The sequence below is a fragment of the Molossus molossus genome, unplaced genomic scaffold (genome assembly GCF_014108415.1).
Source record: "Molossus molossus isolate mMolMol1 unplaced genomic scaffold, mMolMol1.p scaffold_m16_p_15, whole genome shotgun sequence".
In the NCBI taxonomy this organism is placed as follows: Eukaryota; Metazoa; Chordata; class Mammalia; order Chiroptera; family Molossidae; genus Molossus; species Molossus molossus.
In genome coordinates, this window is record NW_023425350.1 from 64,086,717 (window position 1) to 64,158,009 (window position 71,293).

At 42.6% G+C, this 71,293-nt stretch overlaps 1 protein-coding gene and 1 non-coding gene across 3 annotated transcripts; both read right to left on the minus strand.

Annotated features, from left to right (window-relative positions):
* Positions 1-7,176: 7,176 nt before the first annotated feature.
* Positions 7,177-7,333, minus strand: LOC118631317. The gene has a single exon (XR_004959799.1). It is a non-coding gene; the product is annotated as a U1 spliceosomal RNA (small nuclear RNA).
* A 2,212-nt stretch (positions 7,334-9,545) lies between these two features.
* On the minus strand, positions 9,546-52,624 carry SUCLG1 (succinate-CoA ligase GDP/ADP-forming subunit alpha). 2 transcript variants are annotated; one of them, XM_036263318.1, is made up of 9 exons: positions 51,921-52,066; positions 42,274-42,377; positions 37,063-37,179; positions 33,266-33,478; positions 33,070-33,127; positions 23,437-23,520; positions 21,244-21,395; positions 11,357-11,545; positions 9,546-9,877 (listed from the first exon to the last, which is right to left on the minus strand). In XM_036263318.1, the coding sequence occupies exons 1-9, from the start codon at positions 52,042-52,044 to the stop codon at positions 9,851-9,853; spliced, it is 1,068 nt and encodes a 355-aa protein (XP_036119211.1). In that variant the 5' UTR covers positions 52,045-52,066; the 3' UTR covers positions 9,546-9,850. The 2 variants fall into 2 exon arrangements, with proteins under 2 accessions (XP_036119211.1, XP_036119212.1); XM_036263319.1 differs by lacking the exon at positions 51,921-52,066 and adding an exon at positions 52,511-52,624 and having other exon boundaries at positions 9,547-9,877.
* Between the last annotated feature and the right edge of the window lie 18,669 nt (positions 52,625-71,293).

A 71,293-nucleotide genomic window follows, 5' to 3' on the forward strand; every position in this document is an offset into this window, starting at 1 on the left:
TTGGTATATGACTCTAGGTGACCGGGGGCCCTGTACCCTTACATGTCACCTCCTATCTATGAGATACAACAGACACATAAGGTAATTTGGAGTCTGTTAGGGGCATAAAGAATCTAGGAAACCACACCTTGGAGACATCATCAAAATGAAGAATGCAAAAGGAAGCGATTTTGCTGGAGTTTGGCTTTTTATTTCTGAACTTCATGCATAAAACAATTCCTTTGAGCCTAGCAAAGTAGGGTCTAAAAAGTACCATTTTTTCTTGAATATTTATTGAACACCAAGTAGGTGTAGGGCATGACTCCGGGAGTCACACGAAGGCATAAAATGCAAGCTCTGCCCTTCAGAAATACACAGTCTGCTTGGGAGGCACAAGGTAGATGTAGGGAAGATAAATAACAGGCCCCATTGAACATCCTGAGGAGCACAGACCATTCGGTCCCTTAGACCTTTGGGGCAGGTGGGAGATGGAGGAATATTGACGAAAAAGGAGGGGAAGCATTAGGTTAAAGTTTTGGACAGGCTTAGACTCGAAGGGAGGTGGATTTTCAGTAGACAGGTGGTCAGAATTAGAGACGGTACATGATAGATCTCAGGGTTCAGCAAACCATGGCTCACAGGAGAAATTTGTTTTGGTCAGTCCTGCCAGCTAAGGGTTTTACATTTTTTTAATGGTTGAAAAACAATCAAAGAAATATTTGGTGACACATGAAAATTCTATTAAATTCCAATTTCAGAGCTGCCAAAGTTCTGCTGGAACACGGCCACCCTCTGTGTAGTACTGTTTCTGTCTGCTCACAACGGCAGTTAGACACCTAAGAGATTTACTACCTGGTTCTTTACAGAAAAAAACAAAACAAAACAAACAAACAAAAAAAAACCCTGCCCACCCCCTGCTTTATTCCGGGAGCAATCGCTTGACCAGAGCAAAGGACAGGGAAACTGTTGGGGTCCAGGTCACGGTGGGTCATACGGGACTTTGGAGTCTCAACTTCACTCTCTTCATAAGGATTCATTAAAGGTTTCTGAGCAAGAACAGAGAAATACGGAGAAAAATGACGATAGAGGCAGAAGAGAGGGTTGAGGCAGAAAACAATTGTATTTCGTGGAAGCGGGAAGTGATCCAGACGTTACAGGTTCCCTTCACTGTTCTCCCGAGGACTGTCTCGTGTGTTCTCTCTCTTCAACCCGCCAACTCGCCTCCCCTTTCACTCCCAGCTGATGACCTCGTCCACTCTGCCACTGTTCGGAAATTTTTCAAAAGAGGAAAGAAACCCAGAGCAACTGCCCCCGTCGCAGGAAATCTCCCTCCTGCTGCACTGAAGGGTGCGCCCGATGCTGTCCCTGCAGTGCCCCCTGGAGGCTTTCGGAGTCCAGTGCAAGCGCAGACCTAGGCTCTGCCTTCTCCATTCCCAGGTCCCACCTCACTGAACAAGCAGGACCTGAGATGCAATCACAGAACCCGTTTAGAAGGGATTGAATGGCACCCCCACCCCCAAGATATCTGCATCTTCATTCCATGAATCTGTGAACGCTACTTTGTTTAGAAAAAGGGTCTTAGCAGATGTAATTGAGTTCAGGCTCTTGAAGAGATCGTTGTGCATGATCCTGGGGGAGGGCGGGAGGAGAGGGGCCCAAATCCCACGGTAAGTATCTGTATAAGGGAGACCCGGGGGAGATGAGACAACGAGGACACGGTGACTTGAAGACAGAGGCGGAGATCAGGGTGATGCTGCCGCACCCCGAGGAAGACCAGCGCCGGAAGCTGGAGGTTCCCCCGAGCCTCTGGGGGGCAGTGCAAACCCTGCGGACACCCTGGTGTCGGGCTCCGCCCCCAGAACTGGGAGAGAATACATTCCCGTTGTTTGACCGGGTTTGTGATCGATTTCATGGCAGTCCCAGGAAAGGAGCGTGGGCGCTGGTTTTCTGTCCTGCCCGATGACAGTTTTATTCCCACTTTAAAGCTTCAAAACCCTGATACTAATTTAAATCACAAAACTGCTTCAGGATTCAGTATGTCCAGTTATAATAGTAAGTTCCATTCAGAGCTAAGCTGCGTCCCCACTCTCACCTTTGCATCCCTACCCCCACCCCGTCCCCCGCCCCCTCCTCCCCCCTCCCCCACCGGCCCAGGACCTGCTACGGGTGGGAAGTCAGTGGTGGGAGGATGGGCCAGAGGCAGCGTCTTCCGTCCCCCTCACCTTCCTCCTCACCTGCCAGCTGCTGTTTCTCTTCCTTCCGGGGCTGGAGCAGAGCAGGGAAGTTCTGACTTGACCATCACTGTTATAAACTGACTTTGCACTGTCCAGTCCCCGATGGTGTTTGAGGATGGGTGTTTCCCACAGAGTTCTTTCTTGTGTTCAGCGCCTCCTCATCCTCACCCATCACTCGAAGCCTGTCAGCTGCAGGGACCTTGTTGAAGGAGACATGCCCGCCTCAGGACCAGTGCTCATCCCTTTTCTAGCTGCGAGGGATCACCAGAGACCAACCAGATCACTTTGCAGAGGCCTCCCCACCCCCACATCAAAATTGCAGTTCTCTTTCTGGGCGGGTGGCTCAGTTGGTTGGAGCATCGTCCTGCACACCAAAAGGTTGCGGGTTCAATTCCCAGTCTGGGTGGGTACAGGAGGCAGCCAACCAATGTTTCTCTCTCATATGGATGTTTCTCTCTCCCTAAAAAAAAAATTACAGTTCTCGCATATTGAAACGTCATTAATTCAGCAGCTGAAAAGGTGCTTTTCTCTCCACATCAGAATACTAATGAGCTGAAAAGCTATTAAAAGATAGAACTCCTTTATCTGAACAAAAGCCATGAGCGCTGACCTTCACACTGTCCGCTCAGTTTCCCCGTGGATTACAGCAGACCTGACCAGGCTTTGGATCCTGAGCAATTTCGAATCTTGATTCCAGATCGGACACCAGACTCCCAGCCCCACAGAGCTCTGACAGAATTCCTGATAATGAGAAACGGATGAGGGATCGAGGTTCCTTCAGCAGTGGCCCTTCCTACGACTGCCGAGATCCCCTTGACTGGCCATCTCAGTCGTCTGTGGTCAGCTCCTTAGTGAGTAGCATGGAGCTCTGTGTCGCTGGAGCTGAGCACAAGGTCCTGCCCTCTGCCCAGTCCTCCAGCTCTGTGCCATCTCTTGGCCATGGACCATACTCTAACCATGCCCCCTGCCGGGGGGACCTATCCCACTTGTAGAACAAGTCAAATTCAAAGAGGGTGGCCACAGTCATGTGCACACTGTTTGAATGACTGTTTTCGGTGCCTTTAATGTCACTGAAAATGTTGTCTACTGCACAAGTTTCCTAAACTGCTTAGTGATGACCCAATCATATGTCCTCCCCACGCCCCTCAAGTGAGGCGCAGGTCTGGAGTCCAGGAAAGACGGCCCGGGTTTAACTTTCAGTTATGCTACCAACTTGGTTGTAAGTTTAGGCTTTACCTCTGAGCATCGGCTCTCACACCTGAAAATGTGGGTAGGTCAATCTGGTGGCCACCAGAACTTCAGGGCGCGAGTGCTGGGTTCTCCAAGGACACTGCATTGGCCCAGCCTCCTGACCTCCCTGCTCCCAAGTCCCAGGCCCTTCGGCTCCTGGGCCCTGGTCTGCAGCTGCAGCCCTCACAACCCTGAACGTCCTAAAACGTCCTCACGCATCTCACAGGACACTCAAGAAACCTAATGCCATGGCCCACTCACCTACCTACAAACACCCTTTTATTTTTCAACTCCTTAGAGAGCACACCATCAATGACTATTTTTCTCCCAGGGAAAACTGCTTACTATAGGGTAAAATGAAAAATTCCACTAAGGATTTTCCTGGAGGCATCAGATTTTGCCCCAAATGTGCCCATGCTGACCTATCAGGGTACCTGACATCTAGTTTCTCCCCACCTTTCCCCCCAAACAAGACCTACTTCTGCTGCCCTGGCCAGGATACTGCCCAAGTGTGAGAGGGAGGGTAGGGGAAGTTGTGATTCTCCATGTGCCCCTCTGGATCCGTTCTCCACCCTTCTTTGTCCTGTTCCACCTGCTCGGCCCCCACAAGGCTTCTCTGTACACAAGATCGTATGGGCTCGCCCACCCTCTCTGCCTTCCAGCTGAGTTCGGCCAGGCCTCCTACAGGCAGATCAAAGGACAGGAGGGGTGTGAGGTAAGGGTATTTATTCCCCTCACTGCCCCATGTCAGGTCTTGATTTGGGGAGTGGTTGTGTCCTCTATACAGGGTCACAGCTCCTGCCAGGGACCTTCTCAGAGCTGCTGGTCTCAGCTTCAGGAACAGCTCCCTCCCCTTACCAACGAGCCTGAAGGTGGTAATTCCTGTTCCCAGAGTGCTTCGCCTTTGACTGTGCCACCTGTCAGGCACCTATCAGGGACACCCCAGGATGCTGGATGCCAAAGGGACCTCCAAGGCAAAGGCCACTGAAGAGAACCAAAGTTCAAATACATGAGAGAATAAGTCCTAATACCCAGTCTAGGGGTCAAGCCCAGAATCAAAGTAGGAGATACAGAGCCATAAGGTCAGAACCTGGAAGAGACAGAACCAAATGACCGGGTCAGGAACAGGCAAAAGCTCTTGCCAGTGGGGATCCTGCTCCTCTTTCTGGCCAGCAGGTGAAGTTGTTTGAAAAGGGCAGGCTGGCTTCAAGATGAGGGGCAAGGAATCCTGTAATTCCCAGGTAAGGTTTTAGTCTTTCCTTCTCCAAGAACTCAATATTAAAATACAAATGCCTCAGGGAAGAGTTTAAGTCAAGGGCTCTAACTAACCATCATGCTCAGGGCATGGGAAGGTATTGACAGGGAAGAAGAAATTTTCCTCTACCCTTCTAGGTTCTTTCATAAGATTAACAAGAGAAAATAACCAAATTTAATTACACACAAATGTACGGAGACCCCACATACAGGAACCGTCTCAAGACAGAAAGGTAAACTGTGGTATCTATGACACCCTGAGCTAAGGATGAGATAAAGCACCTGGGGCTTCAGAGGAGAGGAGAGCAGTTTTCAGGGCAAGAAGAAGAGATGTTCAGTTAGTTTGCCCTGCTCTGTAGATAGGTCATAAAAGGTTATTTCTGGTAATAACTCTTTATGAGCAAGGCCTCAATTTAAAATCTTTACGGGAGAGGTAAAAGTTTCTCCTGAGTCCGCAGAATCTCAATTGCCTTGAGCTCAAAATAATCCACATACCAAAGTGGCACCTCTGGGGAGGCCTGTTCCAAACCCTTTCAGGATGTTTCTGGGCAGAGTCCACAGCATTCATCAGATTCAAAAGGGGATCTGGGATCATAAATGCTTATCATTTCCAGTTAACCTTACAGTCCATTTACCTTCTCAGCTATCTCTTTTCTTGGAAAAAAAATCTCCCAACTCCTTTCTGTTTTATCAGTACTGATTTTACTTCCCTTTCTCATTCTCCACCAGGCCCTTCCTCACCTCCCCTCCCCCAAGCCCAGGCTTTGCGATGTGAGTATATGACATTTAAAACCAAGGCCACTTCGACTGGTGGTAACTCTTCACAGCTCTGCTTTGTGATGCAGAAAGAGGTTTGGGTTTCTCTCCATCGCAGTTCAGGATGATAGAGCCCTCCTTGGTGTGTCCTTGAACGTCATGCTTGGCTTTGCCATCCGCGGCTTACGAAGAAGTTTGGCACCAAATGAAGGGCTGCACTTGCTAGGTAATCACTGATATCATCCCAGTGTTTGCATCTAGGAGGCAAAGTCCATCCTAGCCATTCCAGAGGAGGTTGTGAATGGTATCTCATTGTGCATTTTTTTCTTTTTAAAAAAAATTTTATTGAGATATAATATTGTGTAAATTTGTGTACATGTTGATTTGATGCACTTATATATTGCTAAATGATGGCCACAATAGGGTGTGGTTTCTTTTCTATTTTTTTAATTACAGTTGACACTCAATAATATTTTATATTAGTTTTGTGTGTACAGCAGAGTGGTTAGACAATTAAATAACTTACAAAGTGATTCCCCTCAATAATTATGGTACCCACTTGACATAGTTATTACAATATTATTGACTATATTCCCTATGCCGTACTTTACATCTCTGTGACTATTTTGTAACTACCAATTTGTACTTAATTCCTTCACCTTTTTTACCTGACCCACCTCCTAGTTGTCAACCATCAGTTTGTTCTCTGTATCTATGAGTCTGTATGCTTTATTTGTTCATTAATTTTGTTCTTTAGATTCTGTATATACGTGAAATCATGTATTTGTCTTTCCCTGTCTGATTTATTATTATATTTTAATCCTCACCTGAGGATATGTTTTTACTGATTTTTAAAGAGGGAGAGAGAGAAACATTGATCAGTTGCCTCCCATTCCCACCCTGACCGGGATCGAACCTGTAATCTACGTATGCACCCTGATCGGAAATCGAACCCACAACCCTTTGTTGTATGGGACTACTGCTCCAACCAACTGAGCCACCAGGCCAGGGCCCTGTCTGACTTATTTTACTTAGCATAATACCCTCTGGATCCATCCACATTGTCACAAATGGTAAGATTTTTCTTTTGTATGGCCAAGTAATATTCCATTGCATATATGTATCACAACATCTTTATCCACTCGTTTATTGTTGGTCACTTGGCTAGCTCCCATATCTTGACTGTTATAAATAACACTGCAGTAAACATAGGGATGTATATATCTTTTTAAATTAGTGTTTTGGATTTCTTTGGATATATACCCAGAAGTGGAATTGCTGTCATAAGGTAGTTCTATTTTTAATTTTTGCTGAACTTCCATACTGTTTTCCATAGTGGTTGCACCAATACACTAATTTTTTTTTATATCCTCTCCCGAGGACATTTTTGCATTTATCTTCAGATAGAGCAGGAGGGAGAGAGGGAGGAAGAGAGAGAAACATCGACGTGAGAGAGACACATCGACTGGTTGCTACCCACATGAGCCCAACCGGGGCCGGGGACAAACTGCAACCGAGGTATGTGCCCTTAGTGGGAACTGAACCCAGGACTCTCTGGTCCATGGGTCGATGCTCTAACCACTGAGCCAAACCGGCCGGGGCCCAATACACTATTTTGAAAAGAGCTTCTGGTTAACAATATTGGGTCTTCCATATTCTAATTTTTTGTTGCAAAAATATACACATTAATCAATTTTGGTTTGTTTTTTGCCTTTTTCTTCTTTCAGGGCATGAACACAGTCCCCCACTACCACAAATTGTGCTGTCGAGTTTCCCACATTTGGGGAAACCGCAGGGGTCAGCACATCCGGAATGGAATGGATAAGCCTCCCCTTGGGTAAACCTCCGTGATCATGGTTTCACCCCTGCCAGGTGACCTTGTATCCTAAAACCTTGCTAAATGAATTTATTAGAGCTAATAGTCTTTAAAAATAGACTTCTTAGGATTTTTTTAAATAAAAATGTTAAATTTGATTATAACTTTATTTTTTCTTTTCCAATCTTCATGACTGTTTTTTGTTTTTCCCCCCTCACTATATTGTACTTGCTCTACCACAATGTTCAACAGGAGAGCAGATATCCTCACCCAGTTTTCAGTCTCGGGATTTTCCCATGTTTCACCATCAGAGATGATGCTAGTCCAAGGATGTTCATAGATGTCCTTTATCACATGGGGAAAATTCTCCTCTATCCCAAGTTAGCTGTATGTTTTTGTTGTTCTTGTTTGCTTGTTTTTTTAATTTATTTTTGTTAATCCTCACCTGAGGATATTTTCCTATTGATTATTAGAGAGAGAGAGAGAGAGAGAGAGAGAGAGAGAGAGAGAGAGAAACATCAAAGTGAGAGAGACACATCAACTGGTTGCCTCCTGCAGGACCCCAACTGGGGCCGGGGATCGAACTTCCAACCCAGGTACGTGCCCTTGACTGGGAATTGAACTTGAGACCTTCAATCCAAGCCAACCCAGCCAGGGCTATTTGCTTGTTTTTAATCACGAATTTCGTCTATTGAAATGACTTTGTGATTTTTCCCTTTATTCAGTCAAACTAAATGTTTCATTTTGAAATGTTAAACTCGTATGCTTATTCATCACTACCACTGGGTCATAATCTTACCTTGTCACATGTTGCTGGGTCAATTGCTAACATTTTGTTAAGAATCTTTATGTACATGATCACAAGGAAAACTTTTAAACATTTTTAAAAGTTTTTCTTGCGATGTCTTTGCAGGTTTGGTATCAGGGTAATATTGGTTTTATCCAAAAATCTGGGATGTGTTCTTTTCCCCTCTACATTCTGAAAGAGTTTGTGTAAGACTGGTATTGTTTATTTAGTAAATTTGATAGAATTCACCAGAAAAACCATCAGAACTTGAAATTTACTTTATGGAGATTTTGATGGTAAATTCGGTTTCTTTGATAGGCCTTTCCGATGTCCTATGTGCTATATGTTGGTTAAGGTTTAGCACTTAACGCATACGGGGTGCCCTCAGGCAAAAAGCTGCAAGCTCAGAACTTTCACCCCTGTAGCTCCTCTTTCACAGGTAACCTCCTCCATCATGTCAGATGTGGGTCACTTTCTAGTGCTTTCAGGCAGCTTTTAAATAAATAATTTGTCCAACTTAATGATTGTTATGTGAGGGAAGGTGAGTGTGATCAAAGGCTTCCATCATCACCGGAAGCTGGAACTCCACTGCACCTTCTAACAGAAAGGAAAGGAATTGCTGCACTGAGTCCCTCTCCTCACACCTGCTCTTTGTACCCTCAGCGGCCTGGGCATGGTCGCTGGAACTACCAAAACATCTATTTCCCCAGCACCCCAGAAACCTCCTCCAGCCCCTCCCGGGGCTCACTGCCCCAAGGCATCCCGTGTTCCCTCCCTCTTCAAAGTGAGTTCTCCCCTCCCTGCCCTTGCTGGCTGCGTGCCCTTTTGGCATGGCTGGTACCTTCTCAGTCCTCAGGTCACAATTCGTGTCCCCCGCTCATGGAGGCCTTCCCAAACAGCCTTTCTTCAAGGACGTCTCCCTAATATTATTTTTGAAGCTCGTTTGTTTCCTTCAGAGTAGTTACAATTCACAAATATTTTGTCTCTGCTGCCTCAGAAGGCACGCTCCTGAGCACTCTGTCCTGCTTAGCGGTAACTACAGAAACGCTTCTTGTCAACAAGCTCCTTTTGCACAGAGCAGGACGGCTAGCAGCTTGCTGGCGCTCTTGCAGGGAATGTCTTACACCTCGAGCACAGACATGTAGGCCCGGATGGGGAAGGGACGAGGTCTCTGCAGAGCCAGAGAAATGCACAGCATTACTAAGACCCTCCATTGCCAATTAGACAAAAACTGAAACATAGATGAGTTTCTGCTTATAATCCTAGTGATGATGATGATGATGGTGGTGGTCTCTTATTATGTACCACGGATTTCATATATTTATCTCTAATCCTCAAAACTATTCTGCAAAATACAGACTATTATAAATACAAATGAGAAAACTAAAACGCCAAATAGACCTAAGGTTACTCCATGTTTAAGATAATCAGACAAATGCCATACTAAAATGTTTAGTCTCATTCTTTCAAAAGATTTATTTAGTTAGAATGTTCTCTACAGAGCCCACTGAAATCGGCACACGCGCACAACCCCTCAGTTTCTCCTGCTCCCCTCATTCCCCACACTGGAGCAACAAAAAGTCCCCAAAGCTATATTCAGATCAAATGGCAGATTTAATGGCTGTCTCTGTTACACAGTGAGGTGCAAACCTCAGTACAGAGCTTCCTAAACGCTGCCTTGGCTTCCCGCTGTCCTGGAAGCCCACAGCCCGGCCGACCGGGGCAACAGAAGAAACTGCTGCCGCTTCGCTACAAGGATTCATTCCACAGGCTCAGGGAACTTTGTTTTTTCCTTCACAGCAGCTTCCGCTTTTCAAACTCCTTCAGAAACACAAGAGAGGGAGAAGATAAAAAAATCCAAATTACATTCATGGTCAAAGTGATTCTGAAACCTCTCGGATTCTTTGAACCCAAAATTACAGAAATAAAATGTACCAGGATGAGGGTACTCGAATTCAAAACAGCAGCTTTCAAATTAGTCTGTGTCAGCTTGAATTTCACTGAGCTAGAGGAGAGCTTCGATTTTGTGTCTCCTAAACGTGGACACCAAGAAGCCGTGAATTATACTTATTTTTCTACTGCAGTATTATCATTAGGATTTGACGAACCTAACTGTGCGTATCCAAACTTCTAAAGCAATACGTGGACCACACTGGCCCTTCTACTAAGGCCATGGAATCAGGTTTGCTAAGTTTCTCAGGGAATAAAACTAAACACAGGTTCAGTTAAGGTTTGAACAAAGTGTCAAGAACATCAGAAATCTGTACAGGACACTGCACTGAGAATCCCGAATACAAATGCTGGGGTGTCTGCTGCCACATACTGGAGTGAAATGGTAACGCATGTCTCCAGTGTGAATTTTTAAGCATTTGCTTTTTCCCTTCTTTCCCTCTTAAATAAAATCTCTCTTCACACACTCTAATAACCCAGATTTCTTCCAAACCTATGGCACAAAGTGTCACATTCCAAAAGACAGTATAATGCAAAGATTCGATAAAACAAGGAGTCCATTTTATATCCTAAAGACTGCACTGTTCCCTCTCGGGAACACAATTTGGGCTGTTTTCAGCATGCCTACAAAGTTTTGGTGTTTGTTTGCTTTTTTGTCAAGGCTATAATCATCACAAAAATAGAGAGCCTTAAATGATCACTCAAAGAAACAGGCTGAGAATCACTGCAGAGATTACTGAAGATACCAGATCTTAGAATACTTGAAACTACAGTGTTCCATTAAAAAGGGAAAAGAAAGGCAAATGTTTAGCAGTCACCCTCCAGCCCATAACAACAATGGCCTCCCCACCCAGCCAGGGCCTGAAACTAAAGCCTGGACCCCCACCCTCTTCCATAAATCTCCCTGCGCCCCAACTCCCTCTTCATCCAGCTTTAATTTCTTGTTGCTCGGCCTTCAACCCCTCGCCCTGGAAACAGAAACCTATGGGAGCAGGGTAGCTGTACCCAAAAGGCCCTCCACGGGAAAAACAAAACACAAGGCAATTTTCCGCACTGCTCCTAAAATGGCATCTGTGGTATTTATGGCTCTGAAATGCTTTCCTGTATATTATATCTTGCATTCACAAAAGAGAAAATCCCAGCGGTTAGAAAGGAAGTTTGTAATCAGAACATCATTCCTGGCCATGGCCGCTTAGGACATTAGGACATCAAAAGAGCTGCTAGTGACTGTTAAGCTGCGCCAGAAACCACACACAGGGAAGACCTGGAGGGAAGGCCACGCTTCCAGGTGCCCAGTGTGGCCCACAGGCTAAGGCCATGACGCAGAGTCGGCCGGTGCCCGCAGCTCACCTTGTAGATGGTGGTTCCCAGCTGTGCCGGGGACATGCTGACCACAACTCCTGCGCTCTGAAGGGCGGAGATCTTCTCTTTAGCTCCACCTTTTCCTCCAGCAATAATTGCCCCCGCATGACCCATTCTCCTGCCGGGAGGAGCCGTTAACCCAGCAATGAAGGACACCACAGGCTTGGCTTTGGGACCCTGAAAAGTGATATTTTAAACACTCTGATGAAGAAGTTGATCAACACTGAACATAAGTTTCCCGACTGTCAGTAAGTGGCTTGGACAGGGCTGCTGTACTAATGCATACAAAAAAGCACACTTGAAAATACACGTTACGTGATTTGTGATATAATGAATTAAAACACATAATCAGGCCCTGGCTGGTTTGGCTCAGCAGTTAGAACGTCGGCCGTGGAGCATAGGGACCTGGGTTCGGTTTCTGCTAAGGGCACGTACGTTGGTTGCAGTTTGTCCCCGGCCCCGGCTGGGGCAGTGTGGGTGGCAACCACTCGATGTTTCTCTCTCTCTCTTCCTCACCTCTCTCCAAAAAAAACCACACACACACACACAGGATCAGGCTGTTTTATTTCAACCTGCTTTGTCTTAATTCATTACCAGTTCACCCTTAACAAATCTGCTAAAATGAGGTGGGAAGGTACACTGGAAAGGAATGAGTCACCAGACAATTTCCAAATGACTCAGCTGCAGGCCAGTGGACAAGGCACATGCCCTCTCTAGGTCTCAGCTTCCTCACCTGTGAAACGAAATGGCTACACTAGATTGATGGCAAAGGGCCCTTTCCCCTCCAAAATTCTACGATGTCTAAGAAGGAATATCAGGATTAATTTATTCAACACAAATCCATTCTAGTGTGCTACCTCTATGTGCACAAAGAGCACTGTATTACGTTCTGAAAAAAAGAAAACGTAGAATTCCCGTGCTCTGGGCTGATAGTGTAGTTGAGAAATAATATAAAATATATATGTATACACATCGATCAGCTAAGAGATGCCTAAAGCAATCGGTGGTTAAGTGTCATGATGAATGAAAACACCATGTTCATATGGGAGTCCAGAGGCAATGAGGGATTCAGGTAAAGCAGAGGCCTGTGGAAGGCAGAACATGAGCCAAGTGGAATCTGAGTGCCCTCACTTAGGCACCAACACATTCCCCTAGACCAGCAGTTCTCAAATCATTTGGTCTTGGGACACCTTATACTTATAAAAATTCTTGAGGACCCCAAAGAACTTTTGTTCACATAGATTATATCTGATATGTACTGTATTAAAAATTAAAATGGAAAACTTTTACAAATACTTAGTAATTCATTTAAAATTAATTTTAAAACTATTTTTTAAAATACGTTTAGTGAGCCCTGGCCAGTTTGGCTCAGTGGTTAGAGTGTCAGCCTACGGACCAAAGAGTCTTGGGTTCAATTCCAGTCAAGGGCATGTAACTGGGTTGCAGGTTCGATCCTGGGCCCCAGTCTTGGTCATGCAGGAGGCAACCAATTGAAGTGCCTCACATTGATGTGTGTCTCTTTCTTCCTCCCTCCCTCCTCTCTTCCACGCTCTCTAAAAGTCAACAGAAAAATATCCTTGGGTGAGGATTAACAACAAACATTTAGTGAGAAGAGTGGCATTATTTTACATTTTTGCAACTCTTGAATGTCTAAAATGCAAACGAATTTTAATATCTCCTTTTGCACTCAATATATTAGAATATGTTGACTGAAGTACAAGAAAATCCAGCCTCACACACATATGTAGTTGGAAGAGGGAGAAGTATTTTAACAGCCTGTCAGATAATTGTGGACATTCTTCTTTGATATTACGTGAACTTCTTCAAGTGGTCATTTATTTTTTTAATCCTCACCCCAGGACATGTTGCTGTTAATCCTCGCCTGAGGATATTTTTCCATTCATATTTTAGATAGAGTGGAAGAGAGGGAGGAGAGAGCGAGAGAGAAAAACATCTATGTGAGATACATAGACCGGTTGCCTTCCATACGACCCCTATGACGGCCAGGGATGGAACCTGCAACCCAGGAATGTGCTCTTAACTGGGAGTCCAACCCATGACCCTCTGGTCTTCACGCCGATGCTCTAACTGCTGAGCCAAACCTACCAGGGCTATTTAAAGAGAGAGAAGCAGGAGGATGGAGAGAGAGAGAAACATCATTGTGAGAGAAGTGCCCCAACTGGGGATCGAACCTGTAACCTGGGTATGTACTCTGACTGGTAATCGAATCTTCTAGTGCACAGGACAATGTTCCAACCAACTAGCCACACTGGCTAGGACTAAAGCGGTAATTTCTTTTCTTTTTTTCTTCATTTATTTATTGATTTTTAGAGAGAAAGGAAGGGAGAGGGAGAGATAGAAACATCAGTGAGAGAGAACATCGACTGGCCGCCTCTCGTATGCCCCCCACTGGGGATCAGGCCCACAACCTGGGTATGTGCCCTGACCAGGAATCGAACCAGTGACCTCTTGGTGCATGGGTCAACGATCAACCATTGAGCCACACCAGCCAGGCTCAGGTGGTAATTTCTTTTCTTTTCTAATTTAATTAACTAATTTATTTTTGTTACAGATGTTTCTCCTTTTTTCCACACTGATACACCCCTCCCCCACCCTCCCCGCCTATCCCCAGCTTTATTGTCCACGTCCATTGTTCATACATATAAGTTCTATGGTTTACCTCCTCCCCCCCACCTCCTGTTGTGGGGATTGTCAGTCTGTAACCCACTTCCATGTCGCTGGACTACCCTGTTCCTCAGAATGTTATGTTCATTATATTCCACAAATAAGTGAGATCATGTGATAGTAGTTGTCTTTCTCTCCTTGGCTTGTTTCGCTTAGGATAATACTCTCCAGGTCCCTCCATGTTGTCTCAAAGGATAAGAGATCTTTCTTTCTTACAGCTGCATTGTACTCCATTGTGTATGCGTACCACAGCTTTTTTATCCATTCGTCTACTGATGGACATTTGGGCTGTTTCCAGATCTTAGCTATTGTAAAACATGGGGGTACATATATTCTTTCTGACTGGTGTTTCAGGCTTCTTAGGATATATTCCTAGAAGTGGGATCACTGGGTCAAATGGAATTTTAATTTTCTGAGGTAACACCATATTGTTTTCCATAGTGGCTGCACCAGTCTGCATTCCCACCAGCAGTGTACTAGAATCCCCTCCTCTCCTCACCCTCGCCAACACTTGTTGTTTGATGATTTGTTGATGTGGCCACTCTGACAGGTGTGAGGTAATAATACCTCATTGTTGTTTTATCAAGTGGTAATTTCTTAAAGGTTAGATGCAATGCTGGAATCTGAAACCACAGCAATAGACTTTTTTGTCCTTTGTTACTTTAAAATCTATCCGTCTATTTTGCACTTTAAATGTATCTTTATGCTTCTGTAACATTACTGGCCAGGTTGAAAATATAGGTTCGCTGAGTTATGCAGATTTTCCCAACGCTGACACATTTCATCATTCAGTATCAACAAATCACATTCAACAAATCACATTCATCAGTATCACCACAAATCTCATTAGAAAAGTCTTTAGTAGAGGGGCGTTGTCAAGTTCACAGTGGCAGATACAAGTTTTCCAAAATATTAACATTCCCTTGAAAGTTCAAAATGTATCATTGGCAACAAAATATTATGAGTTATTTTCCTTGATATAGCAGGTTTGCTTTGTTCATTTTTTTTTTTAATCCTCACCCAAGGATATTTTTCCATTAATTTTCAGATAGAGTGGGAGGGAGGGAGAGAAAAAAAAAAGTCACATCGATTGGTTGTCTCCTATACGACCCCGACCAGGACCAGGGACAAACTGAAACCGAGGTGCATTCCCTTGACCGGAATCTAACCCGAAACTCTTTGGTCCATAGGCCGACGCTCTAATCATTGAGAAAACCAGCCGGGGCTGCTTTGTTCATTTTTGAGGTCTGCCAAATACCTAAGTCTGAATAGCCAGTTTGTCTGCAGTTGTTATTTCGGGTAAAATTGGTGTTCCATGAAAAAGCAGCTAGTGCCCTGGCCGGTTTGGCTCAGCGGTTAGAGCGTCGGCCTGCAGTCCTGAGAGACCCGGGTTCGGTTCCCGCTAAGAGCACGTACCTCGGTTGCAGTTTGTCCCCGGCCCTGGTTGGGTCGTGTGGGTGGCGACCACTCGACGTGTCCCTTTCACGTCGATGTTTCTCTCTCTCTCTCTCCCTCCCACACTCTATCTGAACAAAAAATAGAAAAAATGTCCTCGGGTGAGGATAAAAAAAAAAAGAAAGAAAAAACAGCTAGTTCCACTCACAACTCAATTGGGAAAGTGCTTTACTTCCCATTTCATCACAAACTGACTCCAGGGTTAAGATTTAATTAAATTAATGATCTCTAGTGCTTCATCAAGGACATTCTTAAATCAAATTGGCTTTCGGGGGGGGTTCTGTGTTTGTTTTTACTGGCGTGCATGGCCGTGAACGATGGCCGGCGCAGCGGCCTCCCCCGCCCCATCGCGCTGCGGTGCCAGCGACCAGGTGCCATGTGGCCCGACCTGCCCGCTCAGCCTCGTCCCCCACCATTCTCCCTGCGCTCATCTCCCGTAATTCCAGACTGCTCTGCCTCGGTCCCTGTGCTGAGATGTTTCCCATCCCCTTGGATTCCTGGCAAATTTCCACTTAACTCTGGAGACCTCTGACTCCTCCTCCATACGCCTTCCTGGCTCCTCCTCCCACACTCTCCACAAATGCCCTATAGTCAGTCATCTGCCCGGTGGCCCTGCTGTGCCTCTCACACACCTCTACTGATACACTCGTACTCTGGCTGTCACTTATTTCCCGTGTTCCCTAGTAAAGTATGAACCCCCTGACGGACTACGACCTCCCTTAAAAAGAAGACTCCAGTCCCAGCCGATTTGGCTCAGCGGTTACAGCACTGGCCCAAGGACCGAAGGGTTGTGGACCGAAGGGTTGTGGGTTCATTTTCCAGTCAAAGGCACATATCTTGATTGCAGGTTCAATCTCCGGCCCCGGTTGGGGTCATGCAGGAGGCAACCAATCGATGTGTCTCTCTCACATGGATGTCCCCCCTCCCCACGCTATCTAAAAATAAATGGGAAAATATCCTTGGGTGAGGATTAACAGAAAAAAAGGCAGGAAGGAAGGACTCCACAAGTAACTTATTCATTCGCTCGTGGGCTCTGCAGAGGACATGAGCATCTCATATACGAATGGCACTAATTCCACTTAGCCCTGTGTCCCTATACTCAAATAGTGGGAATACCGTACTAGAAAGGAACAGGATTATGATGAGCCTAAAATGCCAAACAAGTTTACATTCAATTCCATCAACAAAGAAGAGTCACCTGAGATTTTTAAGCAGAGAAAAATACAACGAGCAGGCTTTGGGGGAACTGGTCTGAAAACAGGACTTAGAAATGACGACAAGAGTGACAGCCTAAAGACAGAATGACCAGGCAGGATGCCCTCTGTGCTGTCTGCGCAGACGCAGAGGAGCACTGACTCCTGTCCTCAGTTCCTGAAATCTATCCCCAGCCCCTCCATGGCGTGACGGAGAAGTCAGGCAAAGCTGGGTACGAATGCCAGCCCTCACTCTCTGTTGTACCCTTACCACAGACCAGTCATTACCTCTCTATGCCAGCTTCCTCACTCGTGAGAGGAGGACAAAGGGTCAAAGTAAGGCTTAAACAAGACTAGTCTGGGAAATATTTAGTCATTGTAACAATGTTTGTAGCAGTGGACATTGCTGAGAATTCACTGTGTGCCGGAATTGTGCTAAGTGTTCTATATGTCAACTCAACTGTTCCACCTAGAATCCTTTTTTTTTTTTTTGTTAATCTTCACCTGAGGGTATTTTTTCCATTGATTCTTAGAGAGAGTGGAAGGGAGGGATAGAGGGGTGGAGAGAGAGAAATATCGATGTGAGAGAGACCGGAGCCAGAGTTTGAACCTATAACCCAGGTACATGCCCTTCACCAGGAATCAAAATCACAACCCTTCCATCTGCAGACCGACGCTCTAACCATCGGGCCACACTGACCAGGGCTAGAATTCTGTATACAGCAGGTCCTAAACAAAAAGTAGCTCCATAAGAATTAACCAGGAATAGAAAAATATGTGTCAAATGAAATTAGATGTACGAGTTTAGTTTTGCCCATTAAATTCTAAGCTATTCAAGGAATTCAGAATTGGGCCTAAATACACTTTATTTTATTTTATTTATTTATTTATTTATTTATTGGTACATGCCCCTATTGGGAACTGAACCCGGGACTCTCTGGTCCGCCGGCCAATGCTCCAACCACTGAGCCAAACCGGCCAGGACCTAAATACACTTTAAAAATCATTTAACAAAGTGTCATGTCATATTAACATAAATCTTTTTTTCTAAAAAGAAGTCAATTTTTACCTAAATTTCAAACTATACTTTCTGAATTCAAGAGACTCTAATAACATCTTACTCCAATCACCTAACAATCTACTTTATTCTTTCACTTATTCAACATGTACTGGTGCCTGTTGTGCCAGGGACGGGGCTGGGTACCACGGATCCTTCCCTACTGCCCACGATCGTCAGATACGAGGCATGCCTTGGGGAAGGAACAGCAAAGGCAAGCGGAATGAAAACAACTGGCACGTCAGATGGGCCCTGGTTCTGAGAAGGAAGGGCAGAGTGGTGTGTGGGGGGCTGGTACCCTGCTAAGTCTGGCCTCATCTACATGAAACGGGCAATGTGACGGCCCCGAACCAGCAGGGTGGAGGCACCGACGTCTGTGCTTCAAGAGCAGGTGATTGGGGGGCCATAAGCAGGATGGCCTGGGTGGTGGGAGGGAAAGGACAGAGCTATCAGGAATAAAAAATTATCGACATGGGCCAGGTGAGATATGACGAGGGCCTGAGCCAGATCAGAAGAACTAATTATAAACAATGCTCTGAATCTCAACCTACTACTGAGACCTCAGAGACACGTTAGGAACTGAGTGAAAGAAAATGAGATATAAGATGGTTCGGAGGTTTGTCTTGAAAGCTGCATAAAGGATGATGTGATATAAAATAATCACTCACACTTCAGCAGCAGGCACTGAAAGTACCTCCATGGAAGAAAGAAGAGAAGGACCCATAGAAAGAAACAGGATGGAGAGGATGAATTTATTGAGGCCACTGGTGACCTCTGCAAAAGCAACGTCAGGAGAGTAAGATTCAACAGCAGCAGCAAACAGCTCAATAAGAGCGCTTATGCCATGGCCAGTGTGGCTCAGTTGGCTGAGTGTCATCCCAGACACCAAGCGGTGGCCAGTCCGGTCAGGACACATGCCCAGGTTGCAGGCTTGATCTCCAGAAGGGGCCGGGCAGGAGGCAGCCAATAGATGTTTCTCTTTCTCTCTAAAAAATCAATTTAGCCCAGCTGGTGTGGCTCAGTGGATCAAGCGTTGACCCATGGACTGAGACGTCCTGGTTTGACTCCCGGTCAGGGCACATGCCCGGTCAGGGCACATGACCAGGTTGTGGGCTCGATCCCCAGTGGGGGATGTGCAGAAGGGAGCCGATCAATGTTTCTCTCTCACATCAATGTTTCTATCTCTCTCTCCCTTCCTCTCTCTCTAAATCAATAAAAACATACTTAAAAATATACAATCCATTTTTAAAAATTAATACATAAGAATGCTTACTTATGTGCCTGGTGTGACTCTGCTATACGTTCCTAAGACATTTATTTTTATTCAAAAACAATTTTTTTTCTTTATTGACTTTAGAGAGAGGAAGGGAGAGGGAGAGATAGAAACAACAATGAGCGAGAACATCGACTGGCCACCTCCTGCATGTCCCCCACTGGGGATCAGGCCCACAACCTGGGCATGTGCCCTGACTGGTGGGTGACCTCTTGTTGCATGGGTTGATGCTCAACCACTGTACCACACCGGCCAGGCTGTTCCTAAGACACTTAAGCTCCACAGTGTTGTACACTAGGAGGTAGGCACTGCTGTAGCCCTATTTTTCTAAGACAAAACTGAGGCACAGTGAAGTTAAGTAACATGTCCAAGGTCACACAGATTTTAAGTAGCAGACAGATGCCAGAGTGCTGAGGATTAGGGAGTGGATAAAAAGTAAGAAAAGAGAGCCCTGGCTGGTTTGGCTCAGCAATTAGAGCTTCAGCCGGTGGACCAGAGAGGCCCGGGTTCGGTTCCTGCTAAGGGCACGTACCTCGGCTGCAGTTTATCCCCGGCCCCGGTTGGGGTCGTGTGGGTGGCAGCCAGTCTATGTGTCTCCCTAACATCAATGTTTCTCTCTCTCTCCTATTCTATCTGAAGATAAGTACAAAAATGTCCTCGGGTGAGGATAAAAAAAAAAAGGAAAGAGATCCAGAAAGTAAGGAAAACACTGAGTTACATCTTATACAGAGATTAGAGTTTAAAATTTCTACAGAAGAAAAACAAGTATAGTCAAAACAGCCCTTGAATATCCCTTAAATCACACATAAATAGGCATTTTGTGTATCCTACACTGTAGGTGATACTATTAGTTCCTTTAACTCTCCAGTAGTCATTATTTTTCTGTGGCATTTAATTCCTTCACTCCTCAATTTCTTACAAAAAAACACAGATAGTTATCTCCTCCCACCTGCCTGGCCTCCTGAAGGTGCTTCTTGATCTGTCAGTGTCGAGGACATCACGAAACTCTTTTGCTGTCACAACGTCTAGAGCACCCTGTCACTGAGTGGGGGCTGGCGGGCACCGAGTTGCTTCCGTCCTTACTGCGCCCTCTCTCTCTTCTTCACCCCAGAAACAGAGCTTAATTCCCTTGGGCTAAATGAAATTATGATGCAATTCCACACCACTCTTTATGTTTAATTCTAAGAGAGAGGCAACAAGAAAAGCCTTCATAGGACATAGATAATAAGCATTCCTACTTGAACTCTGAAGGGAAGTACTACTCTGCAAAAAAAAAAATGAAGCCTGAGGGAGATGAGATTGGAAAAGGATATAAAAGGTAGGATCTTTAAGTCAGCTTTGAAAATGAGAAAGACTACTTATAGCCCCTAAGGTCAAGAGAAAGAAAAAGCACATTGGCAGGTCAAGTGAGGGCTTTGAGGGCTTCCAGGCTGATGACCTAAATGGTTCTCCATTCAGCAGACCAACTCACCTGCCACAGGTGTGTGGAGTGATACCTAGGGAGGGAAACTCAGAGTAGAGAATAGGAACTGTGGGAAAGGACAAGAGGAACCAACCCAGAAAAAGTTTTTTTTTTCTTTAAATAATGTGTTTGTTTTTTTTAAATTTGTTTAATCTTTACCCGAGGACATTTTTCGGTATTTTTTGTTCAGAGAGGGGGAGGGGGGGAGAAACATCGATGTGCAAGGGACACATCGAGTGGTTGCCACCCACACGATCTAACCAGGGTCGGGGATAAACTGTAACCGAGGTACATGCCCTTAGCGGGAACCGAACCCAGGTCTTTCCGGGCTGTAGGCCGATGCTCTACCCACTGAGCAACTGGCCAGGGCCAGAAAGAGTTTTCTAAGTGGCCAGTACTAAAGGCCCAGCTCTGGCCAATGCGGCTCAGCTGGTTGAGCATCATCCCATGCACCAAGAGGTTGCCAGTTTGATTCCTGGTCAGAGCACATGCCCAGATTGTGAGCTCGATCTCTGGTAGGGGTCTTACAGGAGGCAGCTGATCAATGTGTCTCTGTTAACCCCTCTCCAATCCTGTCTCTAAAAGGCAATTTAAAAAATTAAAGTAATTAATTAGAAAAAAATAAAGGCCCAGCTCAGAGAGGTTTTGATTTCATCTTGTTTTCTTGAAAACTTAATCTTTAAAAAATAAAAACAAGCCAGTGGTATTATTCAAGAGCAAAGAGGTATATTTTCCCAAAGCCAAACTTACTGAATTATGTTGCTTCAAAAATTCTGCAGCATTTTCTTCTGCATTACCACCAATTTCACCAATCAATATGATGCCTTCTGTGGCTGGATCCTTCAGAAAAATTTCAAGGCAGTCAATAAAATCTGTTCCATTAAAAGGATCACCTCCAATGCCTGAAAAAGTCAAAGAATATCAACAGCATGAAAATTAGGTTGAAAAATGTTTCAACTGGTTTCTTATTTTGCCTACCCCTCTCACCAATATTCTCAAATGTATCATTACTTCTGCATTAAATATTTTTAAAATATTACAAAATGGTACATTTATTTGTCTACAGTATTACATGAATCCTAAATTACGGATGGATTCTGATACAAAGAAATACGTTTGTTTTTTTTTTAGCTCCTTTATTAATCCTCTTCCTTTCCACACAATTCTCCCTAAATAACTGTTTAAAAATGAGCACTTTGAGGAAATGTGTATTTGCCAACCAGTGTGGCTCAGTGGTTGAGCATCGACCCCATGCACCAAGAGATTGCCGGTTCAATTCCCAGTCAGGGCACATGCCCAGGTTGTGGGCCCAATCCCCAATGGGGGGCATGCGGAAGGCGGGGCCAATCAATGTTCTCTCTCATCCATGCTTCTATCTCACTCTCTCTCTCTCCCTTCCTCTCTCTCTAAAAAGCCATGAAAAAAAAAATTAAAAAAGAAAAAGAAAATGTATGTTTGTGTTGCAAGCAAGAATGTCTTATCTGATTAAACATTTAACAAATTTCTTTGCACAAGGTAACTGTTTGAAGAGGCACGTTTCAGAGGAACTGCTCACAAGTCCCAGTGAGGGAAAAGGTGGAGGGTGCCCTGACCCCTCCTCCCCTTAGATCCAGAGTGGGTGATGACAGAGACTACACATAGTCTATGTGCTCTATTCCAAGCACATGACATTTAAGAACAAGTACTTGAATAAAATTATAGTAAATGTTCCTTACATACTGGATGCCACATTTTTTTAGTTATACACTCACTGAAGGCAGAACTGATTTCCGACCTTTAATGCATCTCTGAAGAATAAAGCTCAGGAAGGGCAGCAGCATTCACTGAGTGACAGACGCGTGGAGCACTGCGTCTTACACACGTCAGAGCTGCCACCTCCTACTCTTCCAACCTGTGACAAATGCATTATTGGTCTTGATATACAAATTAAAAGCAGAGGCTGGAGAAGATGGAATTGGCAACACTGTTCCAAAGCCTTTCTTATTCTCCATCAGACTAAGTTCCCTAGAGTCTAGATTGTGCTTTACTCACAGAAAAGCCCGATTCATGTTTCCAATACTGATTTTATGGATCTGAGTCCTTAAAAAGACCCCATGGCCACATGTTATAATTTTGTATTTAAAAAGCTACCTTTGAAAAGTTTTTAAAAGCTATTCTAAGAATCTGAAGAAATACTTATGAAAATGAAAAATTTGCCTGGCTTTTGGCAAATACCAAAATTATTTTAAAATGTAAAAACCTTTTTATTTTATTTATTTATTGATTGATTTTAGAGTGAGAGAGGAAGGGGGAGAAAGAGAGAAACACTGATTGGCTGGACCTTATTAGGAATCTAGTCTGCAACGTGGGCTTGTACCTGACTGGGAATCGAACCAACGACCTCTCTGTGCATGGGACCATGCACAACCATTGAGCTAACAGATCAGGGCAAACCGTTTTCTTTTAAAAGTGGGAGGCAGCATGTTGCAAAAAGAGCAGTACTGGGAAGTTCAACCTTCCTCAGCCTAGATTTTCTCAGCAACTTTTCAACTCAGAGGTACCTTAGAGGGGTGCCTTAAGAATCAGATAATGAATGGCAAAGGATTCAGCAACTCTGAAGATTGAATTATATAGCTTATAATGATAGCAAATGATAATTATAGTAACAAAAGTCCTAAAAGGAAGGGCTGCTTGTTCATGGCAAGAAAAGTAAGTGATGTTTCAGGCACCAAAGCTCTTCCTGAGTCACATGTCTAAGGATTTTATTCTTTAACATGGAATCTTGGACGATGAATCTTGAAAAAGACAGTAGAGCTTCATACTTACGCAAATTAAACTAGAGATCAATGCATTTTTAATGAAATAGTATCAAAACCTCTTGCAAATAATCAAAGCAATTATTATCATACTCATTCAATAAAAATACTGCATTCCAATGAAATGATTTTAGCACAAATCCCTTACCAATGCACAAAGACTGCCCCAATCCAACTTGTGTTGTTTGGTGAACCGCTTCATAAGTCAGGGTGCCAGATCTGGACACAATACCTTAAAGAAAGAGAATTCAAAATTATTAGATTGTGTTCATATGATAGACTCTCACAGGGTAAACTAAATTACAAATGTGAGTACATATAATCCACTCCATGATTTATCATCCAAATCTCAACAATACCTTCAAATGATGAAATAAGAAGAAAAGGTTTAAATTAAAGCAGGGAGGTTTAGAAAGTCAGATATAGGAGAAAGAACATTATTGGTTAGGGTTATTTTATGACACATAGAAGTAGTGTAAGAAGGACCTAAATTACCTCTTATTAGAATCTTTAGGAAAGGGATAATAATATCCACGTGAACTTGGTAGGTACAATCCTGCTTACGGTGCAGAACATACCAACTGGACTTATAGATACCCAAATTATTAAACTACCAAAACCTTCAGCCTGCAAAACCACCATGAGTTACATTTAGCAGTGCTATCAATTTTCCCCACAACCATTTTTCTAATAATTTTCAAACAATATATAGGCGTTAAAGAAAACTGGGAAGTAAGGTCATGATCCCTCTGAGTTCAAGTCTACCATATCAGTTCCTTTAAACAATGGGCCTACGTGAATGGACTTCATTTCTCATCTGGACAAGGTGTGCATATGTGGGGTGGGGGCGGGGCAGTGGCTGCTAGACCGTCTTCTCTTGTAGTTCAGTAAGCTTGACTGAACTACAGGAAAGGTAATTAATTTCATGCCACAATCATTATATGAGTGGGTCCCTCATTTTAATAGGTTGAAAAGTGTAAATGAGTAACTTCAGTTGTTAGAACATGTTATATAAAAATATTTTTTAAAAATGGCCCGGCCAGTGTGGCTCAGTGGATTGAACATTGTCCCATGGACTGAGAGGTCCCAGTTTGATTCCCAGTCAGGAGACATGCGTGGGTTGTGGGCTTGATCCCCAGTAGGGGGCATGCAGGAGGCAGCCGACTGATGTTTCTCTCTCACATAGATGTTTCTCTCTCTCCTTTCCTCACTCTAAAAAAATCAATAAAATCATATTTGTTAAAAAAAAAAGGCTTAAAAAAATTTTTTTTAATAAAACAAAAGCCCTGGCCGGTTTGACTCAGCAGTTAGAGCATCAGCCCTCAGACCGAAGGGTCTCAGGTTTGATGCCCAGTCAAGGGCACATACCTGGGTTGCAGGTTCAATCCCTGGCCCAGGTCAAAGTTGTGTAGAAGGCAACCAACTGATGTGTCTCTCTTACATCAATGTTTCTCTCTCATTCTCCCTCCCTCCCTTCCACTCTATCTGAAAATCAATGGAGCCCTGGTCGGTTTGACTCAGCGGCTGGAGCGTTGGCCTGCTGACCAGAGAGTCCCGGGTTCGGTTCCTGCTAGGGGCACGTACCAAAAAAAAAGAAAATCAATGGAAAGATATCCTCAGATGAGGATTAAATGATTCAATAAATAAATTAAATAACATAAAACAACAAACTTTATATGGGCTAAATCAGCACATGAATTCTGGGGTAGTGAATAATTCCAGTGTGTCCATGGTTTGCTTTCCTTAAACTTCTGCTTTGGAACACTTTTTAAGAACGCAGAAAATTATTTTCTAACAATAATGACCCTCCTATCAGGGGAAGTAAAATTCTTGTCAGACTGAGACAAAAACCATATCATAAACTGCCTTAACTTTGGTACAACATATTTATACTTAAAAAAAAATGTAATCCTCACCCAAGGATATGTTTATTTATTTTAGAGAGAGAGAGAAATATTAATGTGAGAAACATCCATCGGTTGCTTCCCGTATATGCACTGACTAGAGATCAAACCCACAACCTAGGTATTGAACTTGTAACCTTTTAGGGTACGGGATGACGCTCCAAACAACTGAGCCACATCGGCCAGGGCCATATTTACAGTCTTAAAGTTTTATGTTACTGACACTGTATACTTGGGTACTAAGAGTATGATATGTGCATAAATACCCATTTTCTCACAATGAATTCAGTTGCAAGTGACTTCAGATTCTCAGGCCCAATTAGCCAATTGAAAGGCGTCAGTGCATCTTGGTCAGCGCCAGACGGTACCATACAGACCATCACATGCTTTCAGAGTGATGCCGCCACACAGCAGAGGCTGCATCACTCCGACAGCTGCTCATTTCATATGGAACATGCCCAACTCCCCAGCCCAGCATCACCCCAACCTACCTCTTGTTTCCCGTTTCTTCCTACTCTAGTAAAACTGATGTACTCTTTAATTATTCACCTTTGCTCTTTGAAATCATTCCTACTCTACTGTCTGGTTCAGTAAGAGACCACCCATGGTATTCGAAATTATGTGGTTGACTATCTTCCTTGCTAGACCCTGACTTTCAGGGGGTCAGTAAACAAAATTACAAATACAAGTACATAAAAAATCCATCCCATGGTTTGTCATCCACTGTTTCCCCCACTCCTATATTCCCAGCATCAAGCACAATTCAAGCACAGGAGTTCGGTAAACATTTACTGAAAGGGTCAAAACTGAAAACCTTCCATGGAGTGTGACCTTCCGCCTCAGCAAACTCTAATTCCAACAGTTTTAAGACCATTCACTAACTGGATGCTAATTCAGTCCATGAGAACACTACCATCACCCCCGTCTCTTAGCAGTTTCTTCCTGTTCTGAGCTTCCTTTCCACCTCGATCCTCTCTCCAGAACACAGTCCCCCCTCCATGGAACCTTTCATGTCTGAGGTCAGTCAGGCGATGCCTACATACCTATAGATTTGGTGCATTTAGCTTTTGAACAAAGTAGCCAGTGACTTCTTGGTCAGACATAATTATGCGCAATTATCTAGCCCCCTTTTCCACTCTGCTCCTCCTTGATTCCTATGATACGATGACGTTCTAGTTGTCCACTCTGCATCCTAGGCCAGCTTTTCAACTGGGGTGACACAAGAAGTTTTACAACATTCAGTACCTATTTATTTAGTCAGGGGCATAAGCCTCTTTTTCCTTAGGCTGTCAAATAAAAAAATGACAACAGCCAACACAATAGCCATCCAGTATGAATGAATCAAAATTATACCTTCTTTTTTTCCTTTCAGATCATCAAAAAATATAATGTATTTTTTGGTGTGCCACAGAATTTTAGTAATCAGTTTATGTGTGCCATCAAATAAAAAAGGTTGAAAATTTCTGTCCTATATTATAGGGAGAACAACTATTTTATTCTAATGTTTTTTTTTTAATATGGTTTTATTGACTTTTTTTTTTTTTTAAAGAGAGAAAGAGGGAGGGAGAGAGACATAGAAACATCAATGTGAGAGAGAAACATTGATTGGCTGCCTCCTACACGCCCCTCAATGGGGATTAAGCCCGAAACCCAGGCATGTGCCCTGACCAGGAATCAAACTGGGACCTCCCAGTCCATGGGACAATGCTCACTCCACTGAGCCACACTAGCTGGACATATTTTATTCTAATCTTCTTTTTTTTTTTTTTTCATCCTCGCCCAAGGACATTTTTTCATTTTTTGTTCAGATAGAGTGGGAGGGAGGGAGAGGAAGAGACAGAGAAACATCGACGTGAAAGGGACACATCGAGTGGCTGCCTCCCACACGACCCAACCAGGGCCGGGGACCAACTGCAGACTAGGTACATGCCCTTAGCGGGAACCAAACCTGGGTCACTCCAGACCGAAGGCCAAGGCTCTAACCGCTAAGCCAAACCGGCCAGGGCTTATTCTAATCTTTTGATGGATCATTATAACAATCAGTGAAAAGAAACAATGGGATGTTATCATTGTAAGGGGCTTTCATCTGATTATAGAATTATGTAAATTATATAAATGCAAACCACATATACATTGAAAGTAATGTTTTCAGGGAAGTTCTCCTGCCATTCTTAAAGTATATATAGTACAAGACACTATCACTTTAAAATATCTGTCATAAGGATACTCCTGCTTCTGAAAAGTAGAGGTACTTTTCTCTATTCTTCCTGCTAAATACAACTAAAATCCCCAGGCAATATACAGGGTGAGTCAAAAGTAGGTTTACAGTTGTGAGTACATAAAACACAGAGTTTATTCTTGTATCACTGTTTATTAATTATTATATTATTTTCCATACAAACAACTACTTTTGCCCCATCCTGTACATAAAACAAATGTAAGAAATGAAAGATGGAGAGATGGCAGAGTGGGCAGGCATCTCAAGACTCGAGAAATGACACATTGGTGAGCTCCCTGGGTTTTCTTGCCTCATGTGTCCTAGACATGGAGCTACAAAACCCAGTATCCCAAAAACATGTAGTTTAAAAAGCCTCCCCCCAAAGCCTGTCTCTCTAGCTAAAGAACCAGAAGGGCAGCCCGGGCTGGTTTGGCTCAGAGGCTGGAGCATCGGCCCGTGGACCAATGAGTCACGGGTCTGATTCTGGTCAAGGGCAATACCTCGGCTGCAGTTCGTCCCGGGCTTGGTAGGGTCGTGCGGGAGGCAACCAGTTGATGTGTCTCTCTCACATCGATGTTTCTCTCTCTCTCTCCCTCCCACTCTATCTGATGATAAACAGAAAGATATCCTCAGATGAGGATTTTTAAAAAAAGGAGTCTAGTACAACAGAAAACTTCTAGACAGTAACCACTGCATACCAATTAAAGACTAAAGAAAAAACGTCTCCTCCACCCCCACTCACATGAGCAAAGGCCAACAGGGAAACCTAGACCTCCACATTCACGAGGCTGTAATGAGGCACGCAACTCCCTGCCAAGAAGGTGAAAGGGGAGGCCAAGCAGGCAGTCAGGACTTTCACCGGTGGAATCTGGCAGTGAGCCCGGCCCCCCTCATCTGGCAGTCATGAGGTATTTCCCCATCTCCTTGGCGGCAAGGCATCAGAGAAGGCCTAGTGGAGAGTCGGGACTTTCACCAGGGCCCAGCAACAACAAGCCACCCCATCGAAGAGTCAGTGGAGACCTGTGAGAAGGTGGAACTATCATCCCCAGTAAGGAGGAGCCCACACACTCCAGTATCAATGGAGGCAGTTAGGGAGTCTGGACTCGTATCTCCCGCAACAATCCCTGCGGGAGCACTGTCAATAAAGGCAGCTAAAACATCAAGGTTCAAAGACCCAGAATCTCAAAACATAATACCCAAAATATCCAGGCTTCTAAAGAAACTCATTCGGGCCCCGGCTGGTTTGGCTCAGCAGTTAAGAGTCTCAGCCCTCAGACCAAAGGGTCGCAGGTTTGATTCCTGGTCAAGGGCACATACCTGGGCTATAGTTTCAATCCCCAGCCTCTCCGGTCAGGTCCTATGGGAGGCAACCAGTCGATGTGTCTCTCTCACATCCATATTTCTTTCTCTTTTCCCTTCCCTCCTTCCCACTCTAAAAAATCAATGGAAAAATATCCCTGGCTAGGGATTAACAACAACAGCAAAAAACAAAACAAAACAAAACAAAAAAAAAGAAACCATTCAGCATACCAAGAAACAAGACATTATCAAACTGTGACAATCGGTAGATGCTAACACTAAGATGAAGGGGATGTTAGAATTGTCTGACAAATATTTTAACGAAGCCATGATAAAATTACTTTAACCATCATGAACATGCTTGAAACAAATGAGAAAAAAGCTTTATCAAGGAAATACAAAGTCTCAGCAGAAAACAAAAACAAAGAAATCAACAACAAAAAAACTATAAAAGAAACCAAATATAAATTTTAGAACTGAAAAATACAATAACCAAAGCTAAAAGCTCGCTGGATGATCACAACAGGATAATGGAGGGAAGAGAGGAAAGAATCAGTGAAATGAGTAATAGAACAATGGAAATTATCCAATCTGAATGGCAGAGAAAAAACAGACTGGAAAAAAACAATGAACAGAGCCTCAGCGGCCTACGGAATTATAACAAAAGATCTAATATTTGTGTTATCAGAGTCCTGGAAAGAGAGGAAAAAAGAGCCACAAGGCTAAAAAAGTACTTGAAGAAATGTCTTACAAAATCTAAAAGTTGGCAAGAGACTTACTGTATATTCAAGAAGGTGAGCAAACCTCAATCAGGATAAACCTAAAGAAATTCACAATAAAATTATTCATAAATAAACTTCAGAGAGAGCAACACCATACCTTCACAGCAAAAACAATTCAAACGACACCAGCTTCTCATTAGAAACCATGGAAGCAAGTGGGAAAAGATTTCTTAAGTGCTGAAAGAAAAGAGTTGTCAACCTTGAATCTTACACCCAGTGAAACTATCCTTTAGGAATGAAGGGGAAATAAAGATATTCTCAGATGAGGGAAAAGTAGAGAATCTGTCACCAACAGATTTATCACACAAGAATGGCTAATAAAAGTTCTCTAAACAGAAAGAAAATTATTAAAAAGGAAACTTAGAATGAATACCAGTAAGGAAGAACACAGTAATCAGAACTATAAATAAATAGACTTCACTTCTTCTCTTGAGTTTTCTAAGAGTTAAAAATAAAACTGTCCCTATTTGCAGATGACAAGATTGTCTACATAAGAAAATGCAAAGGAATCTACAAAGAAACTCCTATCAAGTTCAGCAATAAAAATCAACTGTGTTTCTATATATTAGCAATGAACATATGGACACCAAAATTAAAACACAATGAAATTTACAATTGCTTTTAAATATTTAGGTATAAATCTTAGAAATCAGGCACAGACAGCACTTGTATGCTAAAAACTACATAATGCTGATGAAAGAAATCAAAGGCAATCTAAAATGGAGAAGTATTGTGTCGATGGATTAGAAGATTCAACAATAAAGATGTCTATTCTTCCCAAACTGACATATAGACTTAACACAATTACCATCAAAATCCCAATATGAGTTTTTATAGATATAGACAAGATCATTCTAAAAATGATATGGAAAAGTAAAGAAACTAGAATAGCTAAAATAATTTGAAAAAAAATGAAGTGCAAAGAATCAGTCTATCCAATTTCAAGTCATTGTTATTTCTACAGTAATCAAGACTGTGTGTACTGGTATTAGATAGGCACGTTAGTCAATGAACAGAAGTGAGAACCCAGAAATAGACCATTCTTGACATGCAAAAGCAATTCAATGGAAGAAATAATTTTTTCAACAAATGATGCTGGAGCAATTGGACATCCACAGGTGTTAAAAAAAAAAAAAAAAAAAGCTTTGATGTAAGTCTTACATCTTATAGAAAAAACTAACTGAAGTTGAATCATGGATTTAACTGTAAAACTTTCAGGAAAAATATAGGGATCTTGCTAGGCAAAAAAATTCTTAGACTTGACATCAAAAGCATACTTCTCAAAAGAAAAAAATTAATAAATTGGACTTCATCAAAATTAAAAACGTTTGCTCTCTGAAAGAGGATGAAAACACAAGCTACAAAGTAGGAGAAAATATTTGCAAACCACATATCCAAAAAGTATTAGTGTCTAGAATTGATAAAGAACTCTCAAGACTCAATAACGGAAAAGCAAATAATCCAATTAGAACATGAACAAAAAAACAACATAAAGACACATTTCACTAAAGAAGCTATACAGGTGACAACTAAGCACATGAAATGTAAATTGAAACCACAATGAGGTATCACTGAGCAATTATCAGAATGGCTAAAATAAAAAGCAGTAACACTACAAATGCTGACAAGGATGTGGATCACACATACATTATTGATGAAAATGTAAAATGCAATGGCCAAAATGGATAAAATTTGGGCATAGTTTCTTTTTTTTTGTATTTATCTTTTTATCCTCATCCGAAGACATTCTTTGCATTTATCTTCAGATAGAGCAGGAGGGAGAGAGGGGAAAGAGAGAGAAAGAAACATCGACGTGAGAGAGATACATCGACTGGTTGCCACCCATACGACTCCAACCAGGCCCAGGACAAACTGCAGCCGAGGTATGTGCCCTTAGCAGGAACCGAAGCCAGAACTCTCTGGTCCGTGGGCCAACGCTCTAACCACTGAGCAAAACTGGCCAGGGATGGCAGTTTCTTAAAAAACAAACATGCAACTATCGTACTATCATACAAACCAAGTAATTGCACTCCTGAGCATCCCAAAGAAACGAAGGCTTATATACATATAAAACCAGCACACAAATGTTTATATATTTATTCAAGTTTTATTTATAATAGCCCTAAACTGGAAATCCAGGTATCTTTCAAAAGGTGAATGGTTAAACAAATTGTGGTAAATTCCTACCATGGTATACGAATCAGCAATAAAAAGGAATGAACTACTGATACAGTCAAGAACCTGGATGAGTCTCCAGAGAATTATGCTGACTGTGAACAGCCAATCCCAAAAGGCTACATACCGTATGATTCCATTTACATAGCATTCCTGAAATGACAAAATTACATAAATGGCGAACAGATTTTAGTTGCTGAGAATTAAGAAAGGGGTAGGAGCAGGAAGAAAGTAGGTGTACCTATAAAAAGGCAACATGAGGGATGCCTGTGGTGATGGAAACATCCTCTATCTTGACCATATCAATGTCAATATCCTGTGACCTTGTTGTATTATAGTTTTTTCAAGATGCTACCAATGGGAGAAGCAGGATAAAGGATACACTGAAATCTGTCTATATTATTTCTTACAACTAAATGTGAATTGACAATTATTTAAATATAAAAAGCTTAATTAAAATAAAACTTTAAAAAAGAATAGAGGGGTTAAATGTGTCATGTATGATTGAAAGTAAAAATAATGTGTCTAGCCCTGGCCAGTTTTGCTCAGCGGTTAGAGCGTCAGCCTGCGGTCTGGAGAGACCCGGGTTTGGTTCCCGCTAAGGGCATGTACCTCGGTTGCAGTTTGTCCCCGGCCCTGGTTGTGTCATGTGGGTGGCGACCACTCAATGTGGCCCTTTCACACAGATGTTTCTCTCTCTCTCCCTCCCACTCTATCTGAACAAAATATTGAAAAATGTCCTCGGGTGAGGATGAAAATAAATAATAATAATAATGTGTCTAGCCCTGGCAGGTTTGGCTCATCGGTTAGTGTTGGCCCTGACTGAAGGATCGTGGGTTCGATTCCCAGTTAAGAGCATGTACCTGGGTTGCATGTTTAACCCCCGGCCCTGGGAGGCAACCAATTGATTTGTCTCTCTTATATCGATTTTTTCACTCTCTCTGAAAATCAATGGAAAAAATATCCTCAGGTGAGGATTAAAAAAAATAAAAATACTCCCTAAAATATCTTCATTGATTCTACAGAATCATAACACTTTCTCAAACTCATTTAATTCAGGATATAGAATTGATTCAGCCCTGGCTGGTATGGCTAAATTGGTTGAGCGTCATCCTGTGCACCAATAGGTCATCAATCTGATTCCCAGTCAGGGCACATGCCTGGGTTGCAAACTCAATCCCCAATAGAGGGCATGCAAGAGGCAGCCAATTGATGTGTCACTCTCACATGGATGTTTTTCTCTCTCTTCCTCTCCCTCTAAAATAAAATGAATAAATAAATATTTTAAAAATTGATTCACGACAAAACTTCTCTGTTAATTAAAATGAATTTGACTTTCGCAGTCACAAATTCTCTTTGCAAGTTCTGAGCTTAGGGCAAAGAATTGTAAGAAACATACTCACCAATTCTTCCTTTCTTGTGAATATGGCCAGGCATGATACCAATTTTACATTCTCCAGGCTAAAGAAACAGAAATTATAGTTTCAGAAAAGTGAAAAAATATTGTAACTCATAGGTCATACACAGCAGTACACTGGACTGATGCAGAGGTAATGAGCCTGCGGGAGGCTGAGCAGGCTCTTTCTTTTGTGCACTCACGTTGATGACTCCAGGGCAGTTTGGCCCGATCAGCCTTGTCTTTCCCTGGCGCAGTATCTTGTGCTTGACCCGTACCATGTCCTGCTGTGGGATACCTTCAGTAATGCACACGACCAAGGGGACTTCCGCTTCCACAGCTTCATTAATGGCAGCAGCAGCAAAAGGAGGAGGGACATAAATGACAGAAGCTGTCGCTCCCGTCTGTTCTTTAGCCTGAAACATTAACCATAAAGCACTTTATTATTGGTTAAGTCATAATCATTGAAAAATTAGTGCAACACCATGATTTTAATAGCCTTGGGGTCATTATAGAACACCACCAAGAGACATGGGATGTCTTTGTGGCCTCCTCTCTGCCTCTTTGGAATGCCAACTGAATTTAAAGGTTCTGAGAAATCCCTCAGGTGATGGCATATCAGTAAACCCGAGAGCCCTGCCCAATGTGGCCATGTTTCTTTTGTTGCTTACAAGACACTGTATCACCTATTCAGTACCAAAGACCCTATACCTCCTCAGGAGATAAAGGACTTTTGCGTCCCTGAGCCTTGGAACTAGACTCTCAAACATCTTTTTAAAAATATATTATACTTGCCCTGGCTGGGTAGCTCAGTTGGTTAAACTAAAAAGCATATGTATAAGTGGCCACAGAATAAGAATGTGGGTGAAATAAGATTTAGGGTATCCTCTACATCACCCCTCACAATGCAAAGCACTTAAAGACCATCGATTTGACCATCCTTCTTTCTGTGGACATTAACCTGCGTTTGGTCTTTATGTATTCTCTGTGTGTATCAATATGGATATATCCTTTTTCCCCTTTCCAAATGTGAGCACATCTCTTCCACAGTAATGGAAGCTCCTTGATTATCAGTGATCTCTGACTCTCCAAGAGCAGCGTGAGCACCTACCCTATGAGAGGGCTCCATACAGGTCTCAGTTAAGGCTTCACCACAACCCTCTTTAGATGCTGAGGTCAAGAGAAATTAAATAACTTGCACAAGATTACACAGCTAGGAAGTGGCAGAGCCAAGATTCACACCTATGTCTATCTGATTCCAAAGAGTCCATTCTTTTCCGTTACAGCAGGCTACCTCCCTGCACGGGTTAAAATGTAACTCAGTCATGATATAAATAAAAACCCTTTGGAAGGCTGTGCCATGGGATTTTTACACTGGATAATACAAATACAAAGTTACAGAACATTCACGTACAATTAGAAGGGGGCAGAAGTAAAGACAGTGAGTCTCCACATTCCCAGACTGAGAAGCTTTCTCTACTGCATCCCTAATTAAAAAAGGTATCCTGACGATGACAGAAGAACAAAGTCCAAGGGTGCTGCCAGATCATCCACAAATGATGCCAGGAGTCAAAATATGTTTCTGAAAAACTCTGTTCAAGGTGGTAACAGAGAAAGGGGAACAAAATAAAAAGTAGATTGGAACCAGAAGTCAGATCATGGGCATGTAGGTATTTTATGGAAAACATATCCCACAGTTCTCTACCTCTTAAGGCTACACACACTGTCACAGTACAGGATGAAAGGTGCCCATCCTACTCATTTGGAAAACTCCTTGTAAGAGTTGAACAAATGAGAAATAAACAATATCTGTCAAAGAACTTACAGAATAGTCCAAATATCACACTATCTGTATCGTGATGAATAAAAAATGAACTGCTTATATACAAAAACTTTCTTTAAAGGAAGTGAAAAAGGCTCGTGACAAAAGTCATCAAATCTACCTAGAGGAATTATGAAAACAGCTCCTCTCTATGTTTGAGGTCATGAAGGCAGGCATGATAGAATTTAAGGGGGGGAAAAAACAAAAAAATTAAAGCAAAAGACTTTAAATGATTCTTCTACCAATCATGATTTATAACTTCTTAAAAAATCTTTAAAATACAATACACTTAAAACACACACATAGCCCTGGCCAGTGTGACTCAGTGGTTGGAGCATCAGCCTGCACACCAATGGGTCTCGGGTTCGACTCCCGGTCAAGGGCACATATCTGGCTTGCAGGTTTGATCCCCAGCCCTGCTAGGGGCACTTTCGGGAGGCAACCAATCAATGTGTCTCTCTCACATGGATGTTTCTCTCCCTCCCTCTCTGTCCTTCCCTCCTTCCCCTCCACTTTCTCTGAAAAATCAATGCAGAAAGTATCCTCTGGTGAGAATTAACAAAAATACTTCCAAAAAAAAAATTAAAGCACACACATATAGTGTGCCTTTATTTTCATATTTAAAGTAAAATGAAAAATTAAACTTTAAGTGATATTTGTTTTTTTCTTACATCTTAGGATTCAAAGCACAAATTAATGTCAATTTGAAGTTGCATTCTGAAAAGAAATTGTCTATAAATCTGTACTTTATTTATTTATTTATTTATTTTTTTATTTTTTTATCCTCACCCGAGGACATTTTTCCATTTTTTGCACAGATAGAGTGGAAGGGAGAGAGAGGAAGAGAGAGAGAGAGAAACATCGACGTGAAAGAGACACATCGAGTGGCTGCCACCCGCACGACCAACCAGGGCCGGGGACAAACTGCAACCGAGGTACATGCCCTTAGCGGGAACCGAACCTGGGTCTCTCCGGACCGCAGGCCGATGCTCTAACCGCTGAGCCAAACCGGCCAGGGCTATAAATCTGTACTTTAAAAACTGCAATACTTAAAACATACCCTAAAAGAGTGAAGCAGTATATATTTTTTATCATTAATACATCACGCCAAAGTACTAAGTTTACTTCCAAGATATTTTTTAATTAAATAGTCAAGAATTTGTACTACCATCTCCTTTATTTTTTTTAAATTTTTATTGAATTTATTGGGTGACACTAGTTAATAAAATTATACACGTTTCAGATGTACAATTCTATAATACATCATCTATGTATTGTATTGTGTGTTCACCACCACAAGTCAAGTCTCCTTCCATCACCATTTATCCCCTTTTATCCTCTTCTACCTACCCCCACACCCCCATTTCCTTTAAAATACTATTATTTTGCCTGGCCAGTGTGGCTCAGTGGCTGAACGTCGACCCATGCACCAAGAGGTCGCCGGTTCGATTCCCTGTCAGGGCACGTGCCCAGGTTGTGGGCTCAATCCCCAGTGGGGGCCATGCAGGAGGTGGCCAATCGATGTTCTCTCTCATCAATGTTTCTCTCTCTCTTAAAAAAAAAAAAAAATCAATAAAGAAAAAATTAATGTATGTTTTTAAAAAATACTATTCTTTATACATATTCATGTAAGTGTAGAAAGGAATTATACATGGCTTAAATTACCTCTCTATAAAGGCAAAAACAGATGTGAAAAACACTATACAATTTTACATACCTTTATATCATCTGAATTTGTACAATGAGCACACATTCATTTTGAAACCAAGATGAAAGGTAAGTCCTGAATGGGGCACTGTTTGTGAAGCCCCCAGCAGTGCCCGGCACAAAGCCCAGGCTCCGTGAGTGTTGGGGGCAAAGGCTGACATGTGCACTAACATCCCGGGAGAAAGGGTAGAAGGGCACCTGCCACACGGAAGCCACGCCACAGCCCTTCTTCCCTGAGAGCGGATGTGTACCTACAAACCAAAGTGACACAGGCTGTGGAGACACACCCTCAGCGTATGTGACTCAGTGAACCCACGGGTCTGTACTGTGATCTAAATCTCTCTAGGTTACTGGGTTTTAAAATGGCAAGGGACTCTCCCCAAAGGGGCACAATTAAGATCTCTAGCCAAAGGAGCTCACTCTTCCCAGCTGGCTTTTCGTTTCTTGCCACACTCAGGTGCCATTAATTACCTCCTTTACAGTATTAAAGACGGGTAAGCCCAGGTGCGTCTTGCCTCCTTTCCCTGGCGTGGTTCCTCCAACGAGTTTGGTGCCGTAGTCCAACGCCTGCTGGCTGTGAAAGGTGCCCTGTGGGGAAAAGCACAAGACTCAGGAGACCAGGCAGGGCGGAAACCTAACAGCAATCTTCAGCAACTTGGAAGAAGAAGACAAACAAGTGAACTACTTCTCAGAGTGTAACAGTAACATATATTCAGCATTCTCTCCAACTTATGAAACAGCTTTAAACCGTGAAGCAAAACAGGCCTCTGCAAAGCCCAAAAAACAGCTGTTTGTGGAAAAAAAAAAATCTGTCTCTCTTTTTTTTATCCTCACCTGAGGACATTTTTCTATTTTTTTTGTTCAGATAGAGTGGGAGGGAGAGAGGAAGAGAGAGAGAGAACCATCGACATGAAAGGGACACATCGAGTGGCTGCCACCCGCACGACCCAACCAGGGCCAGGGATAAACTGCAACCGAGGTACATGCCCTTAGCGGGAACCGAACCCGGGACTCTCTGCACTGCAGGCGGATGCTCTAACCGCTGAGCCAAACCGGCCAGGGCAGGAGTGTCTCTTTTTATTCCATTTTCAAATTTACTGGGGTTCAGAAATGCCCTCATATTTTACTTAACACTTCTTTTCACTATTCCTCAGCTCCTGATGTCCTCACATCCCTCCACTGAACTTAAAATCCATGGTGAGTCATTATACGCACGCAGCAGCCTTGGCTCTCTCTCACTTCAACTTACACATCTGGAAAAAAATCACAACCTTCATTAAATCCAATTGTCCACCTACTCTAAGATGGCACATTTGTAGCTAAAGAAAAAACAAACCATGCCAACTGATCTCACTTTAAATGATAACTAACCTTAAGTGAGCCCTTTAAGGCTGCCCAGACAACATCTGTATTTCCCTCTCCATTCACTCTCCCTTCTCAACCTCGGCACTACTGCCATTTTAGACACATTGATTCTGTGTCGGGAGATTGTCCTCTGCTTTGTACAATGTTTAGCAGCATCCCTGGCCTCCTTTCAGTAGATGCCAGTAACACACCCTCTTCTCCACCAGTCAGCTGTGACAACCAAAAATGTCTCCAAGGATCAAACGATTCTTTCTCACTAGGCTTCTGGGGCTCCACCTCCCCAGGTTTCCCTCTTCTCTCTCTCTCCTTAGACTTCTTCTCTTTTTCATCAAAATATGTGCTCTTGGTGATTTCATCCTTTATCATGGCAATAAATGTCCACATGGTGACCCGCCTCCCATACACACACAGACAGCCCCCACACACATACACACATCTAGCCTTTGCCTTGAATTCCATACTCACACTGTCAACTGCCTATCTATCATCTCCTTAGAGAACTAGCAGGCATCTTAATTTAAAGTGCCCAAAACTGAGTTCCTGATCACTCCCCTCCACGTATCTACCCATCTCGATTAGTGATAACTGTACTCCTAACAGGTGTTCAGATATTTTTATTGAAGCCATACTTAATTCTCCTTTTTCTATCTCACATCAACTATATTATTAAATCATACTGCGCTACCTTCAAAATAAAACTGACATCTCACTCTTTCTAGGGCTTGGTGTAAGTCACCATCAACTCTTGACCGAATACTGCATTGCTCCCTTTCAATTTATTCTCAACACAGCAGCCAGTGATCCTGTTAAAACATAAGGAAGATCATGTCACTCCTCTACTTAAACCTTCCAGTGGCTTTCCATCTTATTTACAGTAAAAGCCAAACTCCTTACAATGGCCGACAAGTTAATGTCCAACCTGCCTACCCATCTCAAGACCCTTACCTGCCTGACCTCGTCTACTGTTCTCCCTCTGCTCATTTCACTCCAGTCACGAAGGCCGCACAGCTCCCACACCACCAGCCCTCTCTCGCCTCACAGCCTCGCTGCCCCTTGGCGGCAGCCCTGGGCTGCCCTCAGTAGATGCCAGGACGACGCCCTCCTCCCACCAATACACTGCTCCTAATGTCCACTTGGTTGACCCCTGACCACATGAGACATAAAATCCCCCTGCCCCATCCCAACCACTGCCACAACTCCACAAACTTACACCCTATTTTTCCTTCTCTAGTTTATTTTTTCCATAACACTTATACTTTCTAACCTATCATATAACTTATTGATTTTGTTGATGTGTTTCTCTCCCCTGCAACTAAAATGTAAATTCCACGAAGACAGTGATTTCTGTCCTCTTTGCTCACTGCAAGGTGGCACCTAAATCAACACGTTACATACAGTAGGCTCTCAGTAAGTACTTACTGAAAACTGAGTGGTGCTATGTGGTCATTCCACAAGGACCCAAAAATGCTAACTCAATTACTCAAATTCTATTAAAGGCATAAAAATGCGGGCCTTAAGAGGGACTTAGAAATTTCCTAATTCAACTTCTCCATTTTTCAAACTAAGAAATTCAGTCCCAAGCATGTAAACTGACTTGTCTAAAGTCAGTGATGGAATTTTGGATCAGTACTCTCTTTAAAGCAGTGCTATTCTAAGTATATATATAGACTCTTTCTGGTCTGCAGTGATATAAACACACACAAGAAAATCACAAGGAAGAAAGAAGGAAGGAAGAAAATCTAATAAAAAAAAACACAAAAACTGAGAATGTTTGCAAATTTTTACAGCAATATGATACTGCTGCGATTTTTCTTGTGTTTTGCAAAAGTATTGATCTGCATTAGACTGGCAAATAAAGACAAACAACCAAACTGGACTCTCATTCCAGACAGTTCGAGAAGCACTGTCCTAGTCTACACTGCTAGATAACTTCATATGACCCAATTTTTTAGTTCTAATGTCGTGCTGGACAGGAACAGTATTTCCTGTTAATAAGCTTATTTTCCTTAGTTTTCCCATTATCACTAGCCAGTGCACAGTTAAGAACCGGGATAATTTTAGCAGCCGTCTAAGCCAGTAGGAAAAATTCAATCATTGGAAAACTGCATTGTTGGAATCCACTCTGAAATAAGAGAGAGCTAATAAGACAAAGTGCAGGTTTCCTACGAAGGTAAGCTCTACATTTCAGACCTCATCATTATCTCTAATATTAGAATCTTACCCAAGAAATCTAACTAAATGAGAAACAATATAATTGCAGATAACTGAAAGACACAGAAACCAACCCTGGATTTCAATATTTAGGCAAACTATCACCAAATTAGAGACAGTTCCAAATAGTGCTTACACCAGGGATAACAGTTCTTAAGAAAATAGGTCAGAGGTTAAAATGTCATAAGATCATATAAAGTTTAGCAAACGGAAAAACAAAGTTATACATAATAAACATGTGGGGAATTTGTGTTAATCAAATATTTGGTTATATGTTAACAAAATGAATAAATAATCAAAAAGGGACTGCATATGATTTTCATTGGCAGCGATGTTAATATGTACTTCAAGTCTTAAATGAGCATCAGCTTTCTTCATAACATATATAGGTGGAAGTGATACTCATAAAATAGGCTATCAGAATAAATAAATCAATTTTACATATAAAGAAAATTTCAAGGCTTTGTCGGAGTTTTTTTTGTTAGTAGTGGCTTTAAGATAGAGGAATAAAAAAAAAGAAAGTCCACACAATTCACATTTTTGTGTCCAGTTATTTCAGAAACAAGTCAAAGAGCAAAAGAATTATTCTACATGAAACAGCCTTCTAACCAAATTCATTTTTTAAAAAAGGACTGGCCAGTTTGGGTTTGGCTCAGCGGTTAGAACGTTGGCCTGCGGACCGGAGAGTCTGGGTTCGGTTCCCGCTAAGGGCATGTACCTCAGTTGCAGTTTGACTCTGGCCCCGGTTGGGGTCATGTGGGTGGCAACCAGTCGACTGTATCTCTCTCATATTGATGTTTCTCTCTCCCTCTCTCCCTCCCGCTCTATCTGAAGATGATTGCAAAAAATGTCCTCGGGTGAGGATAAAAAATAATAAATTAATTAAAAAGGACTTTATAATTTTAAAGCAATTTCTAAGTACTTAAAAAATAAAAGTTATAGAAATTGGACATTAGGTATCAGCCTCTAGATCAGGGGTTGGTAAACTACCGCCTAGGGGATTTGGCCCGCTACTGGTTTTGTAAATGAAGTTTTACTGACCTACAACCACGGCCATTCATTGACATATCGTCTATGGTGGCTTTTGCTGTCACAGTGCTGTTGAGTAGCTGTAACAAGCCTGAAAGGTCTACAGTCTGGCCCTTTACAGAACAAGCTTGCCAACTCCTGCTCTAGATAGACAAAATGCTGCAGAATGGACATGACAATTGTTGTAATTACAGAAAAATCAATAACTTTTAAATTACAAAATAAAAAATCATTAACTGCTTTTATCCTGCCATTTCTCCTTCAGGAATAAAGAAAGGGATACTTTAAGTTAAGACACATAGTTATCATTGAATTGATTTGGTAGTATTCCCTCATTAAAAAAAAATATTTGTGCATCTACTATAAATTTGTACAAACGTTTTAAAGGGCAACTTAGCACTAGCTGTTGAAATTTTTAATACACAGAAACTTTGACACCCAATTTTACTTTTGAGAATCTATTCTATAGACACATATTTGTATGATCTATATTATATACTACATAATGTGTTATGTACATGTATGTATTGTTTATGTGTGTGTGTGTGTGTGTGTGTGTGTGTGTGTATATAAAATGGCCTCCTCCAAGACCATTGCACCGAGAAGATGGGAAAATTCAATGTGCTGTAACCTAGCCTATCTCAGATCCCATGAGCCTCGCTGGGCTTGAGCATTTCCCCACACTGAAGGGAGATCCATGTTTCACTGTGTATTTTTTTTATACAAGGTCTAAACACAAGCCATCTACTTAACCTAGTGCTTAATTAAGGAAATTGTGATCTGTTCCAATGCTGGAGGAAAACCAGTGTTGTTAACACTTGCTGAAGGAGAATATGTGAGTTTCCAACATAATATAATCCCCAGGAGGAATTTTCAAGGTAAGTTTAAACACAATTTTCATCTTACCAGCTCAGTATAATAACTATCGTTCTCCTAAGATACAACTCCATTGCTATACTACATTACTTTTCTGCAACAATCATGTATTATAACTTGTATTAAAAAGATTTTAAAAATCACAAAAATTTTTTTGCATCTCTAGTATACTTCTTTTCAAATAAATCCTGAAACACATACCTGCTTACCAGTGAAACCCTGGCAAATAACCTTTGTATTTTTATCAACATAGAGATGTTTCCGGGAAGCTGTATAGGAACAATGCCGAATTCCATTCTGTTGCACTGAAAAGTAAAGCAAATATGACACGTTATAAATTTTCCAAACTTCTGGACCATCGATTGAACTTGGGGACAAAACATAAATAAATCCTCTAATGCAGGAGCTATCCTGTGATCACAGCAACTATAAATGTCACTCTTTAAACAAGACACATTGACTACAGAAATAGATTTGAGAAACAAACAAACAAACAAAAATATACATATACATATACATATATATATATATATACACATATACATATATATATATATATATACATATATATATATATATATATATATACACACACACTATTTTCCGGAATCCCCTTTACTGGGAACCACAACTTCCAGCTTTTTCTGAGCTGACGAAGAAAAGTTCAATTTTATAATTTTCACTCCACAAAAACTGGTGCCTAAAGACAAACGGCTCAAACTAAATCCAGGGACTGAAAACCAGTGTCTCTCCCACTAATCAAGTTTACTAAACAGCCAGCCACATGCTTTTCCCATGAGACCCAGACTTTTGAAACCCCAAATCTATAAACAGGAGAAATAAGAAGAAAATTTTGTCAGAAGAACTACTAAGAACTCTGGAACTCATTCCCCAATACTAACATTAATTATTAACATTAACATGAAATGTTAAGTCATAGAATAAAACTTATCTAAAATATAATCCAATGTTAAGCCACAGAGTAAAACTTGTCTAAAATACTCTGAAATTACTTAATTTTATCTCTTCTGATATAAGACTCAAGACCTTACATATAAAAGAAATAGAGCCCTGGCCGGTTTGGCTCAGCGGTTAGAGCGTCGGCCTGCGGTACAGAGAGACCCGGGTTCGGTTCCCGCTAAGGGCATGTACCTCGGTTGCAGTTTGTCCCCGGCCCTGGTTGGTCGTGCAGGTGGCAGCCACTCGATGTGTCCTTTCACATCGATGTTTCTCTCTCTCTCTCTTCCTCTCTCTCCCTCCCGCTCTATCTGAACAAAAAATGGAAAAATGTGAGGATGAGGATTGAGGATAAAAAAAAAAAAAAGAAATAGGAATAGGTGTGGGAGAAACATGTAAAAAAAAAAAAAAAAAAAAAAAAAAACACCTATTTTCAGCAACCTATCTTAACAAAAACTGAGAAATCTAAGTAATTACTAAAGCCAGCTCCCCATTTCAAAAATCAGTAGAAAGTAGAGTACAGCTAAAAATTAAAATTGTGGGCTACTTCTGACTACCTTTAAACCCCTATCAGAGCCCCAAACTGCTGTCTCTGTGGCCCATTCCGGTCCTTTCAAAAGTGCTAGGCTGTCCACCTACAACTGAGGTAGCCCAGAAAAGTACATCTAATCACATATTTGTCCAGGTTCCCTTCCATGCTTTTCATCTTCAATCGCTGCTTCATGCCCTCCTAAATCCTCAGGCCTCAGGTTCCATAAATGATCTGCTTCTGGCCCTTTGAGCATCTTTGAGTTACCTTCAACTCGCATACCGAGCACAGCTTCTAATAACTTTGAATTTTGGAGTCCCATCGACCTCCAGGAAAAGAGACAGGCCCATAGCTCACCCTTACCAACCGGGAGAGGCGTATTCTGTGTGCACACAGATCTGCTGGATAACAAAGAGCAGCATCCTTGAACTAGACTATGCTGAACAAAGGCCATGAGGGAGCACTGAGGGTCAAGTCCTGGCACACTGGGCACAGCTAAGCAGCTGAACGTGGGCCAGTGGACACTACAACAGGGATCTATGGCTCAAGAGCCCAACTAGCCAGTACTGTCACTCAAGGCCCATTCTTGTCCTTAGCTGCCAGTTCTCCTATACTTATGGAAGAACTACATGCTTTCCTCCCTGGGAGCTATTCCTGGCAGAATCTGCTCTACCAGGGCTCCCTGCTCCCCATTCCTTGAATCTCCAAAAATAGGTCTATCTGGAGTTTTCAGACAGGACAGTAAATTTGATTAAAGGTCAAATGATAAAATCAGGCTATACTTGCTAAAAAGAAACCCTTGCTTTTTGAAGGTCAAGTCTTGTCCTCCACAAGTACTTTTATATCTAATCACTTAAGAAAGGAGACAACAGACAGTTAATGTCTTCTTCCACAGGCAAGGAGAGGCCCTCTCCTCCTGAGAAAAGACAGGTCTGCCTTTGTACAAAGCATGACCTCAATACCAGAAAACTAAAACTACTACCTTCTCTTACTCCGTCTCCTGCTCCAGACCTTCTAGATCAACTCCATGGAGCTCAGGCCTCATAATACTAGAACTCTGGTCATAAACACGGCATTGAAAGCATGATGAACAGCAGCTCCCCTTCCAGTCTCCTAGCTCTGTGCAATGACCTTGACAGTCTAAAGCACCCAGCGAGGGGGTCCTTGGAGAGCTCTCATGCATTTGTGTGGGTACGCGTGTACATGTGCGTGTGATCTCCCCATCTACCGTATTAGCCCAGGCTCATGAGACCTACTTTCAGGTAAGCTAGAACTAACAGACACACCTTTAGACTAACCCCAAAATACATGTTCAAGATAAGGAAATGAAATTCCTGACCACATTTTGTCCTGAAAAGAAACCTGGATGATGCCAGACAAGGTATCATTGGTACTGAAATAAGAGGATGCTAGAATAATCAAGCACATACCCAGTTCCTGGGATGGTTATGATCATTCATTTTTTCAGTGAATATTTGGGGAGCACCTATGCCAAGCCACAATGATGTGTGTCAAGGATTAAGTGCTGAATATGAGTCTTGACCCTCAAAAAACCCACAATCTGTCTGAACTGACATAAAGTAGGCCATAACTACACTGTCATAGGCCCTGGGCATTTGGGGTAAACTCTCCTACCCCAAATAAATCTGTGGTTGGAGGGAGCAGGGGAGGGAGGAATAGAGAGGATAGGGTTCTTCATTGGAGCTACCTCCAAATTGACCCCTGGGCTGCCAGCAATTTATTCCTAAAATCTGATACTTGACCTCCTACCTCCTAAAAAAAAAAGTTGTTTGTGTTCCTGGCTATGGCTGTAATCTCTCAGGAACTAAAAACTCTCTTTCCCTCCACCCTAGTCCTGGACCATGCAACCAAGCTTGGCCTCATGTCAACCATGCTGACCTGCACCTGCACTGTAGGGATACAGCTGTCACAGGAGGTCCTAGACAAGGAATCTAGTATCCCTCCTGTCCTGGAATACTGCTCTAGAACATGTAGGTCAACAAAATGAGAAATGCTGGCAATCAAAATGGCCTCTGAACCCCATAGAAAAACCTTGAGGCACCTCAGCAAGCCATGATGGTATCCTACACACCACAATGTTCTTTTAATCCCAAAAGCTCACTCCACACCAGAGGATGAACCTGCCAGGGCTGTGAGGAGGACCTAAAGGCCAGAGGAACATTATAATTCTTCTCATGTTAATTTTTGGCACCTTTGACAGCATCAGGTGACACATACTCCAGCTAGGACCAACCCTCAGTATCGTGCCACCCCTTGTCACCATGACACATGTAACAACTGGTGGATATATGTAAGGTAATACTGTTATTACATCAGTGATAAGTCTTACCACTGTTGACATTATAGACTCAAGGAAATTCTTTCTTTTACTATTTGTTTGCATTCAGATAAAAACAATGCAAATAAAACTAATCAAATTTTAAGTCACTTATGTTATCCTTCCCCACTTTATATAATCCAAGGCCCAGAATCAGAAGCTGGAGGCCTCCCAAGAAAGCAGTCTCTCCTGATCCCCACCTCCGCACCTTCCTTCCCACAATCCACCCTTCTCTTTCATTTGGGCTGGTGAAGAGTCAAACTACTGGCTGCTCTAAACATTAACTATCAGATTGGCTCTCTGAATTGTCTTTCCCTACTCGATTTCTTCTCCACCCAAATTATCAATCAGTGTCTTAAGTTATGAAAAATAGTCTATTCTACTTTTGCTGAGTGGTTGACAACAGAATTCTTCAACTGTCTGTCAAATACTTAAAGAGGCGCAATCATTTTGGTTTTAAATAGAAACCTGAGCTCTGTGATAAAACTGTGAAATACCTAGAGTAAGCTATTTCCTAAAGTTAAATCTAGAACATAGGGCATACATTAGTGGCCAAAACCACCTTGCAAATATCTCCCAGATTTCAACTAGAGAGACTTTCATTTGCATTAATTCATATAGGTTTATGTTTAAATTACATTGTACTGAGAGGAATCTTTAAATCTACACATGACATTCATGACTTGTGAATATAATGGGGGGTTTTGTAGGGGATCCTGGACTAAGAAGAATGGAACCTGCAAATACTTCCATGTGGTATATAATACTTATGCCATACACTGTATGTATGTTACTTTCTTTACTGCATTATTTCTAAGTAGATTTATTTATGGTTAAATTTATCTCTACATTATTTTAAGTATCACTTAAATATTTTTAGAACTTCTAACTATAAATCCCTGAGTGTAAATGATATGGTTGTAATGAAACCAATTAAGTAACTGGAAAGGAACAAAGGGAAAGCCAAATTTTATAGGCACGCCATTTGGGCAGCCTTGCCAAGAAGCTACAGTTTAGACGCATGCCCAGTAAAGTCTGGGTGGAATAGGGAAGGTACTTGTCAGTCACACCTGGGAACAGGTCACTGGCCAGGATAGGCGTGGCCACTGCAAGTGCAGGAAGAGTTAAGATATTTAATCTCCTAAACAAAGGAGTTCTCTCTTGGTTCATGCTCTTGTGCTCTTGCATCCCTGGGACTCTTGTTGCAGAGGGCGCACTCTCTTGGCAACTGATGACAGAAAAATGGTAAATCAAATATGAGGAGACACCTGAGTTTACTAATATTAAGAAAATGAGCATTTTAAAATAAACATCAGGGCAGCAGGAAGGCTTGAGGTTGGCCACCAAGAAGAATTACCCAATGGTGAAGGCTACAGCTGCCATAACTTGGGCCACCTCCAGGCTCTTCCAAATTGCCCAGCCTAACCTTGGGACTGAGTCCCAGAAGTAGCTGAGAACACAGTCCCAGGAGTCAGACAGACCTGAACCTGAGTGTATGCTCAGGTGCTCACCAGTCATGCAACCTGGGGAGAGGTCTTCTGATCTCCCGTAGCCTCAGTCTTCCCCTCTGTAAGTGGAGTAACAGCTGCCCACAAGGATGTTGTGACAATGATATGAGATGATGCCTATAAACTGGGTAGCAAAATGCATGGTATACTCTCAAAACTGGGTCCACATCTTATGTGAGCACAAAGGTAAATCATCTCCTAAAAAGAGAGCATATATAATTCACATTTTAAAATACATCCCTGGCCAGTTTGGCTCAGCGGCTGGAGCGTTGGCCTGTGGACCAGAGAGTACTGGGTTCGGTTCCCGCTAGGGGCACGTACCCAAAAATAAATAAAAAAATAAATAAAATACATCCAACCAGCTCTGGCCGAATCGGCTCAGCAATTAGAGTGTCGGCCCACAGACCAGAAAGTCCCGAGTTCAGTTCACACTAAGGGCATATACGTCGGTTGCGGTTTGTCCCCCACCCTGGTTGGGGTCATGTGGGTGGCAACTAGTTGATGTGTCCCTTTCACGTCGATGTTTCTCTCTCTCTTTCCTCCCTCTCTCCCTCCCGCTCTATCTGAAGATAAATGCAAAAATGTCCTCGGATGAGGATAAAAAAATAAATAAATAAAATACGTCCAACCAGAATGTTTTATATATGTCTTCATGCATATCCTATGTATTTATGTGAAAATATATTCATCCACATATAAATATTTAACAGATGTGTAAATATTTAACATATGAAACATTTTTAAAGGTGCAGCCACACTGTAAAAATAGTGATAATACCATGTACCTCACATGCAATCTGAAAATTAAATGAGTTCGTAATATATATAGCGTGTAAAATGCCTAGGGTAGAACAAATGCTATCTCACTATTAGCTGTTTGTTTATTATTACTACTGATGCAGAACGAGAAGACTAAACTGCTCTAAGGTGTTCATTGTGCCAGGATATCTACCAAGTACTAGGGAGTCAGGGTGGAGTAAGATGGTCTTAGGCCCTACCCACATGAAGAGTCTGTACAAAAGCTAAATATTAAATAAACACAAAACTACAAGGGATGGGACTGAGAAATCTGAGAGAGAAGTGCTTGCAACAAAGGTTGCAAATTTGTATCAGTCAGCCACATGCTGAGTCCTCTTCCACAGAGAGAACAACCACATGGTTTATGAGATAGCTGCAGGATTAATGAAACTGTGGCCAAAGAGCACCTGCCCAGATGTGACTCAAACCACGGTACCATGTTCCTAACCAGTAATCTGAGACTCTGTTCAAGAAAATACTCCTCCTCCAACTCACCTCTCAAACTGCCTTTGTTACTCATTTATTTGTGCATGTACTCATGAATTTAACAAATGTACAAATGTATATATTAATAATATATATTATGCATATGTAATATGTGTGTATATATGGGTAACACATATTACAATACAGCTATTGTGCTCCCTACCTACAGCAGCCACTTATTCCCAAACCCCAATCCTCTACTCAAATGCAAAATTATATGTTCATTTAATATTTACTCACATATCAAGCTTAGCTATAAGTACTGTATATAATCAAATATAAAACACCATTGAATTTTAAGAAGTACTAGAAAGAAAAATGCTGCCAGTTTCTTGTAAAATATCATCAATAAAATACATCCCAATTTTAGAAATGTTATGTTAAAAAAAAAATGTGGGACTATAGCAACAAAATGCCTGTCCTTTGGTGACATGAAATTGCCCCCCAATACTTAGAGAAATTATTTTGCACATCCCTAATTATGTTTCTATGGAAGAACAAGTTTGATGCGAGAAAACTCAAATCACTTTTTCATGCCACAATGGTGCACTGGCATCGAGGCCATCTTGTAGTTCTGAAATGAAGACTTGGTTCTTAGTTGCAATGGCAATAGTTACTAGTATCAGAAACATCACTGTTGAGGATCCCCTTTTTCCAACTACACCTCTAAATGTTTTCTCGATTCTACAAACAGGCCCACACAACTTGGCAAACACATGGGAAAGGCAGGTGGCACCTGTGAGCAGGATAGTCAGTCACCTTCTCAACAAACCAGAGACTGCCAAAAAAAGAAAAAAGAAAAAAATCAAAGCTTCATAAAAAGAGGCTTAGCCCTGGCCAGTGTGGTTCAGTTGGTTGGAGCATAATCCTGTGCACAGACAATTGATTCCCAGTCAGGGCACATACCCAGGTTGCAGGTTTGATCCCCGTTCCAGGTGTGTGTGTGTGCGTGCCAGAAGCAACCCATCAATGTTTCTCTCTTCTCCTCTCTCTTATTCTCTCTCAGAAAAAAGGAAGCTTGTAGTATCATATTCTAGTATCACTGTATCACACAGCATGTATTAGTGGACAGGACACTGCAGAGTCAGACGACCTGCATTCTGATACCCATTCTGATATTGGTTAGGAAACATTAGGTTTATGTCCTCATTTGCCAAACAAAGGTATGGAATTGTAAGGTTCACTTTCTGGCACTGAAGTACCATAATTCTGAAGTTCAAAAATACTGGCTCTTCTTCCCTATTTCTTCTAAAAGACCCAACTTATAAAAGCTCCTAGGCTTATATTTAAAATTACCTTGATTGCGTTATACTTATTGAAAAACATTACTCAACTTCAAAGGTGCTTATAAAAACCTTAAACTTTCTCCTGGAAAATCTTCCTTAGTTTTCATTTTATTTCCTCTCCCATTTCACTGGATTATCTCCTTTTCAAAAGCTACAGAACTGTATTTTTGTTGTTGTTTTTTCTTCAGGAATGTCTACACATTCCAGGCTGCCCCAAACAGAACTCTCTCTGGAAAGCATCTATAAGTGTTTGGAATTTTTTTTCCCTAACTCAAATCAATATTGCAACACTTATGACCTTCGGCACAAAATGTACCATCAATTAAAACTTGAGAATAGAGGGAACAAAATTCCCCAGCATTTCTAGTTTTATTACTAACCTCAAAGCCTAACTTGTGACCAACTTTTTTTTTTTTTTTTTTTAAGTTCGCAAGGTGGAATTGTTGCGAATGCTGTTTTTCTACTGGGACCAATGGGCTTAGAAATGTGGCATCAGAAAGAGAAACTCTGGAGGGATTTAGAGGTTTTTATACATTTAAAACTGTAGTCTGTAATCCCCCTTCTCCCAGTAAAGGAGATAATTTGGTTTAGACTGAGACCTCTCAGACCCTTAATTAACAGGCTGATAACATGACTAGGATAACTGAAGACCACTCCAGCAATAGAAAAGCTAAACTGGATGACCTCTTAAGGTCTCATGGTCCTGAGAGTCCATGGAAAAAATAACTTCCAGTTCTGTGAAAGGAGCATTGCTAAGTATTGCTTAGGGTGGATAAGGATCCTGATCTTTTAGACATTCTTCCGTTCTCTAGACTCCAAGTAAGACAGCAGGCTAGGATTTTTCAGAAACTCAGAGGAGCAAAGACCCCAGGAGAAAAAGACATGGGTATAACTAATTCCTTTTTTCCTTCTGCCTACAACACCTTCAACTGTCCTTTAAATTATACAGTAAGAATCTCCAGAAAACTTTCCCAAAGAAATCCAATGTTTTCCTACTTGCCAGACCTCTGTCCTCAAGTAATCTGGTAACTTAAGTGGCTACTTAGCACACATCCTTCCCTACACAGTTTTAAAATATAATCCTCTCAAGAAATGAATGGCCTCATCTAACATTCAGTAGGAGCAAAATTAGAAGCACAGCAAATGGAAGAGGAGAAAAATAACTTGTTTGGGTGTCCATTTCAGCCCAGGTGCTTTATACAAACTATTTCACTTATTTGGCACAATGAACCCAGATCATCCTATATGTCATCATCTCCAAGATGCACATTTTCTTCACTTTTTAACATGTCTTAAATCAGGATGTATTTGACAACCAATGGTGTGTCACAATTTCAATTAGCAATCACTTTCCACTACTAATGGTAGACTAAACAATGGTGCATCTTACAAAAATGATGATGCCTTAGATTTATTCAAATATGGCATTATTTTCATGGGATTTGAAACAGAAATTAAGAAATCGATTCAAGAGAGACACATCGACTGGCTGCCTGCCTCCCGCGCGAACGCCACGGAATCGAACCCAGGACTCTCTGGTCCACAGGCCGACGCTCTAACCGCTGAGCCAAACCGGTCAGGGCTAGACCAGATAGATTTAATTGATAATTTCAGGGCATTTCACCCCAAGCAGCAAAGTATAATTCTTTTGAAGTGCACAAGAAAACACTGTCTAGGGCAGACTACGTGTTAGGACCCAAAACAAGTCAAAATAAATTTTAAAAAAAAGAAAGAAAGGGATTCAGAAGTGTCCAGGGTTATTGCACAGACTGTATGGGACCAGTCAGACTTCAAACCCTGATGCGGCTGATTCCAAAGTCTCTTCCTACACAGTCTCCCTAAAAACACAGGGACTTTGATCACGGCAAGAATTTCCCCCAGTCAGCATTACTCAAAGACAAGGATCCTCGGGTATTAAGTTTTCAGGGGCCGACGATTCACACCACCTGGGGCAGACACTGCAAATAAGCTGGTTAAGGTCCCGGCCATCCCTGAGCTTCTGGAAGTCTTCTGGGCTCCGGGGCTCCGGGTGCAGAACCCATTTCTCTTCGCTACGCCAACAATCAGCATCAAGGACCATTACAAATGCAAGGCCCTTTGTGCCGGGAGAGCCTTACCCCCGACTCCCTAAGACATGTGTCCCCCACACTCACATCCAGCCGCTCACCCTCCCACCTCACTGCGGGTCCTGGACCACCTCCCCGCTCACTCCTCCACCGGCCGGCTGGAGGCTGCCCCCTTCCCGCCACTCGACCCCGCCGGCGGGGGAGAGCAGGCCCGCAGGTCCGCCGGCTCCGACCCGAACCCGGGCTCAGCCCTGCAACGTGCCATCCACCAGCAGCCTGACTCATGCCTCCGCCCGCAGAGGCAGCCGAGTCCCTCTACCCCAGAGGGTCCCGGACTTGGGACCGGACCCTCGCGGCTCCGGGCCCTCGCCGAGGTCCCGCCCCGGGCTCAGAGCGGCCTGCAGGCGGACACCGGGGCCCGCGGGCCAGGAGCTCGCGGGGCCAGAGGAAAGCGCCCTGGCAGGACTCACAGAGGAAGGAACGCGACAGGAGGCGGGCGGCGGTGAGGCCACTGCTGCAGGAGGCCATGGTGGCGGTGGCAGCGGCAGCAGCAGCAGCAGCAGCCAGGGCTGCGGTCATCCACCAATGACACTCCCAGGCCCCCGGGGTCCTGGCAGAGGCCGAGGCCTGCGGAGGAAGCCGGGTGGCCAGAGCAGTCGCCTGAATGAATTTCCCTCCGCAAAGGCCTCTGCGCCGAACACTGGGAATCACAGGTGGAGAAGGGAAAATAAACAGGTGTCTTCACGGACAAGTGAGCAGTAACTCGGCTCTGAGCCGGCAATGTGGGTTTGATTTAACGTGAATGACCACGGCAGCTTAGGGAAAGCCCTACGGAAGCCTGACCGGCGCGTGGCGTTGTGGGAAATGTAGTCTTTTTTTTTGAGGGCCACGACTCATTTGCAGTGCAAGTGGAGGATGCGGGAAGGGAAGGAAATCAAACTCAGGAGATGGGGTGGCGAAAGGAGTGAGGACACAGTGAGGCGGGGTGCGAGGTGCAGTGCAGAACTTCCGCGGCCTCGGCCATGCTGCGCCTCGTTTTCCTCCTCGTCTGGCCTGTGGAGAGGATAACACTGCTCACCGCCTTGCGAGGATCTGGAGGGGTTACCGAAGGCAACAGGCCTCTGGACTCAAGCTAGTGTCCTGGGAGGGTAAGGACGAGAAAGACCAAAAGCTACCTTATTGACAAGTAATTTCTTGGAATATGGATCTTTTGGTAAAATAACCGATCATACATACAGCCCTTGACTAGCACTAAGTGAATGAGTGCCTCTGCCCTGGGCATCCTGGAGGACTGAAGTTATAGGTAGGTCAGATATGATCTCTCCCTCTTTGCACAAACGATCAAACACTCATCTGTAAGAGCTGTAGAAGGAACCTCAGAGAGTCCCAGAGTCAAAGGGGAAAAAGAGATAAAGTAATCCACCTCCCTGCCTCCAGTTGTGCCCCTGAGATTCCTCAGATTCCTCATCATTATCATCGATGAAATTATAATCCAGATTCACATAAGTAGTCATTATAATTTACACTGAGCTGTGTGTAATGTATGAGTGGGATTACCCAAGCAGATTGCCCAATATGCCCTCCGTGACCCAGATATCATCATTCCCAGGTTGGATTTGAGGGCACATGAAATCCCTCCCTCATCTAAAGGATCATGTCCTTGTGATCATTTAAATTCTGTCAGTGGTTTCCAAAACAGATCCAGTATGAAGATTTATTTTAAATAGCAAAGTCTTTCCAAAGCCTTCATATGATAATAGTTATGTTTTTTTAGTTTTATTTAATTGGTATAATGAATGGTGACAAAATATATATATAATTTTGGTATGGCTTTAACGAATTATTTTCTAAGGACAGGGATTTTAGTTTCTTTTGTACACTAATGTCTCCCCAGCACCTAGAACACTGCTTGGCACAGAGAACTTATTATTTGTTTAACTGAACTGAATATATAAGAGAGATAGCATATACATTTGTGTGTTGAATTCACACACAATATTTGATGATATTTCAATCCCTCATAATAACTACACTCCACCCCAATTCCATAGATCACTGGTGACAGACAATTGCACTAGACTCTGCCTATATCAGTCATATTTATATGCAGATTGATTTTGGAGTCGGGCAAACGTGTATTCAAATTTCAGCTGCCACAAGCTATATGTGACCTGTGGGTCTCAGGTTTCCGCATTGATGTGGGGATGAAAACCCGAATTCATATTAGTGTTGTGAGCAGTTAATGCATTAATATGTAAAGTTCTTAGTACCTTGTAAACATTCAGTAAATGGTAGTTATTATCATTAAAGATAACTTTCTGCTTTGCATGACAGGATGGTGTTTTGAAGTTTTTCTTGATGTAAGTAACCAGATGTGGAATAGGAGATTGCCATTTGTCTCAAAACCTTGGCAAAAGTCCCAACACTGAGGGCAAAAGCCATATAAGTAGGGCAGTCTAGAACCTACCTCTCTTCAGATTTTGATAAGAGGTGGCCAAATTTGTTTCTGGATTCTCACCCTTACATTCTAGCCGCTCAAATAAGCAAAAGACTGATATTCATTGGGTGAGGGGATTTTTCTGAGTTCTGAGTTCTCACTTAATGATCTCCTTTCCCTCTACTCCCAGACAAGTTGGTAAGAGATGGCTCCTTACAAGAAGATTGACATGAAATCCCAGGCTAAATCCCTGCAGAACTGCAGAAATTATAAGCCCACCTAGCACCCTAGAGTCATTCAGGTCAAAGAGTGCTCAGGGAAACTTGAGTTTGATGGCAGACCTAACCTTCCTGCCTGGAGAACTCAAGGCTGGCTAGAGCAGCCCTCATGGGCAGGCAGGTCAGTATTTGGTGTGGCAAGATGTATAATAGTCCCATGGGTGAAACGGATGCCAGGGAAAAAAACGAGCATCCCCCTAAGGGCATCTTCTGCTGGGGAAGGAACTCTAGCATAAAAGATCATGAAAGACCCTGGCCAGGTAGCTCAGCTGGTTAGAGTGTCATCCCTATATGCCATGGTTGCAGGTTCAATTCCCAGTCAAGGCACATACAAGAATCAACCGATGAGTGCATAGATAAGTGAAACAACAAATCGATGTTTCCCTCTCTTTCTCATCAACAACAACAAAAAATTAAAAAATTAAATAAAAGACCATGGAGGGCCCCTCAGGCACACGAGGCACAGGAGGGAGTAGAAGTCAGCCAAAGGGCATATAACTCAGCAGGATACTGTGTACATGGAGTTCCCTAGGCAGGGGAGGGTGAGAGGAGCTGCTGAAAATTCCACAGAGAGCCAGAACTCCAGAACGTATGGACCATCAGGAGAGAACCACAAATAACACCCCCTAAGAGATTTTATCCAGACCTCATCCCACCCTGGCAGGAGTCAAGAGCAAGGGAGTGAAGGGGGAAAGGAGCGAAAGAAGAAGAAAACAGTTTGACTCCTTCCCAGCTGCAGGTTGGGGAGCCCAGGTTATGCCAGACCTGGGAGCAGGCAAGGAGCTTTGAATTAGCTATAAGATGTAAGTAATAAATGGGATTGAATAGGACCTATAATGATTAATTTTTTTAGATAGTTCATGTATTCCCATGGATCAAAATTCAAAAGGTACAAAAATAGATATATATTGTGAGAAATCTTCCCTCCACCTGTCTCCCCACCACCCAGTTCTTCCTTGTGTATCCTTCCAGATGTTTTGTGCATATACCGGCACACATGTGTGTTCATCCGCTCCCCCCTGCCCTTCCATGTTGCTGCTAAGATGGGTGGAATCAGGACCAATTAGGGTTTGTGCTCAGGGCAGGGAGTCTAGAGACTAACAGTCAGGGTGACTGGTGTTCACGGCGGCAGCCCAGGGCGATGTCTTTTTCTGTCTGAATTAACCTGCAATGATCTCTACTCTTTGCAACCAAGAATCTTGACAGGTCCGAGTTAAGTAATGAGGTTCAGTTTGTTGGAGCAAAGTCTCTTATTGTTTTTGAGGAAACAAATCACTCAGCTACAGTCACTGATGTGTGTAAGGCAATCAGATCAGAAAGGAGAAGCGTCTGACCAAGACATCAGCGGGGTTGCTGCCATCTTCTCTCACCAGAATTTTGTCTAAATTCCTGGAGTAATGCTGGGGTAAAGTGGAAAGAGCAGTCGGTCTTCCAGCTGTGCTGGCATCCCCTGATATGTACATCCTTCCATCTAGTCCTCAGCGGCTGTCCCAGGCCACTCCTGCATCATCCCTTACTCCTACTTGCACGGATCCTTTTCTTCTGGCTCTGTCCGCTGTCTCTGGGCTCTTCTCAGGTGCATGAGAACCACTCAGCCCCTCCTGTGCTATGTTGGACCACAGGGAACATCCTCGCTTACCTGGACATATTTAGAAGGACCTTGCCATCGGCTGGCTTATCCTCTTGCTCCCCTTCCAGCCCCCACAAAGCAAGAAGGCAAGCGGCTCTCTGTCTGCAAGCCAAGAAGAGAGTGCTCACCAGAAACCACGCTGGCTGGTGCCTTGATATTAGACTTCCCGGACTCCAGCATTGTGCGAAAATACATTTCTGTTCTTTAAGTCACTCAGCCTGCTACGGCAACCTCGCTGTGGCAGGCAGAGCCCACTGATACAGGCAGCAAAGTGTCTGGGACTAACTGTGACCACGTGCAACATTGGTCTGCACCACAAATGGACACCAGAGGCCGTCACAATTATCAAAGGACAGAGAACGTTAGAGGTACAGCGCAGCCCTAATCTTTATGTTGACCTGTTGCTGCATAACAAACCACCGCAAACTCACCCTGCTTCCTGTATTCCTCAGATCTTGCCAGTGACTCTTTTGACTACTCACGCCCTCCACCTCCAGGCTGGGGGAGGGGGGGACAGCGCCGATGCTCCCCTTCCCCCTCATCTTCCCTAGCCTGGGGATCCTTTTCCGGTGTTGGATACATTCACTCACATTTTGGTCCTAAATCTAAGTTATTTCTGTTGTACTCAGGGTTTTTTTTTAATTATTATTGATTTGAGAGAGAGAGGAAGTGAGAGGGAGAGAGAGATAGAAACATTGAGGAGAGAGAACATTGATTGGCCGCCTCCTGCATGCCCCCCTACTGGGGATCTGGCCCACAACCTGGGCATGTGCCCTGACCAGGAATCAAACCGGTGATCTCTTGGTGCAGGAGTCGACGCTCAACCTCTGAGCCACACCGGCTGGACTGTACTCAGGGGCTTTGAGGTACACATTCTTTCCTGGGCCAATGGACTGAGAATCCCAGACAGAAATCAGTAAAGGGGAGAGGTATAAATATTGGTGACTAGAAGGTCCAAGAATGTAAGGAAATAGTGGAAGGAAAAGCATCAGTTAGTAATACAAAGTACCTTCCTGCTATCATCTGGGTGGGCCCAGTCTGACTCTGGCAGTGGAAATGGAGTTTTGAAAACCTTCTCCAGTGTCCTAGTTAGCCTGGGCTGCTGCTACAGTGTCACAGGCTGCAGTGTGGCTGGTAAACAATAGAAATTTACTTCTCACAGTTTGGAAACTGAAAGTACGAGACAGGGTGTCAGCGTGGCCAGGTTCTGGGGAGAGCCCTCTTCTGAGTGCAGACTGCTGTCTTCTTATATCCTCACATGGCAGAAAGAGGGTGAGAGAGCTCTCTGGAGTCCCCTCTGTGAGGGCTCTAATCCCATTCATGAGGACACCACCCTCATGACCTACTTACCTCCCAACGGCCCCACCTCCGAATCCCATCACATTGGGGTTCAAGATTTCAATATATGGATTGTGGGGAGAAACAGTCATTCAGTCCAGTCCACGTAGACCCAGTTCTACCAACTTCTTTCTGGAAAAACAACAACAAAAAACATCCTGTATTGGAAAGGGAAAAATAGCTGCTTCATCCCTGGTACAAGTACACTTGAAGAGAAATGTATTGTAGCCAAGAGAGGCTAAGGCCTCTGGGGCTGACCAGCCAGCCTATCCCCCACTGCAGGTATCACTAATCACTCCATAAAACAAATGTAGAGAATAGGGAGCTTGTTTCCTTGGCCTCGTTTACGGGAAATAGTACAACACAGTCAGAAACACATAACCTCAGACAAAGCCTCAGCTTTTGGAAAACAGAAGCGATGAGTTAGAAAGGCTGGGGATTCTTTTCATCTGAAGGGCAGCCTCAGAGAGAGACAGACGCACACAACACCGTCTGAGAGGGAACCAGCGAACACCCCTGGCTGATGTGAGCAGAGGCAGGCTCTTCCCTTACAGGGACTGGCACTGCCCCTTTATGCTGTCTTCCCTAAAGAGTGAGGACAGAGAACTTTCTGAAATGCGTTTACAGGGCCCCCCTCAAAGCCCATTGTAGTTCTTAGAATGATGGGTCCACTCAGCACCTCTAAGGGAAAGTTTTGTCTGCATTGTACACTTATAAGAATGTCAAGACAATCCCCCGAAGAGGGGGCCGGGGGGGGGGGCGGATAAACCACAGAACTTATATGCATGTGTGCATGAACAATGGACATGGACAACAAAGCTGGGGGAAAGGGCAGGGAGGGAGGAGGGGTATCAGTGGGGGAAAAGGAAACACATCTGTAACAAAAATAAATAAATTAATTAAATACATTCTAAAAAGCGTCAAGAGCCTTGACCTCTCCTTTAGAAGAAATCGTTTCCAAATATAATTTCTTTTCCACTCATCATGCCCTGTTGCAGATTTAGTCCTCTAGGAAGGAGAATCTGAATACCCTGCAAGAATAATCCAGGGCCAACTCCTTTAGAAGGGAAGGGAAGACAACAAGATTGGCAAAGAGGGAGAGGTTCAGGTGCAATGCATACCCAATGACAGTCTTGGCCAATGGCCTTCAGAATTGCCCTGAATTGGGCAAAAAGGTCAGGCCTCTATACCCTGCATGGATGATCACTAGGTGTGAGCAGCCTGAGAGGGGCACGCTTGTGGATCCAGGAAGTTCCTAAAGGAGGAGAGGAAGGGGAGACAGCTGAAGGCAGCATCACAGTTTCTACAAGAAGTTCCTTCCAGGAGAAAGTCTGATGACAAAGCAAGAGTCCTCAGCAAAACCATGAAGAAGTCAGCTTGGTTTGGGTTTCCCTCCTTCCCCACCCTGTGACCCTCTCCTTTGGAAAGCTGACTCCTTTCTTTTTCCCTGGTAGCCAGTGCTCTCGTGCGGACCGGTGCTGGGTCCATCCATTCTCTCACCACCTCTAAGAACTTCTGCAGACCTTCGCCTTGTTTCTCAGGGCAATGCTGTCTCCTAGGGAACAGATACACTGGGACTTTGGCCTAGTCTAGGAGATAACCTCTCTGAAATTGCATTATTATATTTTGCATTTTGACAGAAATTGCCAAGGTCTTCACATAAATTAGTGATTTCCGTTGACACATGACATGCCTTAGGTCATATATTTATAATGGAACAGGTCAAGGATTGTCACCTACATCTCTTAACATGTAGGCTCAGCTCTGACTCAGACCAGTAATTGTTGGCTCCAACAGGGACCACTGTGGCTCAGTGATGTGTCTTCAGGATCTAAGCAATCAGAATGTCACTTCAAGTGAAGCATCTCAAGAATCTGTATTTTTCCAAAGCTCCCCAGCTGATGACCCTTATGTAGCCCCCAGCCTTTGGCAACTCCCTGCTTTTGACCAGTAGTTCTGAGCAGTTCATCCTTACAGCCTCGATTATCCTCCTTAGGCTGTTGTCCATGCCAGCCAGTGATGAGGATAACAGAATGCTGGAAAGAGGGACAGTGTTTCAAACTGTTTACCAATTGAAAAGCAATTAGAAATGAGCTCAGTCATGTTGGGTTGGTCTTTGTCTATACTTCCCCCGCCCCCCCATCCCGCACCAGGATGTATAGTCACCAAGCATAACTACGAGAGGATGAGAAAGAAGAGAGCCAAGTTTTTAGTTTTTAAAAAATAATAATTTATTTTGAAAGAATTACAGGTTCAAAGGAGGTGCAATGATAGCTCGGGAGGTGGAGGGTGCCTTGTTACCACTGAAGGGTGATGAAACTCGGCCAACTGTGACACTGCTGGGGGGAGGGGGAGAGTCTAGCACCCGTATGGCCTCCACTGACACCCTTGCGAGAGGGCTTCATTATTACTGAGAAGGGATGGAAGTGCCATCTCTCCACCAGGTCCTCACAAGGAGGCAGGGGCACCTTGAGCAAAGATGGAGGTTTAGGCCACCCAGATGGCCTTTGTGGACAGGGGTGGGGATGGGCCATGTTTTTTCCATGGTGTTTGGCTGGGGTAGAATGGTGTCTTAATCTGTCCAGGCATCTTTAAAGGAATAATAACATAGACGGGGTGGCTTGTAAATAGGAGAAATTCACCTCTCAAGTTCTGGGAGCTAGGAAGCCCAAGATCAAGGCACTGGCAAATTTAATGTCTGATGAGAGCCTGCTTCCTGCCTCTATGTTCAAAAATCGTTAATCACCATAAGATAAATACCTGTGAGATACTAGTTTTTAAAAACAGGTGAAAATTATGATTTTACACAATGATACAACCTTCTGAGATAAGGTGGAGAATTTTTTTTTTCTAATTTTTTTTTTATTGATATTAGAGGGAGGGAGAAAGAGAGAGATAGATAGATGGAAATATCAATGAAAGAGAACATCAATTGGCCACCTCCTGTATGCCCCCCACTGGGGATTGGGCCCACAAGCTGGGCATGTGTCCTGACTGGGAATCAAACTGGCGACCTGTTGGTGCATGGGTTGACGCTCAGCCACTGAGCCACATTGGCCAGGACTAGGTGGAAAATATTTTAACCACTCACACTTATCCCTGCAGTCTGTGACTTCACCCCAAACTCATCTGCCTCATTTCCCATTACAGACACTGGCTTACCCTACATACATCTTTATACTGTTCAACCTTTCTCAAACATATCTGAACATTTTCACAATTCTGTACCTTTGCTTTAATTATAAAACCTAAGGACCCAATGCCTTGAGAGGCCACCAATGGGGAATAAGTGGTGCAAAAATAGATTTGAAATTTCAGGAAAATGTAAGAAGCCGTTTGAGTCTTGCTCACCGCCCCCATCATCAATTCCTGAGGCTGCCCCTTTCCAGCCTCACTCACCCCTCAGCCTGCAGACTTGCCTGCCTGTATGTGACTTTCTCCACCTCAGTCAAGCTCCTTGCTGTTTGTTATAACCCGCTGACCCACCGCAGTGCAGTGGGGGAGGGGAGGAAGGGCAGGAGCACTCTGTGACTGTCCACGGTCTTACTCTGCCTTACCACTTTGGGCTGGAAAAAGTTGGAAAAGGGCCTCTAAAGGGAGGTGCCCAGAGCTTGATAAGTAGCCGAATTATCTTGCCTGCTGGCTAATCGCTAACCGGCTTTCCTCCCCTAGTTCCCATACAGACGTGGCTGTCTTCCAGGTTTGCATGGCTGTTTGCCTTTCTCATGGCAAGAAAGTAGTTTCCTTCCACCGCAAATGCCAGAGAAGAATGAAACATTGAGTGGGCAAGAGACAAAGGAGCTAAAGGAAACCTGTTCTGCAAAACTATCTGCAGTATTCCCTGGACTCACTGGTTGAGAAATAATTTAATGATTGGAACCGATCAATCACTTGTTCATCCAACAAATATTTATCCAGCATCACCCAGTGGTGGGTCACGGTGGTGCGCAAAGGCTCTCTGACACCTGAAGTGACGTGGACTCCAGCTGACGGGGACACGTCTGATGCTTACTCTAGCTTCACACAGGTTTTTAATTCCCTTTATTTCTCATTCACCGTGGACCGAAATTGTACATATGGTCTGGATATCAGGAGACCTGGGATTTCGGTCCTAGTACTGACTTTTCAAGATACAATTTCTTTATGCATTAAACTTCCCCATTCATCTCATGGCAACATGCATTTCTACCCTCTCCTTTTGTCCAGAACTATTTTGAGGGAAAATGTGGGCAATAATAATATCATATTATCTAAATGCCTCATATCCATGGCACCACCTGGGCTGGAAAATGAATGAATGAGAAAACCCAACTTATCCCTGACAGCTTGAGAAACTACAATGTTATTCATACCTCACAGAGTCTGGCTCACACCATATCCCCGGATGACAAAAAGTGATTCCTTCAGAGCCAATGAGCCATCACCCCTGGTCCGTGCATGAAGGAGACAGAACCCAAATTTATTTCCTGCACTAAAGCCACAGAAGAAAGATTTGTTGCTAAATCCCGAGCACTTGCAGACACTCATCAAGTGATGCTAATGAAGCTGGCTATGAATTAGGGGCCTGAGCCCGCCCTTGACAAAATCCTCTGCGACGTCACAAACGTGATTTCAGGCCCACTGAAAGAACAGCCAGAGAACAGGGACTGGACTTTCCCAGGTCAGCAGGAGAGCTGAGGTCAGCACTGGCAGCCTGTTGCCTCGTTTCTGACAACACTCTTGGGACCTGGTACCAAGTTCCCGTCCGTGAGGAAAGCTGCAAAGAGAGGAAAGTGCATCTCTGAGGACAAACACCCTACTCTAGGACATCCTGACCCTGTTGCATGTTTGTACAGGTCAAGGCTGCCTTTTTAAAGGGGTTCTGTCTCCTTCATTAACTGACACACTCTCAAGGCTCCAACCCACTTTTATATTCAGTTTGGGGAATATAAATTGGGTACTTTGTTCTTAGACATGAAAAGAAAATTGTCCTAAGAAATTAATTCAGATGGTTATCATTAGTTACTTAAATATTTCTTAAAAGCTTAGTCTGCCTTCCCCAACTAGTCAGAAGACGGGTGCTACATTTTGTATTTATATTTCTTTAGGGTGTCTACCCTTCTACATCCTCCCTAGCCTCTACTCCTACTCCCATGGTATGTGTACATATCAGGCAGTTATTAAATACTGTTAATGACTAACTGAAAGTTCGACTTTTCCACTCAAAATCCTGTGCATGAAGGTTTAGAGGCAGCATTTTTGACAGCCACGAAATGGTATATACGTTCAATAGAATATTATTCATTAATATAAAAAATGAAGTACTGATACATGCTGCCCCATGGATGAGCCTTGAAAACATTATGCTAAGTCATAAAAGATCACATATTGTATGATTTCTTTTATATGAAATGTCCAGAATAGGTTTATATACAGAAACAGGAAGTAGACTGGTAGTTGCCTAGGGCTAGAAGAAACAGGAAGACTAGAGATGACAGCTAAGGGGTGCAGGAGTTCTTTTTGAGGTGATAAAAATGTTCTAGAATTGACTGTGGTAATGGTCTCACAACTCTATGAACATAGTAAAAAAACATTAAATTATACACTTTAAATGAGAGAGTTGTGTGGTGTGTGAATTATAGGTCAATAAAGGTGTTACCAATGGAAAAGAAAGAGGAGAAGGAGGAAGGGAAAATGTAGACATCCTTACAAAGATGTGCAGAGAAAAATAAGAACTGGACCAGGTACCCAAAGATAGGAACACTACGAAGGTATTACTCCAACCTCTGCTTCCTTCATCACTTCTACCCTTTTATAAGGACACTTCTGATTCCACTGGGCCCACCAGGATAATGCAAGATAATTCCCCCTACCTCGAGATCCTTAATCACATCTGCAAAATCCATTTAGGCATGTAAAAAGCTGCCAAACTGGTTTGCAAAGTGACTGTAGTTTTTTTTTGGAGTCCCACCAGCACCATGTGAGAATTCCAGTTTGGGCTGTGTTTCTAATATTTTCACCTGTTTACTTTGGGTCTTGTGGCAGATATACTTTCCCAAACCTTTTGCCTATTCTTCCTTATCAGTGGAACCTTTTCTATGGGGAGTTGGGGAGTGTTTCTAACCCTAGGTAATGGACCATGATGTTTCCAAGTCATTTATGACAATCCTGTTTCCTACCTTCTCTGCCTCCCTTTCAGTTGGATATAACATTTGGACCCAGTTATGGCCAATGAGGCATAAGGAAAAAATTAATCTCCGGTAGAGACTTCTGGGAAAACTTTTGTTTTTCTGCTAGAAGGGGGCAAATATATCCTTTGACCTTACTCTATTCTTTCTGTCTTGAAGGTGGACACGATGGCTGGGACCATAATGAGGAGGCCAAGCCAATCATAGAAACACCTGACACCAATAACCCCCAGCAACCCTGTTTAATTAAGCAACTGTTAGTGGTTGTTTTGTTGCTTCTGAACACAGTCCTAACATACAGCCTCCATCCTTCACTGCTTTGAGGAAGGCCAACACTGTCAGTTAATGCACAGGACTTTCCTTTGTCTTTGCTTTGTGGCCCAGATATCTGTCTTTCAGACATATTCTTCTAGGTTTTATTTTGGGGAGGACCCCATTGTTGGAGATCATGAAAAGTTAGTGTGCCCTGGGTCTTGAAAACACACATTATTAAATGAAATCTCATCTATCTTTACCTTCTTGATCTGTGTGATCCATATTTTAAGCAGGGGGAAACAGCTGACTTAGAAACTTTCTAGCCATAAATTGTGATTTAAAAAAAAAAAAAAAAAGCAGACATGTAGAAGAGGCAGTGCCACTCATGAGACATGCCAGGACAAGTTGGTTACAGATGACAGAAAAAATCTATGAAAACGTATGCCTTTTTTCAGAAGTGTTGGGATTTATTGACTCATACCAACAAACATTGCAAAAAGCAAACATAGCCTTAGAGATCATGGACCTTGGCATAAAAAGCCATCAAGACTTTAGACTGAGTCCATTTCTCATCAATGCTTCTGTGTGGCCAATGTGGGCTTCCCTTTACAGAGGGGAAGGTGGGCTCCTGAAGGTGCAGGCTCAGGTTCTAACAGTATCTGTCTAGAGAGGAAGACAGCATTCTTTCTTCCAGATCCACATTTTGAAATCCAAGAGAAAGACTGATCATTTCAACTTGAATCATATGCTTACCTCTCAAGTTTTGTTTTTGTTTCCTGTTTGAATGTTTTGGTTTCTGTCTTGTGTGTGAGGGAGACCTTCCTTGAATTGCCTAATAATAATAACCCTTAGCTATCTGCTTATTTTTGAGAGGGAGGGTCTAAAACATGATTGAGAACTATGCAAAAATGGCAGCAGAGTGAATGGAAGCTACACAGATGATCTCCCAGGACCAAACAGGAGTTAAAACTAAAATAAAGACAAACCATTGGCAAAAGCAACAGAAAAGCAACGGGATAGGACCATATAACCAGGAACACTGGTAGGATCTGCAGAGGCATAAAAGGGTGGTGGGCTGGTAGCCCACAGACAACAGCAGTCTTAGCTGTGAGCAGAGCCCTCGGGGATAAAATACCAAGCCTGCTCCACAGCGCATAAAGCTGGAACAGAGCACTGGATTGGCTACAGCCACTCATCCGGAGCTCTGGCAGAGGGAGGGCAGACTGAACTGGAACTCTGTGGAGATACCCAAGATTTGGAGAGCTCTCAAAGTTTTTGCTGAGTCACAGCCCCAAAGGACGGTGGCCAGCTTGCTCCTTTCCAGAACTGTGGGAAAAGCAGAAGCCCCTCCCTCAGAGATTCAGCCCCTTCCAAGTGAGCCAAAAAATGCAAATTGAGGCTCATTAACAACCAGCATCTGTCCCACCCTCTGGAAATCCTCTTACGCAGAACACCAGGGCTACATTCCAAGGCCCTGAGTAACTGAAACTAATAACCTCCAGGCAAAAGCTAGAGGATAACTGAACCTTTCCTGGGCTTGCAAATCTACCCAGGAAAGTAAGACTTGACAGTGGTGTTTAATGTGGGCCCTCCCATGTTCATCCAAACTCAGTAGAAGGAGCCACAAACAGCAGAACACCAACATCCACAGGGAAAATTTGACAGGCTCCAAAACTCACTGATAGCCAAAATGGTGAAACAAAGAAACAAATCCCAAATAAAAGAACAAGAGATGAGATAAATGAAATGTAGTCAAGCAAATTATCAGAAGTAGAGTTCAGAGCCATGATCTTGAGGAAGCTCAACAGCATGAGTAAGGACATCAACACCATGAGTAAAGATATACAAACACTGAAAACCAACCAAGTGGAAATAAAGAATGACATTGCAGAAATAAAGAACACATTGAAAGGACTAAGCAGCAGAGTAGAGGAAGCTGAGGACCGGATAAGTGAATTAGAAGACAGGGTGAAAAAAATCAACCAATAAGAAAACCAAAAGGAAAAAACAATGAAAATAACAGGCAGACAGCTTAAGACAACTGTGGGACAACTGGAAACGTAATAACATTCACATCATAGAAATCCCCAAAGAAGAAGAAAATGAGCAAGGGTTAGAGAATATATTTGACAAAATAGTGACAGTAAACTTTCCTAACTTGGTGAAGGAAGAAGGCATTCAAGTTCAAGAAGCACAGAGGGCCCCAAGTAAGAAGAATCCAAACAAACCCATACCAAGACACATACTAATTAAATGACAAAAATTAAAGACAACAGGAGAATCCTAAAGGCAAAAAGAGATAAATAACTGGTTACCAACAAAGGAACCCCCATAAGGCTCTCAGCCAACTTCTCAACAGACACAATACAGGCCAGAAGGGAATGGCATGAAGTAATCAAGGTCATGAAAAACAAGGATCTGAATCCAAGACCACTCTACACAACAAGGCTATCATTCAAAATAGAAGGTCAAATTGAGAGTTTCCCAGACAAAAAAAGGCTAAGGGAATACATTAGCACCAAACCAGCACTGCAAGAAATGATAAAAAAAAAAAAAACACTTCCGTAATTAGTAGAAGAAATAGGAAGAAAAATATAACCACACTAAACAAAAATGGCAATAAATAAGTACATATCAATAATCACCTTAAATGTAAGTGGTTTGAATGCTCCAATAAAAAGACACAGAACAGCTAACTGGATAAGAAAGCATGACTCACATATATGTTGTTTACAAGAGACCCACCTCACAATAAAAGATTCACATAGGTTGAAAGTGAAGGGATGGAAAAAAATCTTCCCAGCAAACAGAAAGGTAAAAAAGAATCTGGGGTAGCAATACTCATATCTGATAAAATAGATTTCAAAATGAAGGCCATAACTAGAGACAAAGAAGGCCACTACAGAATATTGAAAGGATCTATCCAACAGGAAGATATAATCTTGGTAAACATATATGCACCTAATATAGGAGCACCAACATATATTAAAAAGCTTTTGGAGGACTTCACAGGAGAAATTGACAGCAATACAATCATAGCAGGGGATTTCAACACCCCAATGACATCACTGGATAGATCATCCAGACAAAAAATTAACAAGAAAACACAGACTCTAAATGAAGTGCTAGATTAAATTAATTTAATTGATATCTACAGAGAATTACACCCCAAAACTGCAGAATTCACATTCTTCTCAAGTGCACATGGGACATTCTCAAAGATAGACCACATGTTAGGACACAAACTAAGTCTCTACAAGTTCAAGAAGATTGAAATCATACCAAGCATCTTCTCAGATTACAATGGCATGAAACTAGAAATCAATTGCAACAAGAACATGCAAATACATTTGAAAATATGGAGGCTAAATAGCATGTTATTGAACAATGAATGAGTTACCATGGAGATCAAGGAAGAAATTAAAAACATCCTGGAAACCAATAAAAATGAACACACAACAACACAAAATCTGTAGGGTGCAGCAAAAACAGTTCTGAGAAGGGAAGTTCATAGCACTACAGGCCTACCTCAAGAAATAAGAAAAATTTCTAATTGACTACCTAACCTCAAAACTTAAAGAACTAGAAAGCAAATAGAAATAAAACTCCAGAGCAAGTAGAAGGAAGAAAATAGTAAAGATCAGAACAGAAATAAATGACATGGAGACCAAAAACACAATTCAGAGGATCAATGAAACAAACAGCTCGTTTTTTGAAAAGATAAACAAGATTGACGGACCCCTAGCTAGACTTACCAAGAAACAAAAAGAGAGAACCCAAATACACAAAATCGGAAATGAAAGAGAAAAAGTAATAACTGACACCACAGAAATACAAAGGATTGTGAACAAATATGAACAGTTATACGGCAACAAATTCGACAATCTATGCAAAATGGACAAATTTCTAAAAACACATAGTCTCCCAAAACTGAACCGGAAAGAGTCAGAAAACTTGAACAGACCAATAACAATGAAGGAAATTGAAGATGTAATCAAGACTCTCCCAGCAAACAAAAGCCCAGGCCCGGACGGCTTCATGGGGTAGTTTTACCGAGCATTCAAAGAAGAATTAATACCCATTCTCCTCAAACTATTTCAAAAAGTTCAAGAAGAAGGAAGACTACTAAACTCATTTTATGAGGCTAGCATATTCTAATTAGAAAACCAGAAAAAGACCCTACAAAGAAAGAAAATTACAGGCCAATATCCCTGATGAACATAGATGCCAAAATCCTGAACAAATTACTAGCAAATCGGAAACAGCCATACATCAGAAAAATTATTCACCACCATCAAGTGGGATTCATCCCAGGGATGCAAGGCTGGTATGATATTCTCAAATCATAAATGTGATACACCACGTAATAAAATGAAAGATAAATATCATATAATCATATCAATAGATGCTGAAAAAGCATTCAACAAAATCCAGCACCCATTTCTGATAAAAACGTTCAGCAATTTGAGAATAGAGAGATTATATCTCAACATAATAAAGGCCATATATGAAAGACCTACAGCCAACATCATATTCAATGGACAAAAACTAAAAGCATTTCCCTTAAGAACAGGACAAGACAAGGATGCCAACTTTCGCCACTCTTATTTAACATAGTACTAGAAGTCTTAGCCACAGCAATCAGATCTGAAGAAAAATAAAAGGGATTTTAATTGGAAAGGAGGAAGTGAAACTGTCATTATTTGCAGATGACATGATATTATACATAGAAACACTAAGGCTCCATCAAAAATCTACTAGACTTAATAAATGTATTTGGCAAAGTAGCAGGATACAAAATTAATGTCAAGAAATCAACGGCATTCTTATACACCAATGATGAACTCCAAGACAGAGAAACTAGAAAAAAAAAAAATCCCATTTACCATCGCAGAAAAAAAGTTAAGATACCGAGGAATAAACTTAACCAAAGAAGTAGAGAACCTAGTTGCAGAAAACTATAGGACATTAAAAAATAATAATACAGGAAGATATAAAAAAAAAAAGTGGAAGCACATACCTTGTTCATGGATTGGAAGAATTAACTCATTAAAATGTCCATACTACCCAAAGATATCTATAGATTCAATGGAATCCCCATCAAAATACCAACGACATACTTCACAGAACTATAACAAATACTTCAAAAGTTCATATGGAACCCAAAAAGATCCCTAATAGACACAGCAGTCTTGAAAAAGAACAAAGTAGGCGGGATCACAATACCGGCTATCAGGTTATACTTACAAAGCCACTGTAATCAAAACAGCCTGATACTGGCACAAGAACAGGCACATAGATAAATGGAACAGAATAGATGGACCCAGAAATGGACCCAAAACATTATGCTCAATTAATATTAGACAAAGGTGGCAAGAGCATGCAATGGAATAAAGACAGTCTCTTCAATAAATGGTGTTGAGAAAATTGAACAACTACATGCAAAAAAAAAAATGAAATTAGACCATCAACTTACACCATACACAAGAATAAAATCAAAATGGGTAAAAGACTTAAATGGGACTCGTAAATCCATAAAAAATCCCAGAAGAAAATGTACACAACAAAATTTCAGACATCACACGCAGCAGAATTTTCAATGATACATCATCTAAGGCAACAGAAAAAAAGGAGAAAATGAACACATGGGACTACATCAAACTCAAAAGCTTCTGCACAGCAAAAGAAACAACCATCAGAATGGAAAGGGAACCCACTACATGGGAGAGCATAATTGCCAATGATACATAAGATAAAGGGTTAATTTCCAAAATATATAGAGTAATCATACAACTCAACAAAAGGAAGACAAAGAACCCAATTTAAAAAATGGGCAGAGGAGCTAAATAGATACCTCTCCAAACAGGACATACAGATGGCTAAGAGACATATGAAGAAATGCTCAACATCACTAATCATCAGAGAGATGCAAATTAAAACAACAATGAGGTATCACCTCACACCTGTCAGAGTGGCCGCCATCAACAAATCATCAAACAACCAGTGTTGGTGAGGCTGTGGAGAAAAGGGGACTCTAGAACACAGCTCGTGGGAATGCAGACTGGTGCAGCCACTATGGAAAACACTATGGTGTTTCCTCAAAAAATTAAAAATTGAGTTGCCATTCGACCCAGTGATCCCACTTCTAGGAATATACCCTAAGAAACCTCAAACACCAGTCAGAAGGAATATATGTACCCCCATGTTTATAGCAGCACTATTTACAATAGCTAAGATCTGGAAACAGCCCAAATGTCCATCAGTAGACAAATGGATAAAAGAGCTGTGGTACATATACATAATGGAGTACTATACAGCTGTAAAAAAGAAATAGCTCTTATCCTTTGAGACAACATGGAGGGACCTGGAAAGTATTATACTAAGCAAAACAAGCCAAACAGAGAAAGACAAGTATTATATGATCTCACTTATTTTTGGAATATAATGAATATAACAGTCTGAAGAACAGGGTAGTCCCAGAGATGTGAAAGTAGGGTACAGACTGACAATCCCCAGAAGAGGAGATGGGGGGGCGGGGAGAGATAAACCACATAACTTATATGCATGTACGCATAACCAATGGACATGGATAACAACGCTGGTGGGGAGGGGAAGGAAGGTGTCAATGGAGGGAAACCAATGGACAGGGCGGGAAGGAAAGGGAAGGAGGGTGTCAATGGCGAAAAAAGGAGAAACATCTGTAACAAAAATAAATACATTTAAATAAAAAGAGAGAAAAGAAATCTCCACACACCCAGATAGAGCTTATTTGCTGTGAGTTCCACTACAAAGTTGATCTGGCCAGACCATTTAGTTGTAGAACCTCCGTACATTCAGGTCACAGGCTGGTCAGATTCCCCAGAGGAGATGCTCCTGGTTTCCTGTCCAACGTTTGAGGTTAGGGTGAGTTAACTCATTCTGTTTTGTTCAGGATTTTCTAAGTTCTAAAACTGAGTTCCTATCCTGGGAACACCTTCAGTCCCAGGAAAATTGAGAAAGTTGGACATCCTATGCCATTATTCTGGACACTAAGTAGGGAAAGATGGTTGGCTGATCCCAGCACCTCATTCAGGCAATCCCACTGTTTTCAGTGTGGTACCCACCCTCAAACGTGCCTACTGTCCCTCAGTCTAGAGACCCCTTGTTTT

Coding starts and splice junctions, on each gene's coding strand:
- SUCLG1 (XM_036263318.1), bottom strand. CDS start 52,044: ATGCTGATTGTTGGCGTAGCGAAGAGAAATGGGTTCTGCACCCGGAGC. Junction 23,521..33,069: donor TCACAAGAAAGGAAGAATTG/GTGAGTATGTTT, acceptor TCTTTCTTTAAG/GTATTGTGTCCAGATCTGGC. Junction 21,396..23,436: donor GGGGCAGTCTTTGTGCATTG/GTAAGGGATTTG, acceptor TGACTTTTTCAG/GCATTGGAGGTGATCCTTTT.